The sequence below is a fragment of the Mercenaria mercenaria genome, unplaced genomic scaffold (assembly GCF_021730395.1).
Source record: "Mercenaria mercenaria strain notata unplaced genomic scaffold, MADL_Memer_1 contig_1864, whole genome shotgun sequence".
NCBI lineage: Eukaryota > Metazoa > Mollusca > Bivalvia > Venerida > Veneridae > Mercenaria > Mercenaria mercenaria.
This window is the reverse complement of record NW_026459876.1, coordinates 30-72118: the sequence shown is the minus strand read 5'-3', so window position 1 is coordinate 72118 and position 72089 is coordinate 30. Positions and strand designations below refer to the sequence as shown.

At 37.6% G+C, this 72089-nt stretch overlaps 3 protein-coding genes across 3 annotated transcripts; 2 read left to right on the top strand and 1 right to left on the bottom strand.

The window, feature by feature from the left end:
- The first annotated feature begins 28318 nt into the window (after positions 1-28318).
- Positions 28319-31780, top strand: LOC128551958 (uncharacterized). Its single transcript, XM_053532925.1, has 4 exons — positions 28319-28779; positions 30188-30284; positions 30923-31023; positions 31706-31780. Exons 1-4 carry the CDS (start codon positions 28732-28734, stop codon positions 31778-31780), a joined length of 321 nt encoding a protein of 106 aa, XP_053388900.1. The 5' UTR covers positions 28319-28731.
- A 5540-nt stretch (positions 31781-37320) lies between these two features.
- LOC128551957 (uncharacterized) lies at positions 37321-56194 on the top strand. The gene is given in 7 exon segments (XM_053532924.1): positions 37321-37784; positions 40510-40543; positions 41754-41785; positions 41787-41800; positions 41802-41850; positions 44020-44076; positions 55502-56194. Coding segments are annotated over 7 exon segments (1209 nt in total). The 5' UTR covers positions 37321-37454.
- Positions 56195-62401: 6207 nt separating this feature from the next.
- Positions 62402-68321, bottom strand: LOC123550709 (bifunctional 3'-5' exonuclease/ATP-dependent helicase WRN-like). Its single transcript, XM_053532926.1, has 3 exons — positions 68021-68321; positions 66559-66718; positions 62402-64636 (listed from the first exon to the last, which is right to left on the bottom strand). The coding sequence occupies exons 1-3, from the start codon at positions 68319-68321 to the stop codon at positions 63712-63714; spliced, it is 1386 nt and encodes a 461-aa protein (XP_053388901.1). The 3' UTR covers positions 62402-63711.
- Positions 68322-72089: the final 3768 nt, after the last annotated feature.

Sequence of the window (72089 nt, the reverse complement as noted above, 5' to 3'; positions counted from 1 at the left end):
TCTGGTCTATCAGAAGCCCCTTTTATATTTCCTATAACTAAGTCGCAGATCAAAGTTGTCAACACCATGGCTTCAACTTTCCCTGTAAAATATGGTGTATCAACCTGTATCCTTGCTGAAGGAACTATCCTTGTACGCCCATCAGTTGCAACCATAAGATACTTCTTATCTAACATTTGATTCTCTGATACAAAAATCTTTCCTGACAGCCGCCAGCTCACACCCTGTATCTCTCAACACACTGAACTTCTTTATCACCTATATATCCTTTCTTCAATATCAAGTTCCTTTCACCGTTTGTTGAATCAATGGTACAGGTGCTTGCTATGACCGAAATAGATTTTCCATGTGCTAACATAAGTCGTCCATCTTCTATGCAGTCTTTTAACCGTTCGTCATCTAATGATATTGCTATAACTGAGGCTGCAACTTTTCTGTCATCCGACTGTCTGTCTTTCTGCGCTTGACCGTCCTTTCTCCAGTCTGTAGGTGTAGAATCTTGCATGCCATGCCTATTTCTCTGTCTTTCCTCATAGGATCCCCTACTAGCTAAAGCAGCACCGCTAATTTTCTCTTGGATAGGTCTATGCATTCTCTAGCTATATGACCTTCCTTGTTGCATATAAAACATACAGGCTTTTTAAAAGCTGGCCTTTCTCTTGTTGGGGCTGAGATGAAGGTTTCATACTTATACGTTGTGGTGGCCTATTGGATGAGGAATTATTTTTCAAAACCTGTTCGAGGTTATAGTACCACCATGCGCTTCAATGTACTGTTCTGCTAACTGCGTGATCTCAGCTCTCGATTTTGCAACTCATTCCTTTAAACAAAGCAAGGTCTGTGGAACATGTTTGATGAACTGTTCTCTGATCATAAGGTCTTTCAGCATTTCAAACGTATTGTCAACTTCTGCCATTTCTGTCCATCGACTGAAATACCTGTCCAGCCTTGCCATAAACTGGAAAACAGTTTCAACCACGCTCTGCTTACATTCCCTGTAACTTCAATCTAAAACCTTTCTGTTAACTGATAACGCTTCAGAACTGCTTTCTTCAATGCCGTATGTCATGGGCTTGGTCTGGAGGCATGCTTGTGTATACGTCCAGGCCTTTTCGTAAGTAATGAACTGAGGCTCACAGCCCATGTCTCTTCTTTCCATCCCTGGCTTTTTGCAAACCGCTCAAATCGCTGAGGTATGCATCCATATCATCCTTACTTTCCTCGAACTTTGGGAGTCTCGGTCGTAGTGTCTTACTACTCATGTGCTCTGTGCTTTATCAGATACCAAAGGTCCGGCATCAGCCTTTATCCGTAGTATTTCCAACTCATGCTCTTTCACAATCCGTTCTTTCTCTAAACGTTCCATCTCAAACAATCTTTTCTTTTCTGCCTGTTGTTCCTCATAATGCCGTAACTTCTCGGCCTGTTCAAGCTCAAAAAGGCGTTTTTCCTTAGCTTCTTGAGCCTCAAACCTACGTTGTTCATCATCATGACGTTCGCCTTTCTTCATCTCGTCTAAGCATACGTTCCTCGCGTTCCGTGTTACTCCTTCTCTTTCCTATCCACAAACTCTATGAGCTCTGAACCTGAGAGACCCATACGTTCACCATCTCAACCCATTTATCGTAGTTCATCTTTAAGCTTTAGGCTGGAACTAACTCTAAAATTCAAACTATATGTGACCCAGACTACCTTCAGTCACAGCGCCTTCTGGTACACCCAAAAAACGTTAAAACCACTAGTCTCTGTACCTCCTTTGATATAGATCCCGGACGAGCCCCCAAATTGTCAGGATACTGGTTATATGACCCAGGGAAATGCTACGCTTTAGTATCTTGAACAATAGTTTGGGTCCAATCGCTAAGGTGACTATGTCTTAGACTAGCTGACAAACGATGTAGAATGTCCTTTGTTAAAACGAAGAGCTGGTGAGACAAATATCTCATATATTAGATTTTCCTCTGGCTACCTTGCCTAAATGATTCGTGTACCAATGATCGTAAATGATTTCTATTATGAGCTAGACAATTTCAGGGATCAGGCAAATCACTAAATGTTCCAAACTATCAATATTCAATTAAAAATGATTAGCTCAAACTCCTATAGGCTGGAGACTCTATACTTGACTGGTCTTTTTGTTGAAGTTCCCGTCAGACAATGTCTTTGAATCAACAACATACGAGTTCCTATCGCATGATGCTCGGCCTCTGTCCTCTCAAACTCTATAAATTGCCCTGACTCCTGGATGCTCAGCGCCTATATGCTATCATATGTAGCATTCACTACCATATAGGTATTATCACCGATGCCTGGCTGTACTTCGCCAATAATGCTGAACCGTCTATAGCTGGAACTCTCCTACTATCTCAGTAGATTACCAAACTACTCGGTCTCTGTCTCAGCTTCCCGATGCTCAGCCTATATATGCTATCGTCTATAGCATTCAATTACCTTTAAGGTTAAAACTCCTATGCGCTGGCCTATAGCTCGAAAACCTTATCGAAATTCTGCTACTCTTCTTTAGTCTAAGAACTTCCAAAGTATTGTTTTTTAATAATTTATCCGGCCTGACAGGGTAACTGCAATTAGTCTCCTTCTCAAGGTACTGGGATAAATTATTAGTTGAATCCTCGAGTGTCTTCTTCAACCGCTGGATACTGAATGAATTCTCTATCATTCATCTACCTATTTTTTACCCCAGCAGACGTGCTACTTTTAGAACTTGTTTCTGATTGGTCCAAAATTTATACATTGTGTCTTACAACGAGTACCTGCTCTATCAAATATCTGGTTCCCTTTTATTTTGTATATGGCATAATGTGCGAAGCTGGGACCCAGTCATTCACATAATGAACCCAAATCAGCCACAAATGACCCAAATTCTATTAATTACAGCAATTCAACAATAAATATAGCAACGACAACATGAAAAGGGAGTCAATCACTATCTGTGCTTATGTGTTACGTTATCAATATATCAGATTTACAAATTATTCTGACAATAATTTATAGTACAATTTCAACTTTTCGCGATTTTATTAGTCACATGACTAATGTATGACGTAGAAAACCGCGGGTGATATTCGCTACATGTAAGATGGCGTGTTATATAATTGTACAACCAGGTTTAGGTACTGAAAGTGAAAACTGGCCGAAATAGACTTACAAACAATACTTTTAGAATGCATTATTGCTTAAAATGTGAAATTGTTCCAGTCCCTTTTTTCGGTTTTAGTAAGCTCCTAATCTGTGTGCTATTAAATGAAAAGCGATGCATCTTATTCACATGTAAGCTATTGCCACCTGCTGTGTAAATGGTATGCAAACTGAGCTGTAAAGAGTACGGCCTTACCACGAGGGCCGTTTAAAACGTAAAAAGGCGGCTTAGACGTTACAGGCGTGGAAAGGATATACATACAAAATATAAATTCAATCCATGCAAGCATTCTCTTTTAAATGAACAGAAACCAATGTGTCTATGGACGGAAAGACGGATTCCAAAATAACGGACTGACAGACGGACAACTGCAAGGCTTAATGTTCCGTCGCCATAAATGGCGTGGGCATAATAAACATACTTATATATTTTGGAATTGTCTAAAACAGTAAAGCTACTTGGGCATTTTATTTTGTTCATACATGTTTTAGTGTTGAAAGAACCCAATAATGTGTTGGTACAGGCACCAATTAATATCCCTCTCCAACCTCCACACAGACGTATGCAGGAGTATAAACTCATTCTCTGTAACCCAGACCATTCATTACGTTCACACTTCATTGAATGGAGAGTAACGGAATGGACTGGCCAAATAGAACAAGTGAAATCAAGAAATCATGAAATCGTGAAGTTTAATGGTGAAATCGTGAAATCGTGAATTCAAGAAGTGGAAATCGTGAAATCAAGAAATCGTGAAATCAAGAAATCGTGAAATCAAGAAATCGTGAAGTTTTTTTTCGTGAAATCGTGAATTTATGAAATCGTGAATTCGTGAAGTGGGAATCGTGAAATCAGAAAGCAGAAATCGTGAATTCATGAAGTGGAAATCGTGAAATCAAGAAATCGTGAAATCATGAAATCGTGAAATCAAGAAATCGTGGAGTTTTTTCGTGAAATCGTGAATTCGTGAAGTGGGAATCGTGAAATCAGGAAGCAGAAATCGTGAATTCGCGAATTCATGAAGTAGAAATCGTGAAATCATGAAGCAGAAATCGTGAAATAATGAAGCTGAAATGTCACCACGGGTCTTTCGTACATCAATGCCATAATAAGAACGTACTTGGATTAATCTTTCACGTGGCGGAGCTGTTTTGTAAATCAAAAATAAACATTGTCCCGTGATAATATTTTAAAATCTATAAGAATATACCTTGGAACTTTATGGACATTTCCTTTTAAAACGATGTAAATTTAGTTATAAAAAATCAAAATTCGTAAGATGATCTTGATCAAATCAAGGACTATAACTGCATACTGAAGGAAAATACCTAATATAAATCTCTAATTTTATCTCCAGTGTTTACATGCTGGATCATTTTCATATGTATCATGCGCAGAAGTCATTAACCTTTAACTAATAGAATAATTATGATAAACTTGAATTCCGCAAAAAATTGAACATTGTCTAACAACAGAAAAAGAATAATTCACGTCTTATCAAGATACTTACGAGAATATTTCTCGTATCTTTCTCGTAAGTCTCTCGCAACGTTCTCATAAGTCTAACAGGTGTCTTATGAAAATTATCGTAGCTACGATATCGTAAGTTTCCACATAAAATCCTTTTAAAGTTACGAGAGGGTCAGGGGTCTCGTAAATATTTACGATATCGTAAATAAAATGGCGACATCCGTGTGAGCAACCACGACAAAACTTTCTGTCAAAAATATTGCAGATTGTTCAGCAGTAAAACTTGATTTTCCGTGTACATGTTGCACAACAGTGGATGAACCACGTCATCGATCATACAAAAGCACGCGCTTTGGGTTAGTGTGACACGAAGCGGAAGCGAGTGTAAAAGGAAATATTGAGCACATAAATTCTGTTTATCTTCGCTGTTTCCTGTGTTGACAGATCAATTGGAGGGACATGCTGGTAATAATTATTGTAGAAATATTCGGTTATTAAGGTATAATTTTATTAGTGTCGATATTTGCAGACATTCATCATCAACGGTTTAGAGTAGGTAGGTCAGAATTCTTTTTGGGGGTGGTGGGGGGGGGATTTTTTTTTATTAGGGAGACTTTTTGGAAATTATTTTCATTTCAAAAAATGAATACAAAGAAGGGGATTATGCCTTTAAAGTAAGTAAGTATGTAAAGACTTTATTAGTCCCCTACTGGTTGAAAACCAGTTTCGGGGACTATAGGATTGCGCTTTTCCCTCCATCCGCAATTTCGTGTCCGGTCCATAACTTTGTCATTCATTAAGGGATTTTAATATTACTTGGCACAAATATTCCCCATGATGAGACGACATGTCATGCGCAAAACCTGGACCCCTAGCTTAAAGGTCAAGGTCACAATTGGAGGTCAAAGGTCAAAAGGGCTTTTTTCCTGTCTGGTCCATAACTCTCCCATCCATGAAGGGATTTTGATATCACTTAAATCACAGGTGGCAGTAACGTACCTAGGATACAGTATGGGTCCATGAGCCATATGCGCTTAAATTTACTACAATTATAATGTTTTCTTAGGGAAAAAATGACAAAAAGCCATTTTGAAAAAAAAACTGCTCCTGTGACAATGAGCCATGAGAAAGGTAATCAAGAACAGTTTTACATGTGCATTGCTTCCAGGTCCGTATTTTTTTTTCAAAACAATATTTCCTTATCAATGATTGGCCGCCTTTTCGGCAAAAGATTAATCTTTCAGAAAAACCTTACTTCAAAACCCAGTTCCAAACCGTTTACGCATCACGAGCGAGCAACGGCGTATGAAACGATAGTGATTTCTCCACCCGAATAAATCCCACACATTTTTCGCACCGAAGTCTCCCCCCTAAAACAAATCAAGTACACCATGTCAGTTAAAAATAGCACTACAAGCAGACAGAATAGGCTAAATGTAAACTAACAAGACTAAAAATAAGGTTCAATTCTACTTAATTACTTACCAGTTGTTATTTATTTGAATTTGGTAAATAATCCCCGTGAGCCATCGCTGCTTGTTTATATTCCGGTACTCTTTGGATTTTATCGCTACGTTTGAAATACGTAAACTGTCTCCGCCAATGAAAACGTTCTTTACAACCACCGTCTTGTCAACGGTAATCATGGCAGGCGAAGGTAATTTCCGGAAGCGAAAATATTAAATAGCGAATTTGTAAGTAACAAAGTAGGATTGAACCTAGTTTTCGGTCTTGGTAGTTTGTGTTTAGTCTGTTATGACCGGTTATAACGTTATTTTAAACTCGAACTGTGTGCTTGATGTGTTTTAGTGGGGAGACTTCGATGCGAAAAATGTGTGGGAATTATTCGGGTGGAGAAATCACTATCGTTTCGTATGCCGTTGCTCGCTCGTGGTGCGTAAACGGTTTGGAACTGGGTTTTGAAGTAAGGTTTTTCTGAAAGATTAATCTTTTGCCGAAAAGGCGGCCAACCATTGATAACGAAATATTGTTTTGACAAAAAATACGGACCTGGAAGCAATGCACATGTAAAACTGTTCTTGATCACCTTTCTCATAGCTCATTGTCACAGTAGCAATTTATTTTTTCAAAATGGCTTTTTGTCATTTTTTTCCTAAGAAAACATTATAATTGTAGTAAATTTAAGTGCATATGGCTCATGGACCCACCCATACTGTATCCTAGGTACGTTACTGCCACCTGTGACTTAAATGGCACAAATGTTCCTCATAAAAAGACGATGGGTTTTTTCCCTGTCCGGTCCAGAACTCTGTCATCCATCAAGGGATTACAATATTACTTGGCATAAATGTTCCCATTGATGAGACGACATATCATGCATAACACCCAGAACCCTAGCTTAAAGGTCAAGGTCACACTTTGAGATCAAAGGTCAATAGGATTGTTTTCTTGTCCAGTCTATAACTTTGTCATGCAAAACAGGATTTGAATATCAGTTGGCACAAATATTCCACTGGATGAAACAACATGTCGTGCACAAAACCCGGGCCCTAGGTCTAGGGTCAAAGTCATTCTTAGATTTCAAAGGTCAAATTCAAGAATGACTTTGTCCGGAGCATTCCTTCTTTATGCATTGAGGGATTTTGATGTAACTTGGCACAAATGTTCACCACTATAAGACGGATTATAGTGCGCAAGAATCAGGTCCCTAGGTCTAAGGTCAAGGTCATACATAGAGGTCAATGGTCAAATTCAAGAATGACTGTCCGGAGCATTTCTTCTTCATACATGGAGGGATTTTGATGTAACTTGGCACAAATGTTCACCACCATGAGACGGATTATCATGCGCAAGAACCAGGTCCCTAGGTCTAAGGTCAAGGTCATACATAGAGGTCAAAGGTCAAATTCAAGAATGACTTTGTCCGGAGCATTTCTTCTTCATACATGGAGGGATTTTAATGTAACTTGGCACAAATGTTCACCACTATGAGGCACTACCCTTATTAGCTCACCTGTCACGTAGTGACAGGGTAAGCTTTTGTGATCGCCCTTCGTCCGTCGTCAGTCCGTCGTCCGTCCACAATTTCTTGTCTGCACGATAGTGGTTTCATTTATGATTTTATTTTAACCAAACTTGCACACAACTTGTATCACCCTAAGATCTTGGTTCCTTTCTTGAACTGGCCAGATCCAGATCCCGTCATGGGTTCCAGAGTTATGGCCCCTGAAAGGGCCAAAATTAGCTATTTTGACCTTGTCTGCACAATAGCAACTTTATTTATGATTTGATTTTTACCAAACTTGCACACAACTTGTATCACTATAAGATCTTGGTTCCTTTCTTGAACTGGCCAGATTCCATTATGGGTTCCAGAGTTATGGCCCCTGAAAGGGCCAAAATTAGCTATTTTTACCTTGTCTGCACAATAGCAGCTTCATTTTTGATTTGAATTTAATCAAACCTGCACACAACTTGTATCACCATAAGATCTTGTTTCCTTTCTTGAACTGGCCAGATCCCATTATGGGTTTTAGAGTTATGGCCCCTGAAAGAGCCAGAATTAGCTATTTTGACCTTGTCTGCACAATAGCAGCTTCATTTATGATTTGATTTTTACCAAACTTGCACACAACTTGTATCACTATAAGATCTTGGTTCCTTTCTTGAACTGGCCAGATTCCTTTATGGGTTCCAGCGTTATGGCCCCTGAAAGGGCCAAAATTAGCTATTTTTACCTTGTCTGCACAATAGCAGCTTCATTTTTGATTTGAATTTAATCAAACCTGCACACAACTTGTATCACCATAAGATCTTGTTTCCTTTCTTGAACTGGCCAGATCCCATTATGGGTTTCAGAGTTATGGCCCCTGAAAGAGCCAGAATTAGCTATTTTGACCTTGTCTGCACAATAGCAGGTTCATTTATGATTTGATTTTAACCAAACTTGCACACAACTTGTATCACTATAAGATCTTGGTTCCTTTCTTAAACTGGCTAGATTTCATTATGGGTTCCAGAGTTATGGCCCCTGAAAGGGCCAGAATTAGCTATTTCGACCTTGTCTGCACAATAGCAGCTTCATTTATGATTTGAATTTAATCAAACTTGCACAAAACTTGTGCTGCCATAAGATCTCAGTTCCTTTGTTGAACCGGCCAGATCCCATAATGGGTTCCAGAGTTATGGCCCCTGAAAGGGCCTATATTAGCTATTTTGACCTTGTCTGCACAATAGCAACTTCATTTATGGTTTGATTTTAACCAAACTTGCACACAACTTGTATTACCACAAGATCTTGATTCCTTTCTTGAACTGGCCAGATTCCATTATGGGTTCCAGAGTTATGGCCCCTTAAAGGTCCAAAATTGGCTATTTGGCTTTTGCAGCCATATAGTGACTTCATTTATGGTTTTATTTGATACAAACTTCCAAAATATCTTCAACAACAATAAATCTTGGATTCCATGACAAATCAGATCCAATCGTAGGTTCCAGAGTTATTTTATATCTAATTACCTCCCTTGATTGTAATCAAAATGGATTTATATTAGTAAGTACTTATAGGACTTATTTGAAATTTCATTATTGTCATTAGTTGGACTGAGCCAATCAGGGTAGATAACTATGGACTGATTTTATGTCAAATTACCTCCCTTTATTTCAAATTAAAATGGGTATATCTCCGTAACTCATGAAGATACTGATCTGAAATTTCATTTATGTCAACAGATTTATTTGGCAGATCATTCTTTTGATCACTTACAATAATTTTCTTTTTAATTACTTCCCTTTTACGTTACTATAAATAGCTTATTTTTAGTAACTTTTTTATTATTGGCCGTAGGGAAAAACCGAGACCACTTTTCTATGGTACAACATGGATGGTACCTGCAATTTTTAGGTGTATTTTGACATATCTATACCTTGTAAGAATTTTTTTTCTTTTTGGTTAAATTTCTTCCCTTTGTTGTTCCTGTCCTTTGGACTTAGATATTTTTTCCGAGGACCTTCTTGTCCTCAAGTGCAATGATAACAGGTGAGCGATATAGGGCCATCATGGCCCTCTTGTTCTTAGAATTACGTCCCTTTGTTGTTACTATAAATAGATTATATTGTAACTTTTTTATTACTGGCCGTAGGGAAAAATCGAGACCACTTTTCTGTGGTACAACATGCATGCTACATCCAATTTTTAGGTGTATTTTAACCTATCTCTACCTGGTAAAGAGTTCCTTGTTGACTTGATTTTTTTTTTTTTTTTTTTTTTTTTTTAAATTTCCCTTTGTTGTTAATATAAATAACTTGTATGATACCTTTTTTATACTTGGCCAAAAAAATTCCATAATGAAAACAACTGTAGGTTTTTATATATGCAAATTTTAATCCAAGTGTTTTGTTATAACATATTGTACATATGAGCCGTGCCATGGGAAAACCAACATAGTGGCTTTGCGACCAGCATGGATCCAGACCAGCCTGCGCATCCACGCAGTCTGGTCAGGATCCATGCTGTTCGCTTTTAAAGGCTATTGGAACTGGAGAAAATGTTAGCGAACAGCATGGACCCTGACCAGACTGCGCGGATGCGCAGGCTGGTCTGGATCCATGCTGGTCGCAAAGCCACTATGTTGGTTTTCCCATGGCACGGCTCATATAGTACAATATCATTAACAGATATCAGTTCATTATGTTTTACTGCAGTAGAGAAAAGTAGGTGCCTTCCAGTAGGGGACTTTGTATTGCATGGCAATACTTCATTCACTTGTTTTCTATGGATTACACATTTGGCATAATTAATTTAATCTATATACTGGGAGCTGAGCCATTGAAGGGGAGTGGCACTGGGTCTTTTAAAACAGGTTGCCCAGGGGGATGTTCTTTTCAGGAAGGTTGTCCCAGGTGGGTGTTATTCGGGAAAATTCCTTTCCCAGGTCGTCCATGGGGGTCTTTTGAGACGGCTTGTCCTGGGCGGGTGTTTCAAAATACCTTCCAATTATGGTGTGTGTGTGTGGGGGGGGGGGGGGGGGGGCTTTTGAGACGGCTTGTACAGGGGGTGTTTTACAGGGGTACTTGTCCAGGGCAGAGGGGTGTTTTCAGGAAAAATGCCATCCATATTGGTTGTCCAGGGGGTCTTTTGAGACGGCTTGTCCAGGGGGTGTTTTTCAGAAACCATAATAGGCTTTTCAGTGGGGTGTCTGTCCAGTGGGGGGGGGGGGGGGGGGGTTGAGACGGCTTGTCCAGGAGGTGTTTTTCAGAAAAAATCCATATAGATTGTCCAGGGGGTGTCTGTCCAGGGGGTTTTTTTGAGACGGCTTGTCCAGGGGGGTGATTTTCAGAAAAAATGCCTTCCATAGGTTGTCCAGGGGGTGTTTATCTAGGGGGGATCTCTGAAGACAACTTGTCCAGAGGGGAAGGGTGTTTTTCACGAAGAATGCCTTCCATACGTTGTCCAGGGGTGGTCTTTTGAGAATTTAGCTTGTCCAGGGGGTATTTTTCAAAATACCTTCCATATGGGTGTCCTGGGGGTGTCTGTCTAGGGGGGTCTCTGGAGACAACTTGTCCAGGGGGGTGTTTTTCCGAAAAATGCCTTCCATAGGTTGTCCAGGGGGGTCTTTTGAGACGGCTTGTCCAGGGGGGGGGGGGTGTCTTTTGAGACAGCTTGTCCAGGGGGGTGTTTTTCAGAAAAAATGCCTTACATATAGGTTGTCCAGGGGGTATCTGTCCAGGTGGGGGGGGGGTCTTTTGAGACGGCTTGTCAGGGAGGGTGGGGGTTCTGGAAAAATGCCTTCCATTGGTTGTCCAGGAGGTACACTGTGTAATAATTTCTTTGTTCAGGGGGGTGTTTTTCCTACTTATGCTTGTCCAAGGGGGATGTTTTAGGGGTGTGTCCAAGGGGGTATTTAAGGCATACAGACACTAAATAGCCTGAGCACCTATGAAAAAATGGTATCGCATAATGGCGGATTCAAATAGTTCTCAGTTTTTTTTTGCTGTAAGAAGGATTTTTCCTTGAAATCATTGCTATATATTGGTTGAAATCATATTTCATGCCTATACTTGATATACTGGTAGCATTTGCATGTTGAAAAAAGACTCCAAACTGATTTAACATGTGAAATTTATTCATACACGCCTACCCTAAATTGTGATTGTCATTTCAGTGTAAAAATTACGGTGTGTCCGTTTGACCAGAAATATTTTTCTTGCATCAAACATGACCCCTACTTTTCTTTAGATATTTTTACAGTATAAATGTTGCTCTAGAAGAAAATGTAAGTTAAAGAAATTTAAAATGGGTCTAGGTGTGTATTGCAGCATTGTGAAAACTTGTCATTTTATATAGAATATATAGTGGTGGCTATCACAGGTGCCAGACACATAACCAAATATTTTACTTAATAGACCTATATATGTATATAATAGACTTAAGGTACCCAACGGAACAAAAACATCATGCTGAACAAACAAGAACACTGCTGCAAGAATCGATCAGATCATGGTTTTCTCTTTGTGGTCGCCACTTGAAGGCATCAATCTGTAGTGAGCGAATGTTCCGGATAACGGGTTCCGGCGATTAGACTCATGCAAGAGGATTGTAGGATCGCCATCTTCGTCTAGAGAGTCAGCCATATTGGAAGACTGTCAAAGCGTACTACACAAAGCCGTAAATATACATTCATACAGTAGCCATCCATCTAATTGGTGAGTCTGTAATTATATATAAATAATTCTAGTATATCTTGGTGAGTTCAACACTGGTGGCAGCGCCTTATTCGAACCAATAAGACCGCTGATAGTAAATCGCTACCTGACCGTGGGAAAAAGGTCTATCTTTTATTTCACCAAGATTGGACTGTGTTTGCCACTCTAATTCATTTTAGGGGAGGGAAAAAAGGGAATCTACGTTGATTCTTGGATTGCTACTGTTTAGTCAGTGAAAAAAAACGCGTTTAACTCATAACGCATCACTGCGCATGTCTGTCGGCCATTCTGGAAACAAACCATTTCCGTGAAGCGCCGGTGTTGGGGTACAATTCTCAACTGGTTTTTCTAAAATATTCTGACCCGATATTTTAGAGTTTTTGAGGAGAGTGTGACCAAATTATAGTTACACTAGATTGGAATCGAGTGTACCTGTAAGTAAAGAACCAAAACCTAGTTCTTTTCTTCGTGTATTGCCATTTTGACACAAAACCTGTCATGGGCAACTGGTGGATCCGATTCTACGAAGGTGCCAGCTGTCCAGATAAATTTTGCTGGTGAGACTGAACTGCAACAGATACCTGGTATTGGTAAGAGGTTGGCAAGGCCCATTATAGCCGTTAGGCTAAGTAGTGGTAATGTAACTCCTGAAAACTCTTGGTGTTCTGTCCAGACGAGAGTTTTCTGATGATGAACTTCTTCAGATTGACTTTACCCTAATGTTAAGCTGGAGAGTTCAGGCTCGGAGGGATCTGGTGACGAGGCTACGGAAGTTGGGCCAAAACCGCCCGCTTCTGCATGGAAAACGGCATTATCGGCTGCTGCGGACAAAACAAGTATGCTGGAACAAGTAAAGGTAAGGCAAAGGTTATCTTTTCAGGAACCTGTCGTGACGCCGCTTAAACCAGTGGCGGACATCAAAAGCGAGCCACACTACACTAGTACTCCTGATGTGGGGGGGGGGGACCCAAAACCCGGTCTTCACCCCAGTGCAGCCAGCAGTTACAGGTAGTATTATGGCAAGTGTTCCAGTTTCAGGTATGCAGTCATTAAATCTCACTAACATTACCCAGATGCCAACGCCAGCCCAAGGCCCAGCCGTGGTGCACACACCAGGGTGAAGGAGTTTGTAGCTTCCTGCCCAAAAACTTAATCTTTGATGGGAGGGGAAACTGGAACGCCTTTAAGTTACAGTTACAGCGGTATGTAAGGACTTTCGAGTGGTCAAAACAAGAAGCACTTGATTGTCTAGTGTGGAGTTTGAGGGGTAAGGCCCTTGATTATTATGAAATTGTGTCTGACGTGGACCAGACACTTTCATATGAAATGCTGTTGAAGAAGTTGGATGCCAGATTTGGCGAACAAGAAATTCCAGCTATTGCGCAAGCTAGGTTTCAGCAGGCCACACAACAGGTAGGTGAGAGCTTGGACGACTGGGCGGATAGGGTGCTTACTTTAGCAGCCCGGGCCTTCAAGCAGTTACCGCCTGAGTATTGTACTGAGCAGTCAGTTAACCGCTTTTTACAGGGTATGCTGGATCGGGAGGCGGGCCATCATGTGTGCATGCAAAACCCATGCACAGTACAGAACGCAATTCAGTTGGTCCGTAAATTTCAGCAGGTCCATCTGGCAATGTATGGCAAGGGCAAGCCTGAACGGCGTAGGAGGGGGGATGATATGGATGAACCTCTTCGTGCTGTACATAACGTATCTAAGTCTGACCCACCCGTGGCAGATTTTCAGGAGGCTCTTAAACAAATGGAGTCTCGTTTAGAAAGAAACTTGGTCAACCACAAGCGGTTAATCAAGTGTCGGCTGAAGCACCCAGCCAAAAAGGGGATGACTTCCGGGAGGCCTGAAGGAATTGGAGAGCAGGTTAGAAAAAAGATGACCAGAAATTGGGCAAATTCCAACCAGGGACCGACCAAAGGGTTGGCATGCCAAGGTCTCCTGTTTCAATTGTGGTGAAGTGGGACATATAAGACGTCATTGCACCAAGCCACCTAAGGAGTCTTTAAACAAGACGGGGTCACGCTAACTGGCCAAGCCATGGCCATGATCAGCCGCAAGGCCAGATTAATATTGAACGAGGTACTGCATCATAGTTGATGACCCCAAATCCGGGTTACCAGCACTTCCGGTGTGACCCTGTTGCCCCAAAACCAGGGACAAGGTGTAGACGGAATAACACAGTCACAGGAGGATGTCATGGAAGAGGTGACTGTGCGACACATGCAACCAGTCACTGAATTTTCCATGAATATCCAGGTTAGCAACCATATGGTGAGGGCCGTTATTGACACAGCAGCCCAGGTTAATATACTGTCTGACAAAGTGTATGAAGCTTTAAAGGTCAAGCCACAGAAGTTAAGGACAGTTAAATTGTTAGCTGCAGGAAGGGATATGTCTATGGTAGGGTTTGTTGCAGGTCCTTTTAGATTAAAGATAGGTGACCGCTGGTACAGTGAGAACTTGTGTGTAGCTCCAATTGATCAAACTATGTTGTTTGGGGCTGATTTGCTTATCAATAAAGGTCAATCAGTACTTGATATGGGGCGGGGTATTTTGCATTTTGATGGTATGAACATTGTTTTGGATGGGGTCACGGATTCGAACCAGCCCAGGGTAGCTAGGGTGTCTGTGGCTAAACGTGTTGTCATACCACCCCACTCAGTAGCTAGGGTCCGTTGTACCATGGACAGTGATTTGTCTGATTATTTGATTGAGCCAGTGGACAATAAGAAATTCCTAGCCCAAGAATATTCAGGGGTGGGGGCTCTCAGCCATCATGTGCTTGGTTAAACCCAGTGATTGCTTTAGGGAAATAAAGAAGGGTAAGCAAATAGGTAAGGCATATGAAATAGATAATGCCACTGTGTATAACCGGAACAGGAAGACTCGGTCAGTATCAACTTGGTCGGTCTACAAGCTGAGTCCGAAGCCACTATAGGGGACACCAAAACCCGTGTGCCTCTACATCTACAGCAGATGTTTGATGAATCATTTGAAAAACTTGATTCAGAGCAGTGCTTGCAGCTAGCGCAAGTCCTTGTTGAATACCAGGATGTGTTTGCGAAGGACGAGTTCGATCTAGGAACTTTTAATGCAATTGAGACAGGATTGAAACTGGTGATGCACGTCCAGTTAAGCAAAGGATGAGACGGACACCTGTTTGTTTTGCTGGGGGAGGAGGAGGCTCACTTGAAAAAATGCTCAAGGCCGGAGTCATACAAGAATCAACATCGGATTGGGCTTCAGCACCGGTGTTGGTCCGGAAAAGGGACGGCTCTGTCAGATGGTGTATTGACTATAGGGCCGTTAACCTTATCACGGACAAGGATGTATTCCGTTGCCCTTGATAGATGATTGCTTGGATACACTTTCCGGTAGTACTGGTTTTCAAAATTAGATGCTAATTCTGCATACTGGCAGGTAAGTATTCGGGAAGAAGATGGAAGAAAACAGCCTTCATAACAAAGTATGGCTTGTTTGAACATGTTAAGATGGGGTTTGGGTTATGTGGAGCACCAGCTACCTATGCTAGAGTTATGAACCTAGTGCTGCGGGGTCTGTCATGGAAGACCGTACTAGCCTTCCTAGATGATATTTTGGTGCTTGGCTCAGATTTTCAAGACCATTTGAAAAATCTGTGTGAAGTGCTTGCGAGGTTCCGTTCTTATGACTTGAAACTCAAACCTAAGAAGTGTGTATTCTTCCGCCATGAAGTGGAATTCCTTGGGCGAATGGTGACTGGCGACACCTTACGAATGTCCAAATCCGACATTCGAGTGGTGCAAGAGTGGCCGGTTCCTGCAAATGCAAAGGAAGTTGAAAAATTCATGGGGCTTGGGAACTATCATAGAGGATTTATTAAAAACTTCTCTAAGTTAGCTGAACCACTGTATGCGGTAACTGGTAAAAAAGCCTTCCAGTGGACTGATGAGCAGTCAGCAGCGTTTAAAGCATTAAAGGATGCTTTAACATCACCTCCAGTGTTGTCATTACCTAATGTAAACGACGAATTTATATTAGATACCGATGCATCAGATTGGGCAATTGGTGCGGAACTCCTTCAAGTGCAACAGGGGGTGGAAAAGGTGATAGCCTATGGCAGTTATGCTCTCACAAAGAGCAGAGACGGTATTGTACCACCAGGAAGGAACTCTGGCTGTGGTGCGATTTACTAGGCAAAAATTTTGACATTACCTTTTAGGCAAACCTTTCAAAGTCCGTACCGACCATTCGAGCTGAGATGGTTGATGAGGTTTCATGAGCCGCAAGGGCAGTTGGCGAGATGGTTGGAGGAACTGTCTCAATATATATGGTGCTGGAGCACGGGCAGGTCGCCACCACACTAATGCAGATGCACTGTCCAGAATGCCGGCTAGAGGTGGGCAGTGTGGGGCACGGTGGTGGGTGTACGACGGAGGACTTACCTTGTGGCGGTTGTCGGTATTGCAAGAAGGCAGTGAGAGCTGGGTCTGGTTCCTCACCGATATAGACGATGTTGTGCGTTGGGGGTCAAGCCAGTGGCTGAAGGCATGGAGTGGTTTGGCCAACCTAGTGTCTTTCAGGGTTTGGGGTCCCACGCACAAGGGCGCTTCGTCCATGGGAGTGAAATTGAATCTTCAGCGGGCTGTCTCAGTGAGATGTCGGTGCGGGCGGTAAAAGGTTTCTTCATATTAGAATGTGAGGAACAGGAAATCCTTGGGGGTCGGGGGTGTACTGGGTGTGAAGTGGGTGAAATACCTAATCATGACCTAGAGTATACAGTTGACATATCTGATGTTAGGAACTGGAAAGCAGTTGTAGACCTTATCCCATGGCATGCTGAAAGAGGATTATCAGCAGGTGCAGCAAGTGTGAATTTGGTCACAACGAGGCGGGGCGCCAGGGAAAAGGGTCAAGTCCCAGTTCAGCCTCAGAAGGCGGATCCCCTGACTCCGGGGATCAGTCGATTAGCCAGGCGGGCCAGGTAGCTCCAAAACCTGAATTACCTAGCCCTCAGGTTAACCAAAAGAAGCCTGTCCCAAAACCGAGAGAAACAGGCGAGCCAGGCAGCTGCAAAACTCAGCTACCTATGCATCCGGTACAACTGGATTAAACATGTTCCAAACTCTGAACAGGGATTCGTTCCACCAAAACAGACAATACTCAAACAGATGGTAAGGGTGGGACACGGGGAATCAACCTAGTAGCTGGGGGTTCTCCAATTCTGATCTTATTAGAGCTCAGGAAGACGATGTGAATCTAATTGTAATCCTAGAATGGTTAAAAGATGTATGTGATCCTGACCAAGCTATGTTGTTCCGTGCGAGTCCAGAGTTGAAGTCGTACTGGTTAAACAGAGAGTTTTTCAAAATGTTTGATGGGGTACTCTACCAAACGAATGCACACACTGACGAACCTTTGTTAGTGTTGCCAAGTCCATGAGGGGGGAGGCTATGAAACTCCACCATGACCTACCGTCTGCAGGCCACCAGGGGGTAGCAAGGACCCTGGAACGGCTAAGGAAAAGTTTACTGGTATGGCATGAAACATGATGTCATACTATATTCTAGGGTGTTCCATTTGCAACAGCAATAAGAAATCCGCAAGGCATGGTCGGTGCCCCTTACAGAATTTCATGCTGGGGTACCTATGGAGAGGGTTCACCTTGATTTTCTTGGTCACTGCCGAAAACATCCCGGGGTAATGAATATGTGTTAATGATGGTAGATCAATTCACGAAATGGGTAGAGTACATACCTTACCTACCCAGACTGCGTTGGAAACAGCCAGAGCGCTGTTGACAACTTCTTCTCAAGGTTTGGGGTACCATTCGAAATATTCACAGATCAAGGTAGAAATTTCGAATCCAGTCTGTTTTCTGAAGTCTGTAAGTTATTAGAAATCCATAAAGCCCATACAAACTCCTTATCGGGCATCTGCAAATGGCCAGGTGGAGCGTTATAACAGAACGCTTATGGACGCAGTTAGGTGTTTCATAGGTAAGTTTCATAGCCGCTGGGATCACCACATACAGCAGATCGCAGGAGCTTTACGGTCATCTGTAAATCGCATGACTGGTTACACAGCAAACAGATTGATGCTGGGACGTGAAGTTAATATGCCTGCACACCTGATGTTTCCATTGAAAGGTACAGAACCATTAGATTCAGATTCTTATGCAGGTAAGCTTAAGGTTGCCCTAGCAGAGGCCCATGACACGGCCAGGGGTAAGTTAAAAACTTCAACGGTCAGGATGAAACGGGATTACGACATAAGGCTTTTGGAGAGGTCGTATGAGGTAGGTGACCCTGTATACATTTTAGACACAGCAGTTCTAAAAGGTAAGCCCGGTGAAGCCAAGGATGCAAATGGTCATTGAAGGAGCCAGTGCTTGTCCTGCCCCAAATCCCGGGCAGGTAGAGGTGGAATCTACCCCTGTCGCTCCCTCGACAGAGCATATCAGGGATTACTCTGCTCCAAAACCTGAGCATAGGAGGCACCATTGGTAGGGGTCCTGCTCCAAAACCTGAGCAGGAGGCCCAGTCTTCAAAAACATGAGAGTAGGAGGCACTATGGTAGGGGTCCTGCTCCAAAACCTGAGCAGGCGGCCAGTCTTCAAAAGGAAGTTACTCCCGCCTGAGGAACAACATGCCCTCGAGATATGAGGCGTGAACACCATCTGGCAGAAGGGAGCAGCGATACGAACACTCCCGGAGAAGCGAGAGAGAAGGGAGAGAAGCGAATCGGGTGAACAAGCAAAGAGGCCGAGGGTAGCGGAATCGAATGCCGCAAGCAGAGATCATCACGATAGGCAACGTCAATCTGGGTCCAAATCCGACCACAGAGACCATGATAAACTACGTCAATCTGGCCCAAAATCAGATAAAAAGAAAGCTAAACGAGGTTGGTCTGGCCCTCGGTGCCGATAACTGGCTGCGAGGAAGGACTATCCATGAAACATACCTTCAACAGTCATCTGCCGCTCTTATTCACCCTAACTAAGTGGAAAAGATATTTCAGCCAGACGTAGGACTGCTCTGGTGTTCCTGCAGAGAGTGCTGGTGGGGCACATAAAACGCTCTCAGATCTTATCCGGTTGGCAGACAATACCGATCAGACTCCAGGAGACCATAACCTGTCTCTGAGCTGATAGCAGGAATGACGAGTTCTGTGTTGAGACAGGTATTCCAGTACCTGAAAAGTGGTGCATAAGACCAAGGGGGAACTCTGAGACCATGCTTCTGCACTGGAGTAAACTTCTTGCCTTAGTCTCGTTGTTGAGGAAGGAGGAGCAGGAGGATTTCAGGGAACTATTCAGCCATCACCAGAGGAATTGGCCAGTTACCTATTCCAGTTCAAGGCTTTGATGCGCACTGCCATCTTGACCGAACCATGGCAAAATTCGGAATTGAGCAAATGTCCTTGGAGACATAAACCAGGCTGCCGTCTGCAATCCGGAGTATGAAGTGGACATCGGAGAGTTGTGGCGGTTTTCTGCGATCCAGACACGTACCCAACAGAGGAGGAGATGAGTTCATGGATCACACAAGGTGCCGTCATAGCTATCGGCTGGCATCCACGGACATCAGGCATGAGGAGGACTGGCAACGTTTTACCACTCTGATGTCCTCCCCAAAGGTTACTGCTCTTGGAGAGATTGGGCTTGATAGGACCGAACATCCAGACACTTGGTTCACTCAGATGCTTAATATGGAGAGGGCCCTGTCGACACTAGGACCAAAAACACGTCTTGGTGCTCCACAGTCGCAGCTTGAATGACACCCAAACGCCGGATGAAAGTTGGTTCACGATTCTTCAAATACTAAAGAATCACCCAAAGTAGGTAGGGACCGTCTCGTCCACTGTCACTGCTTCCAGGGACGCAAGCCTTGACTCTAAGGTGGTGCAGGAGTTTCCAAACACCTATTTCGGTTATACCAACCTGGTGAGAAAATTCTCAGAAAAGGATGATCCGAGAAAACTGGAAAGCATCCGTCGTATGGAGCCTGGGAGGATGCTGTTAGAGACAGATGCCCCATACTTTGGCACGGAGGAGTTAGGCGTACCACCCCTGCACTGCTGGGATATGCAGCATTGGAAGTTGGAAGAATCCGTAATGAGCCATGGAGGATCTTCTCGTCGGTGCTCAGAGAATGCGTACCGGCTGTATGTCCAGGGCAGTCTCCTGAATTATAATGGACCCAAAGGGCGGTCTAAAGTATGGGGTTGGTAAGCACAGCCAACCGGGGAACAGTCTTTTCAGCCAAACCCGCTGAGAGTGCAAATCACCACTCACCTAGCCAACCTGGGTAGCATTTTTCTTGGCCAAATCCGCTGAGAAGTGCATTGCCATCACTTACCAAGCCGACCTAGGTAGCCGCCTTCTTGGCCAAATCTGCTGAGAAATACATGTACTGATGAGGATCCCAGCAATTCTTCACCTACAAGGTTCTCCTTTTCAGAGTGGGGAGGAGTGTAGTGAGCGAATGTTCCGGATAACGGGTTCCGGCGATTAGACTCATGCAAGAGGATTGTGGGATCGCCATCTTCGTCTAGAGAGTCAGCCATATTGGAAGACTGTCAAAGCGTACTACACAAAGCCGTAAATATACATTCATACAGTAGCCATCCATCTAATTGGTGAGTCTGTAATTATATATAAATAATTCTAGTATATCTTGGTGAGTTCAACAAATCCAAGCGTTAACACTTTTTATTTCATTAAAATCCCTCAAATATCAAAGAAAAATGCCTTCCATAGGTTGTCCAGGGGGGTCTTTCGAGACGGCTTGTCCAGGGGGTATTTTTCAGGAAAAATGCCTTCCATAGGTTGTCCAGGTGGGTCTGTCCAGGGGGATCTTTTGAGACAGCTTGTCCAGGGGGGTATTTTTCAGAAAATATGCCTTACATAGGTTGTCTGTCTATAGTGGGGTCTCTGGAGACAACTTGTCCAGGGGGGTGTTTTTCAGGAAAAATGCCTTCCATAGGTTGTCCAGGGGGTGTCTGTCCAGGGGGTCTTTTGAGATGGCTTGTCCAGGGGGGTGTTTTTCTGGAAAATTGCCTTCCATAGGTCACAAATAATGTCTGACAAGGTAATATCTAATTTACATCGCTCGACGTTACTTTTGTTAATCAACACGTACAAAAAAACGCGCGTAGTGCATTCATTTTTAAATATTATCGCTTCAAGCTTTCAACACCGCTTAAGGAGTAATACAATTTGAATTCTATAACGATTTTAATAAGATATCGACAGTAATGTAGGGAAAATTCTATGAAAACGGTCCAGTTTCCACATAATTATTTGTAAAACTTCAAACATCGCGATCTTAATTACGTATTTCTTTCTAAAAGTAAATAAATGATACATACTATGGCCATAAAATTCAGACTTTTGACCAGAACTGAAGTACAAAGAACAGAATAAAAAATCTTAAATAATGAAAAAGCGGCAGCAATTTAAATAAATGGAGTAAAACGATTTTTGGCAAACAGATTTCTGTAAGTGTGGCATAATAGGTTGTGGTTTTAAATAATATGATGTCGTTGCGTTTTAAATGCATCTTTGTACATGTATATTTTTGACACGACACTTTACTTTTAAGATATTCTTCTTAAACAATAATGTAAATTCCTTGAGGGCAAATAGGTCATAGAGGTAGGATCCGCTATTATCGTTTGACACATTTACCTGTCAGTTTATGCACATTCGCTTTTAATAACAAATTAAAGAAGCTGATATGGTTACACTATATTTCATAAAGGAATATTATATTATAGCATAAAAAGACTCTTTTGAAATAATTTGAACCAAAAAATCGAAACTTGAAAGAAATTTACCTACCTAAGTTAAAATCTAACAAAATTATGGCGATTGTGGTTCATCCACGAGTGCGCAAATTTCCCGTGACGGTGTGCTCAACAAATTTTCAACCTCGTATAAAACGTTTTGCGCATTTTAATTTCCTTTTATAAATTAATTATTTATTTTAGATATGATTGAAATCTGTCATAAACCCTAAAAATACGATTTATTTAAGAAATACGGGAGTACATTAGAGAATTTTAGGGCATGGAAATTAATTTACGCATACGCAAATTTCCAGTGCCTTCGCCGATTTTCAATCATGTACAAAACGTAATGCGCAAAAGTATTTTAATTCCATTTTGAAAATTAATTATTTATGATATATATTTTTGAATTCTGTCATAAACCACTTCAAAAATAGCATTTGTTGAAGAAATACGGGTGTATTTCGGTTATGGTAATTTCCCGCGCGGTCGCCGAATTTCAATCTCTTATAAAATCGTTTTGCGTGAACGTATTGTATTTTCCTTTGGTATGTTGAGTATTTTTGATATATATGATTGAATTATATCAAAAAACCTTCAAAAATACCTTTAATTAAAAAAATACAGGTGTATTCCGGTTATAGAAAGTGTATTCCGGTGTATTCCGGTTTTTAGGTGGATTCCGGTTTAATGTGTGACCCGTCCAGGGGGTACACTGTGTAATAATTTCTTTGTCCAGGGGGGTGTTTTTCCTACTTATGTTTGTCCAAGGGGGGTGTTTTAGGGGTGTGTCCAAGGGGGGTATTTGGGGGTTGAAATGCCTTCAATGGGGGGGGGGGGGTGCGGCTATTTTCTGGAATAGCCCATTTGGGGTCGAGTTGTACCCTATTTACTTTGTATCAGTGTTTTTTATCATCTATATAATAAAAGAAACTCAATGTGCATGAGACTTGATTTTAATATAAAAATAAATTAAACATGTTAAATAGGCATCAATGATCTATATTCGATATGGACAAATGCCTGCAATCGAAGGGTATGTTTGACAGTATTGCAACTGTAACAGTCTCAGGAAAAATGTGCAGCCTCGCCCGGGTTTCAAACCTCGGACCTTCTGCTTACCATGCCAGAGCTCTACCAATTGAGCTACCGAGGCCACCCGATACGAGAACCGCTACACACCTTCCCTCTTAATGCGAGACATTAGCACTCCTGCAGACTGTTAACCGAATTCTGATTCACAACCCAGCCAAACTGCTTTGCCCTGCATGGGCTCCAAGGGTGAGCATTCTGGATGAGCCCCCAAATGTAACAGTCTCAGGAAAAATGTGCAGCCTCGACGGGGATTCAAACCTCAGACCTTCGGCTTACCGTGCCAATGCTCTACCAATTGAGCTACCGAGGCCACCCGATACGAGAACCGCTACACAACTAATATGACCTGTCTGTATTGAACATATGTCTATGGATAATAAAGTCAAGGAATTCTCTTGCCCTCCAATAAATAAACTGAACGCCACCTAGCCTGCATGATAGTCATCAGGTAACCCAATGCCTAGTCGAGAGTCCTCTAGGGGTTTTGTATCTGGCTTGAAATCTTGATTTGACATATTTGTGATATTACATATGTCATGCAATGTAAGTTACAAATGAAACATTCTTATCACACAAGCTTGGTATCACAGTTTATTATAATGTCTTTAAAACTATTTATGTTGCAGAATACCAGAAGAAATTACAGACAACAATACTGCTCAGTGCAGTAACCAGACCTGAAAAAAAAAACACTGCTCAAGGCAAACTTTTGGGACAGAGTGCTGCATACATGGGCTTATGCACAAACTGAGATTTTGCATGTCAACTGTCAAAGTCATAAAGAGAGGTAATAAAAGGAATGGAATCCATAATACCTTTTAAACTGTTAAGCAGATATTTAAACCTATGACAAATATATGAGTAATTATTGAGATAACAATTATAAAAAATAGGAAATAGCAAGAAATTGATATTTTTTTTATGTTCATGATAAAAAAGATTGGCTGCCAAATTATAACCAAAGTCATTATAACCCTTCAAAGGTAGTTTGTCGCATTAATTTAAACCAACTCTTTCTGTTTTCTTAATATTGTATTATAAATAAAGTTCTAAACAGTGACATTTTTTTTTGTAACAGATAGTGGACAATGTTGAACAGAGTTGAAGTCCTGGAATCTCGGTCAACTGCAGATAGCAGCATGGCGTAAAGCAGACTTCTAGTTTCCCAGTCCAATTTTAGTCAGGTATTCTTGTTGGTATGTGACAAAAAAAGCCACTGAGTTGTTTTTTCTTCCTCTTGAATTATACAGTCATATAGAACCATGAAAATGTCATTTAAGTTCATAAAATGTTCAAAATTAAGTAATTATAAAATTCCTTCATTCTAAAGATATATGTCTTTGTCTGAATTATAGTAGCAAATATATATATTCCTTCTTATCTTAGAGTGATAGTAATAAATGTATTGCACATTATAAATAATTTAATAATTCTTCATATTAAAGCAGATTTTATTGTTGACAGACCATATTACTAATGTTACATTTTGTCATAGCTAGCTTTAATAAACCAGGATAAGTTTGAACATTAGCTTTACTTTTTCAGATATGAAACTGCAGTCAACACAGGTTTTTAGAGGTCTGCAAGTAAAGAGTTTTAAATTGTGAAACAAAGTAAGTTATTTTTGTCTTTTCTAAGACCTGTAGGGCATATTTAAGACTTCTACATGCTATACATATTCACTTTTACTTCTCAGAATTCATCATATAATATGTCATACCAGATAGCACACTACTGTTTGTCCATATAGAGTACACCTTTTATTTGCTTGAAAATATTTTGACTTTTCACAACTGATGTGGTATCAGTTGCCATTTGTTGCTGTGCATTTGAAACCCACACTAGGGGTATAGCATTCTTTCATGCAGGAAAGTTATCCAGCTAATTTACGTAGTGTTGGTTGTTAAAACAAGTGCCTGCTCTATCTTGCCTGAAGTAATACCTGGGGTCTTCTGTCACCATTAAAAGCTTGAAAGTCATACTAAAAAAATAGTTTTGTCCCTTTTAAGTTCCTTACATTTTGATGTTAACAAGAAAGCAGTAACAGTACACACCACAATGAACTGAAAATATGCTTATATAGCTTGATGAACTAAATTAGATTTTAGCTGGAACTTCTACAATTTAAAAATTAATCAGTCATGTTTAATAATGTGCCAGGAGTTTTACATATCAGCAGGTTTCTCAAGCAGTACTTTATGAAATGCTTTCAAAGGTCAGTCACACATGTCTTCTTCATCATTAGTTGATCTCACAGACAGGTCACATAGAGCTCTCTAGCTTTTATTTTGTCAGAATTGTGCCTCTTTTTTAAACTAGAGATTTTGGTAACAGTTTTGCCTGTGTCTCAAAAACTACTAGGCCTTCATAAATTACTTTGCTGTCATCAGATAACCTCACAGGGCAAGTTGTGTAACTCTAGCTTCAGTCTTGTCGAAATTGTGCCTCTTTTAATTTAGAAAACTTTATTAAAGATTAATGCATGTAAGCTGGTTTCTCATAAACAACTTCCCATATGATGATAATATTTTCAGCTTTAGAATAGTTAAATACACATAAACCAGGGATTTTTAAGGCTGATTTTGGGGCCGAATATGGGCCCCATCCCAATTGCAAAAATGAGCTTATTTTCCCAATTCTCAGGTTTAAATTTCCCAAAGTTTTACTGAACGTTGAGTGTCTGTGAGTTTCTCACTGAAGAAATACCAGAAAATTTAGTAGAAACTTTCAAAAGACAAAAAAGATAAAACAAAAGACTTGCAATATGACATCCAACAATAACAATGCTGAAATAAAGGTTGTATGATGGTAAAACTTATTTTTTGAATTTCCCAATTTTCAGGTTTTATGTGCCATTTTTCCCAACTGAATGGGCCCAGGGCCCCAGTTTTGAAAAGGTAAAAAAAATCCCTGTAAACATGGATGTATATGTGACAGTCCTGATTTTAAGGGTTTGGATAGAAATATTTTAAAATCAAGAGTTATCTCCCTTCGTTAGTTTTATTATGTCTCCCCCAGGAGACATATTGTTTTTGCCCTGTCCATCCGTCTGTCCGTCCGTCCGTACGTACGTCACACTTCATTTCCGAGCAATAACTGGAGAACCATTTGACCTAGAACCTTCAAACTTCATAGGGTTGAAGGGCTGCTGGAGTAGACGACCCCTATTGTTTTTGGGGTCACTCCGTCAAAGGTCAAGGTCACAGGGGCCCGAACATTGAAAACCATTTTTGATCAATAACTAGAGAACCACTTGACCCAGAATATTGAAACTTCATAGGATGATTGGTCATCAAGAGTAGATGACCCCTATTGATTTTGGGGTCACTCCATCAAAGGTCAAGGTCACAGGGGCCTGAACATGGAAAACCATTTCCGATCAATAACTAGAGAACCACTTGACCCAGAATGTTGAAACTTCATAGGATGATTGCACAGACAAAGTAGATGACCCCTATCGATTTTGGGGTCACTCCATTAAAGGTCAAGGTCACAGGGGCCCGAACATAGAAAACCATTTCCGGTCAGTAACTTGAGAACCACTTGACCCAGAATGTTGAAACTTCATAGGATGATTGGTCATGAAGTGTAGATGACCCCTATTGATTTTGGGGTCACTCTGTCAAAGGTCAAGGTCACAGGGGCCTGAACATGGAAAACCATTTCCGATCAGTAACTAGAGAACCACTTGACCCAGAATGTTTAACTTCATAGGATGATTGTACATGCAAAGTAGATGACCCCTATCGATTTTGGGGTCACTCCATTAAAGGTCAAGGTCACAGGGGCCTGAACATTGAAAACCATTTCCGGTCAGTAACTTGAGAACCACTTGACCCAGAATGTTGAAACTTAATAGGATGATTGGTCATGCAGAGTAGATGACCCCTAACGATTTTGGGGTCACTCTGTGAAAGGTCAAGGTCACAGGGGCCTGAACATTGAAAACCGTTTCCGGTCAGTAACTTGAGAACCACTTGACACAGAATGATGAAATTTCATAGGATGATTGGTCATACAGAGTAGATGGCCCCTAATGATTTTAGGGTCACTCTGTTAAAGATCAAGGCCACAGGGGCCTGAACATGGAAAACCATTTCTAATCAATAACTTGAGAACCTCTCGACTCAGAATGTTGAAACTTCATATGATGATTGTTCATGCAGAGCAAATGACCCCTATTGTTTTTGGGGTCACTCCGTTAAAGGTCAAGGTCATAGGGGCCTAGTTCCGATCAATAACTTGAGAACCACTTGACCCAGAATGTTGAAACTTCATAGGATGATTGAACATGCAGAGTAGATGACCCCTATTGAATTTAGGGTCAGTCTATTAAAGGTCAAGGCCACAGTGGCCTGTTCATGTAAAATCATTTTTTGGAAATAACTTGAGAACCACTTGACCTACAATGTTGAAACTTAATAGGATGATTGGACATGCAGAGTAGATGACCCCTATTTATTTTGAGATCACTTGATCAAAGGTCAAGGTCACAGAAGCCTGAACAGTGACTTGAGAACCACTAGGCCAAGAGTGTTGAAATTTAGCGGGATGATTGGACATGCCAAGTAGATGATCCCTATTGCAACCAACCATCAGTGTCTCTTTGACTTTTGCTCCTGACCCCTATTGACTTCTTTCCTATAGGACTTTGCATTGGGGGAGACATGCGCTTTTTTACAAAAGCATTTTCTAGTTGTGTTTTGTTTGCATTCATGTGCATTGACCCTAGGTCAAAATTTTCCCTCTGAAATGCTTTTATTTCATTGGATTAGTCTTTCATAAGATACCTGGTCATTGTATAGTCATGTAACTGAATACTAGGAATATAACCTAGCTATTTTTATTTAGGGACCCAGACAATCTGACTAAAAGTACATATCCTATTACGCTACGCATAGGATCTGAAAACGAGCTATTGATGGCCTCGTTCTGACTACCCTTTCGCTAGCCAATCAGAGGTAAACTTCCCGCAAAGCTATATTTAGCCTTGGGAATTCCATATGATTTTCACGGGATTATAATTCTTAAGACGACAACATCATGGCTGCGCCCTCGTGATTTCATGGTAATATATCAACAAGAGTTATTTTTATTCTTCTGGCAGATTTATATAGCGCCCTTTCCATCATAAACTGTTTCAAAGGCACTTTACATTTTGAAGAAGACAGAAATGGCGCAGTCCACGCCTAGGAAACAACACATTGTGACAGATAAATGTGCATTATGCAGTTTTTCATTTTGTAACATTGAAATAACATCTTCAGGTTAAACATTCAAAAATACAACTTACTTGAACAGAAAACTGAAGTTGACAGTGGAGAAAATTGAAGACTTAAAAGTTATACTTGGTGTCCGTGATTTTGTTCCAACTGAAACAGGCATATGTATTAAATGCTACAGGAAAGTAGAAAGTGTTAAAAAAAACAGAAAAGGAATTGCAGAAAACAAAACAAACAATATTTGATTCTTTTTTGCAATCGTCGTCAAACAGAGAGGTTGTTGTGAAAAGACTTGCTGAGTCACCGTCAAAGGGAGTGAAAAAAGTGTTTTCCCCTAGCATGATGCATAGAATCAAATTAAATAGTTCTGAGATGCAAAGTAAGCAGGTAAGCATTTTAAAGTTGTACTATTTTTAAAAGCCAGCATAGCTTATTTCTTTCATAGGCACATTTTAAACGTAAGATGAAAATACAAATTTGAACGATGATTGTATGAAATATTTATGCTGTTAAATTTGTCGAACATATTAAATTAATATGGCATCATCTGTGATGAACATTTTCCCATTTACTTGCAAAAGATCTCACAATACTGGTATGACATGCCTCTGAACTCCACTAGGGCTCTACCTCTTGCGCAAGTAGATCTATATCTATAAATATACAGTCGAAACTCGGTATCTCGAATTTCAAGGGACTGTGCTTTTTATTTCGAGATAACCGAAATTCGAGTTATGAGGAGGGACATATATGATTAGAAATGAGTACACATTACGAAAAGATTTGATAAAAAATAGAAACTGTTTCCTTGATGCCGTCTATACGCTGTCGGCACTTTACGTGTACACGATTCCGTACAGTTTGTGTATATCAAAGTTTTTATCAGTTTTTCGAAGAATAAAAATGATACTAACCTCAAATTTTTTTGAGTCAAGTTTCCTTTTCGTATCATGTTTCTCTGCCGGAGGATTGACACCTTTCCATTTGACATTTTGAACGAATGATGTTTTCCCTCAAGAAGTTAATGTTTAAATTAAAAGCATAACGTCTCAAAAACAAATGACTGCTAATTAAAGAAGTCTAATGTTTACATCAAACAATTATCATTATGGCACGTGCGAACAAGTATGACATCATTTCAGTTGGATAATCTTTCTGGATAGGTAATAAACATTGACATGTGTTAAGTGCTAGGGTGCGTGGGCAGTGTTGCATTTTCCATTACTGCTCATGAACAGACTCAATCAAACCGAGTCTGCAATTTTCACTGTTTGCATTGTTTTCGGTGCTTCCGAGGGGTCTACTTTCCAGATTTTATTAAAATAGAGAAAAGTGGAAACTTGTCACATTCACAATGACATGTGTGAAATTTTATCGCATATTTTTCTCACTTCGACTTACCGAGTTTAAAATGCACTTGAATTTTATTGACGGGACTGAAAATCCCTTTTAACACATCCGGAGTTTCGGTAACTCAAAATTTGACGTAACTGAAGTTGAATTACATATATAAAGAAGGAAATTTGACGGGACTTGAAAATTTCTTTGATTTAAGCGGAATTTCGAGGTAAGCGAGTTTGAGATACCGAGTTTCGACTGTAGTTTAATTATGACATTACTTAAATACATATTTGAATTTCATGTGTAAATATATGAATGAACTGTAACATTTAAAAACCATTTTATATTAGTATGAAATGATTTTGAATTCACCATCTTATTGGATGTTAATGAATATGTACAAGCTGTTTAGATGATAAAATGTTCTTCATTACTTTCTTTCTTTTTTTATTAGACTTTCAAGAGAAGTAACACACTTCAACTGATTGAAGATTGTCCATGTATCCTGCCTTGTGATGTTAAGCCTTCTGTTATCCCTCTTGTCTGTACAGGTGTGTTATTTACATTCATTTGGTATTTTTCAATTTAATATTCACCCTTACCCTGCTAAATTTTTATAGTGAACTTGTCCATCTTTTGATTTGGACAGTACCATTAACTGTTAAAAGGGGTGATTATCAAAAATATACTGACTGAATGGTGAACAGCACAGATCATAATCAGACTGCACGGATGTGCGGGCTGATCATGATCTACACTGGTCGCAAAGGCAGATCAAATCAGTCATGTCCAGCATGATAAGGGTTAAACTATTTTGCTTTAGTCTTCATATTTTTATAAGGGTAATAACATTTGATAACATTGATTTATCATATGTTAAGATTGCTCCATATTGATGATGTTTTACATACTGATAGGGTATTTAGATATTTAAATTTTCTGTTAACAATTCTGTTGAATGTAATGAATGCACATACTAAAAATAATTAAGATATGTCATATACATGTACAGTTTGGCTTTTTAAACCAGAATTGTGATATAAAATAATGCATACTTATATTATATATAACTTATTTTAGATAGGTATTTAAAAATTATGTGTTTTTGTGTTAAATATGCTATTGAATGCACATACTGGTACATTTTTCCAAACAATAATTGTGATAAAAAAGCAAATATTAATTATAGAAACTGATGGAGCTGGACACCAGGACCGTTGTAGAACAACGAAGGCCACACAGTTGTTATTTTCCAGTGAGAAAACTTCAATAATTGAGAATAAAGTACAGGTAAGGATAAATATACTAAATACATGTTTGAAATTAACAGTTTATAGGCTTGTACTGAGATTATTAAGAAAACAGTAACAACAATGAAACAGCATTTGCTTTATGTATTTCCTAACTGCTTTTAAACTGGTTTCATTTAAAGTAAGCCCAAGTGCAGGAACTTTCTAAATAATCTCAGTATGTGTCTCTTGTTTGTTTTCTTATTGCTTATTTGAGCATGTTCAATTAAGTGCTTTAATGTTAAATTCAGTGCATGCAAATTTGGTTGAGACTTTATGAAAATCTTGTTATATGCCTGTTTGATCTGATTGTGTTTGCATCTTTCTGTCTGTCCATAATAATTTGACTGGAGCCTACCTTTGTAAAAATTAAAGGTATTGACTTTAAACTTGGCATATAGGAAGATGGCCATGAGACAGCAGCTCTGTGGGTCAAATGTCAAGGTCACAAAATGAGCTAAAATGTGAAAACTGTCCATGATATTTCATGTCCAGAGCATAATTAGATAACATTGCAAAGTTTTGACTCCAAATTTGGTATGCAGACAGGGTTGGCAAAAACCCGGGTTTTAAGCATATTGCCCAGCCCAGTGGGTAATACTGTGTAAGCCCGCGTTTTACTGGGCAATACTGGGTAGTATAATATTTCAGTTCATACTTCAAGACATATTTCAACACTTTAGTTGACTTACAACCCATATAGTGATAACAATGACACCCTCATGCCTAATGTTAGAATACCTATAAAAATCTATTGAATAGACATTATTATGATCATGATTTAGCAATTATTGAGCAAGATCAAGGGATTATTAAAGTTAGAAATCTGAACAAGTTAAATCTGGCCATTGGCAGTTTCCAATTTAGCTCACATTGTCATTTCTAATATATAACCATGAAACCTAAGGACCCTTTGAGGAATTGTTTTAATGTTACTGAGATTGATTATAAAAAGGTAAAGACTGTGGCACTCTTATTAGTGCCAAGAGATTGATTATAAAAAGGTAAAGACTGTGGCACTCTTATTAGTGCCAAAAATGAGAGACTGAAAACGCATACACTAAAACGTTGTAGTGTGACCATTGTTGGTTTTAGATCAGCCTTAGACCACTTTGTCTTGCCAAAAAAAAACATCTAGATATGCCAGCATCTGGGTTAATTGAAAGTGTGTCTTCAAATTTTTGTATTATTTAGACAAAACTCCGAAACAGACTTGGGATAAAAAAAACAACACAACTTGTGATCTGTTACAAAAAGCTTTGTGATAAAGAACTAGACTGTTACACTATCATATGCTAAGCAAAATCTAGTTGTGATCTACAGAGATCATTGAATATGTGATCATTCAATATGTGATCACTGACAGTGTGTAGATTATGAATGAAAGTAATACTGTGTCATTTATCAATTCATGTAAAAAATGTTGCAAGGTGATTACTTTCACATAAAAATATTTTGTTGTGTAAGAGAAATGATAATTTTGTTAATAAAACTGTTCTATCAGCTACCTATCATTTCACCAATGATTTCAAAGTAAGTAAAACTTAATGTAAGAATTAGCTCACATTTTATAGTATAGAAACTCAATTGTTTTGGTTAAAAAAGTAGAAAAACTTCTTATTGCCCACTTCATTAATCCCCCGCCACAAGTGGTGGGTGGGTGGGGGGGGGGGGGGGGGGGGGGGGGGGGGTTATAGGAATGGTCTCCGTCCGTCCTTCCGTAACATTTTGTGTCCGCTCTGTATCTCCTAAACCCCTTGAAGGATTTTCATGAAACTTGGGTCAAATGATCACCTCATCAAGACGATATGCATAACCCATGAGTCAGTCACGTTGGTTCAAGGTCAAAGTCACAGCTCAAGGTCAAAGATTTGAACCTTCCATTTCATGTCCGCTTTGTATCTCCTAAACCCCTTGAAGGATAATCATGAAACTTGAATCAAATGATCACCTCATCAAGAGGATATGCAGAACCCATGAGTCAGCCATGTTGGCTTAAGGTCAAGGTCACAACTAAAGGTCAAATGTTTGAGCCTACCATTTCGTGTCCGCTCTGTATCTCTTAAACCTCTTGAAGGATAATTATGAAACTTGGATTGAATGATCACCTCATCAAGACGATGTGCAGAACTCATGAGTCAGCCATGCCGGCTCAAGGTCTAGGTCACAACTTAAGGTCAAAAGTTTGAGCCTTCCATTTCGTGTCCGCTCTATATCTCCTAAACCCCTTGAAGGATTTTCATCAAACTTGGGTCAAATGATCACCTCATCAAGAGGATGTGCAGAACTCATGAGTCAGCCATGCCAGCTCAAGGTCAAGGTCACAACTTAAGGTCAAAGGTTTGAGCCTTCCATTTCGTGTCCGCTCTATATCTCCAAAACCCCTTGAAGGATTTTCATCAAACTTGGGTCAAATGATCACCTCATCAAGAGGATGTGCAGAACTCATGAGTCAGCCATGCCAGCTCAAGGTCAAGGCCACAACTTAAGGTCAAAGGTTTGAGCCTTCCATTTCGTGTCCGCTCTATATCTCCTAAACCCCTTGAAGGATTTTCATCAAACTTGGGTCAAATGATCACCTCATCAAGAGGATGTGCAGAACTTATGAGTCAGCCATGCCAGCTCAAGGTCAAGGTCACAACTGAGGGTCAAATGTTTGAGCCTTCCATTTTGTGTCCACTCTGTATCTCATAAACCCCTTGAAGGATTTTCATCAAACTTTGGTCAAATGATCACCTCATCAAGAGAATGTGCAGAACCCATGAGTCAGCCATGCCAGCTCAAGGTCAAGGTCACAACTTAAGGTCAAATTTTTGAGCCTTCCATTTCGTGTCCGGTCGTTATCTCCTAAACCCCTTGAAGGACTTTCATCAAACTTGGGTCAAATGATCACCTCATCAAGAGGATGTGCAGAACTCATGAGTCAGCCATGCCGGGTCAAGGTCAAGGTCACAACTGAGGGTCAAATGTTTGAGCCTTCCATTTTGTGTCCACTCTGTATCTCATAAACCCCTTGAAGGATTTTCATCAAACTTTGGTCAAATGATCACCTCATCAAGAGAATGTGCAGAACCCATGAGTCAGCCATGCCAGCTCAAGGTCAAGGTCACAACTTAAGGTCAAATTTTTGAGCCTTCCATTTCGTGTCCGGTCGTTATCTCCTAAACCCCTTGAAGGATTTTCATCAAACTTGGGTCAGATGATTACCTCATCAAGAGGATGTCAGAACTTATGAGTCAGCCATGCCGGTCAAGGTCAAGGTCACAACTGGGGGGTCAAATGTTTGAGCCTTCCATGTTGTTGTCCACTCTGTATCTCCTAAACCCCTTGAAGGATTTTCCCATCAAACTTTGGTCAATGATCACCTCTTTCAAGAGCTCATGAGACAGCCATGTCAGCTCAGGTCAAGGTCACAACTCAAGGTCAAAGGTTTTAGCTCTGAAATCTCCTAAACCCCTTGAAGGATTTTCATGAAACTTGGTCAAATGATCACCTCATCAAGACGTTGTGCAGAATTCATGAGTCAGCCATATCAGTTCAGGGTCAAGGTCACAGCTAAAGGTCAAAGGTTTACCCTTTCACTATCCATAACAGTGGGCCAATGCTGCTGCAGATAGGTGAAAAATGAGGCACTGTGCAGAATGCATGAACCAGGGTGGTAGATCAGCAAAGTCAAATCTGCCAATCATATTTTGTTTTGCTTTAGCATGACTTAAAAAGTATTAAAGCTTTACGTATTGACTTTAAATTTGGTATATATTGAAAATGACAAAAATGTGCAGACTGCAAAAATCTGCATTAAACCCCTCCCCACCCTTTACCACCCAAAAAAATATTCATTAACTTTCTAAACCCATCAATCCTTTTAAATCCTTTCAACACCACCAATTTTTTATACCCCAAAGGTGGGATTTGAAGTCACACTGTCCGTCTGTCAGTCATTCTGTCTGTGTACTCGTCCGTGCGTACGTCTGTGTAAATTCTTACTGGAAGGTCAATGTCACACTGAGATGTTAAAGGTTAACATGGTCTTTTTTTTAATGTGTCCATAACTCCACCATTCATCAAGGAATTTTGAAATAATTTCGCATAAACAGGGTTGCCAGTTACGAATACTTTGAAAAGTCTTGGAAAAGAAAGATGTGAAGTTGAACTTTAATTGGTTTTTCTAATTGATCTCATAATGTTTTATGAGAAACAAAAAAACACATAAGCAGTAAATAATCAGCTGAATCTATCAAAGTTATCTTTCAAATTTCATTCATTTCCTATGTCTCATTTCGTTTTTCGTTTCAATTTCCAAGGTAATTAATAACATCAGAATGAATTGTCATAATGTTTTGTTATTATTTTCAGCATTCGCTATGGAAAGAGGTTATTCTTTATGTTTACTTACCCAGTTTTATGTTTGTTACTTTTTTGTAGAAGTGTGTCTGAAAATGCAACAACAGTACCATACCTGAATTTTTAAAGGCCCATATTTTTTTCATATTTGGATGCAACTTAAATACTGCTGCAGTGTGCATAAATAATAATTCACAGGGTTGTTTTTTTTTTATAGTTTATAGACTGCTAACATAATAATTATGTACAAAAATTTATAATAATACAAATACTTCTATATCAAAACATAAATGTTTTATTTCTAATATTTTCTGCCCAAAACTTTGCAGTTATAAAATTATTCTGATATTGCACACAAATCTAGAGATAGCTACTCTCATTGGGTTTTTAAAAAAGAAATACAAAAAAATATAATAAATTGTAAAACGTATTGTACATTATCAGTTACAGCCGAGTTTTATCAGTCCTTAAAGGCACTGGCCTGCAGATTTTTATTTAAAATTACCTTTCTTTAAAATTAAACTTTGGTCTAAATTTATTATGAACATTAAACATGAGTTTTCCTATCCAAATTATTTTGAAAATGCGAATAAAGAAAAAAATAAATATTTAAAATTTAGTTTCAACGATTTTTAAAGAAATACAGAGGTAATTTTTGAATCTGTAATAAAATCTTCTTTTTTCCAACCATGCTGAGGCCAGTGCCTTTACGATATGTATTATTATTGAATGAAGAAAATGTTTTTTATCAACAGTACTGTTATTTGTACTGTTAAATCTGTATTAGTTTGCAGATACAATGTATTTTTATTTTTTAAGAATGTAACTACATATTGAAATTCACTGTATAATGATACGATTTAGTCTGGCGATACAGGTCATAGGCCTTTTTCGTGATACAGAAGCAATATAGTGAAAACTAGAAATAGTAAATTAAATTTTCATAACAGTCAGTATTAAGGTAGTTCTGCACGTTTTGATAAACCGGAAGTGATGGCGTAACATCATTATCCGGAAAACGTAGAATAAAAACCTGGATTCGGCGTATGGAAATGAAAATCATTTTATGAATGATTGAAACCTGTGAGTAAATTTGCTATATTTCTAAAGTAAAAGTATGACATTAAAACATATGAGTGTTAAAATAAAAAATAATGACTTAAAGTTTGCGCGAAAAAGTCCGGGTTTACTTTAATCATGGTCAAATGTCCCCAAAAACAAGCCAACGGACCTATACATTTTTATTTCACGAAATTATAGGCCATGTGTTTATTTACAATGAGAAGTTTCATCAAAATCTTACACTGAGAAAAAATTCTATTCGTGTAAATTTTATGAAAGTTATGAATTTCCATAGACTCCTATTATGAAATATTGCGTGAAGTCCAAATTTTTCAAATGAGTCTAGCAAAAAATCAAGCACATGACCCTATTCTTTTTATTTGCTGGTTTTCTTGGTATCTCTAAAGTTTGGAAAAAATAGAGTTTAAATCAAATTCTACATTGTAGAAAAAAAATTGATCCAAATGTGTAGAACTACCTTAAAGATAGTAACTAAACAAATTCATCATTTATAACATTTTTTTTTCAATTTTAGATAAAAAATTTCATTACTTCCCAAGTGTAAGAACATTTTTATTTTGTCAAATGAATGCTTACTTATGATACGTACTTTGTATCGCAATATGTACCATAAAGTTGCATCTGCATCGCGATAATGTATTGTATATAGAGACTAGCTTATTACTACACCTAAATTTAAAGTAAGTCTATTTCATTGATAATATTAGTGAATCTGTTAATTTAAATATAAATTTAAATTTCCTATACTGTATGCTATTTTACTGTAAAATACCTATTAGACATTATTTTTTATTCAAGAAATCATGTCATGCTGAGTGAGTAGGTCTTTCCAGAATTCTAATTTATCATTTTATATGTAATTGCAGATAACCATATACTATGACAGTGGAGTGAAGACAGCACTAGTAACCAGTGCAGCATACATTAAAATGTGCAAAGCCATTTTTACAAATGAAAATGTAGAAAAGAAACTGCTAACTATTTTGAAGTCAACTTGCCCAGAAGATGTTGTTTCATGTGCTGCAATTATTGTACAGTCAGTGTGCTAGCATCTGTAAAAGGAAGTCTGCCTTTGTGCTGAATGATAAGTCCTATAATGGAATAATGCAGTTTTCTTGGGATACCTTACACCAGCAGTTGTTACTTGGTGCTCCAAATACTCTCCGGATTGTGTCATCCATGGCTTCAAATGACATTCCGATGTCTGTTCCGAGTAAAGAATTTCACCATGTCTTATTTGCTTTTGGCATTGCATTACATGCAAGAAATAGAGAAATGACAACTCTTCAGTATTTGAATGGAATGGTGTTACTTCATGGCGGATGTACACAGAGGGTATGTGATATTTACTATTAAATTTCAATATTAAAAAGCTTCACATAGTAAGTTTTGAAAGAGTATTATGTCTGTCACCACACAGTGGTGTGGGAAACATATTGATTTACTCATGTCTGTGTATGTATGTCGTATGTTTTTTTTCTGTCTGGTTGTCTGTCACAATTTTTGTGAAACTCTAAGTCAAACATTTCTCATCCGACTTCACCAAACTTCAACAAGATGTGTTTGACTATAAGACCTTGGAAAAGTTCAATCACTAGCTTTTTACTCGACTTTTCGAAGAAAAAGGTAGAGCTATTGTACGTCGCGTTCGGCGTCGCCGTTTCTTAATTTTTTTGATAAAGTCAAAATATCTCTGTTACTTTTAAAGTTTTTTGACTTGAAACTTTATATAGTTGTTTACTATCAAAGTCTACACCAGGAATCAATTCCCATAACTCTGATTTGAATTTTGACATAATTATGCCCGTTTTTAACTTAGAACTTTTGGTTAAAGTTTTTGATAAAGTCAAATATCTGTGTTACTATCAAAGCTTTTTGACTTGAAACTTAAAATACTTGTTTACCATAAAAGTGTAACCGGGAAAAAAACATCCCATAACCTGATTTGAATTTGACAGAATATGCCCCTTTTTTTTAACTTAGATTTTTTTATAATTTTTTTGAAAAAGGGTCAAATATCTCGGTTACCATTAAGCTTTTGACTTCAAACTCAAATAGTTATTTATAAAGTCTGCACTAGGAGACACAATTCCCATAACTCTGATTTAAATTTGACAGAGTTATGTCCCTTTTTAACTTGGATTTTTTAATGGCAAAGCTCTAATTCAGAGGGGAAGCACTGAGAAAAGTTGACCCGTGCTGTCTTACGGACATCTCTTTTTTACTTTTCTCTCACTCCAAGTAGAGTATTTCTCATTTGATCTTTATTAACTTGAAGAAAATGTGTTTGACAATAAGTCCTCGTCCCTAAGTTATAACTACCCAAAGTGGGGCCCGGGCTCTTATAAATTATGGCCCTTGAATAACCTAAAACTGCCCTTTTTCTCTTCTTCAACCGCTCTAACTTGAACTTCTCATACGATTTAACCAAACTTATCCAGGCAAGTTGGATAAGATGAAAAATTTGGCTGAGGCACTTCGGAATTATAGCATTTGAATTACCCAAGTAGGCCTTTTACTCTTAAAGGTATATTAAAAGTTTTGTAGTTAGTAAACAGTATATAAAGACTGACTTCTTATTTAATTATCATTTATGTCATTAGGCAGTTGTGGGAGACATGCGCAAAAGCAGCTCCAGTTTATTTAGCTTTTCATTGTTGGCTTGACTATATGGAGAGCTATACTACTCGCCCTGGCATCAACGTTTGCATTATTGGTTAAAGTTTTGATTCACTTTCTCTTTATCTCTGTAATTACTTCATAGAAATAGTTATTCCTCATCATCACCCACATCTATGACTGAAATACCCTCGAGCATCTGTCAACATTTTCAAAAAAAAAAATTCTTGAAAACCACTGGGCAGAATAACACCAAATTTCACAGGAATGATCCTTGGGTGGCCCATTTCAAATTGTTCAATAATCGAATTCCATGCGGAAATCTGGTTGCGATTGGCAAACTAAGGGAAAAACTTAAAAATATTTCTTGTCCAAAACCACAGGGCCTAGGGCTTTGATACTGGTGTGTAGCATCCAATAGTGGCCTCCTACCAAAATTGTTCAAATAATCCCCCTAGTTTTCAAATATGGCCCGCCTGGGGGTCACATGGTTTATATAGACTATATAAGGAAAACTTTGAAAATATTCTTGTACAGAACCACATGGCCTAGGGCTTTGATATTTGGTATGTAGCATCATCTAGTGGTTCCCTACCAAGATTATTCAAATTATCCCCCTAGGGTCAAATATGGCCCCGCCCCGGGGTCCCAAGTTTTCCATAGACTTATAATAGGAACAAAAATTTAAAAATTTTTCTTGTCTGAAACCACAACACTTAGACCTTTGATATTTTGTTTGTAGCATTGTCTTATGGTCCTCAACCAAAATTGTTCAAATTGTACCCCTTGGGTGAAATAAGGCCCTGCCCTGGGGGTCCCAAGTTTTATATAGACTTATAATAGGAAAAAGCTTCAAAATCTTCTTGGGCTGAAACCATACGCCTAGGGTTTTTTATATTTGGTATGATCATTTTTCTAGAAGCCTCTACCAAATGTTTAAATTATGCCATGGGGTTAAAAAGGCCCGCCCTGGGGTCACTTAGTTATTATGTTATATAGGAAAAATACTTAAAAAATCATCTGATCCTATTTCCAAGACTGTTTAATTATAATTACCTGATGACCCAAAGTAATATGATGTCACTTGACGTGCCTTCACCTATGCCTGCTTCTTGTTTTTAAGATGCGGGCCTTTGAAATTTGATGCTACACAGTTTTGAAACAAAAACCGTAAAACACTGAAATCATTGACCATGAATGTACCACTAATTTCTTAATATTTTATCATCGTTTGACATTTGAAACAGTAGCTCAATTACCGGGTGAGCGATCCACGTCATCATGACCCTTTTTTGAACAAAAGTCTTGTACTAATGCGCTTCAAAACACCCCAAAAAAGGGCATTCCGAAAGTTGCAAAAACTGCCAAACACTAAACCATAAAACATGTATTAGATAAAAACCTAAATGTTATTTTATTAAAGATTCTCTTTTTTTTAAAGATTGTCTGTCACTCGTGTCAACAAATTTATTCATGTCAGTTTAGGCTGCGCAGAAAGATGCGCAAAAAAAACCCGCGCATCCCATTTTCACTATCCACATCAAAATAGTCGACCCGCTGTCTCCTGGGCAGCTCTTTTTATACATCAGTCTGAAAAAGGGCCCTTATGTTATTGGAATGGAAATTTTTCACTATTCAACTGGAAAAAGTTTTAGCGCGCTTTTCTTGTGACAGCTGTTGTTGAGAAACGCCAGCAAGTATGGGCCGCTCAGTTTGATTAAATCACCCTTCCGGTTTTTTTTTGCTGATTATACCCCAAAATTGGGGATTTGACGCAAAAAATTTTTCCAAAATTTGGAAATAGTTACCCCATAGAATAGTAACATTTGTTTAAGCATTTTCCATCATTTTGTTTAAATTTGTACAACCCCTTTTTAAAACAACTGCCATGACAACATTGTTTCAAAATTTGGGGGTAAAAATTGTTTGTGCAATTTTGATGATTTTTTTTTCTTCAAATTTAAAATTTGGGATTTTTTTTTCACTTTTTTATGAAAATTGAAATTTTTTTAGCAACCCTGTCTCTTGAAAGTGGGGCCTATTAGTAAATACTTATGCGGGGCGAGCCAGCACCAAATATATCCGCTCACAAAGTGAAACGTTTCTTTCGATCTTCAACAAATTTCCCTTTCAAGTTTGAGCTAATTCCGACCAATTTCGAAAAACCCCAAAAATTGTTTCAGGCCCGTGATTAGGCCCTTGAATTACTTGAAAAACGCGAATTTACCCTTTGTCCGCCCAAATTCACACATTTTTCATCCGATCTTCCCCAAATTTGCTGCATTTTGGTGGGCAAAATATTCACCAATTCGATAACCGGCAAAGGGCCCAAACTCAATACTCATTGCATTTGGCCCTTGAATTGGGCCCAAGTTGATGACGGGCAACTTTGTGACATCTGACACTCTGTGGGCATTGTGAAAAAGCAAAAAAAAAAAACCTGTCTTCTATTAATTGCATATCTTAGACGAAATTTTTTTATTTTTAATTGTTATAACTTGTATTGAGTTTAAGTAATTGACCTCGAGTAGTAAAATTTTTGATATCATTTTTAAAATAATTATTTTGGATTTGAACGCTTGAAAAATTGGGAACTGTATTGACCACAGACATCTCGAAAAAACTGAAAGTCTGGGGAAAATCTGGATAATAAACTGCTTAAAAGTTAAAAATAATGGAAAACAGGTCAACCGAACTTCCCAACGGTAGGAGAAAATTTGGGACAAAAATATCACCGTCATACAGGTATCCCAGCAAAAACACGTCTTTGCATTGTTTTAATGTTTAGGTGTGATTGAAGAATTGTAGTGAAAAAAACGTGTACATCATGAAAGCTGTTGAAAGTTTGTCAGCCAGACTTTATTCCATCAGTAAATATCTTAAATTTACTGCTGATGAACTAACATTTATTGTGGTCGTTCAAGGATTGAAATAATGAACAAATGGGGGAAAACACTAGGAAATCTGTATCCGATCATCTGAAGCATGTACATGTTTTTGCGGAATGAAAAAACCCGGGTAAAAAAAAAGGGAAAAAAAGTATTTTAAGGCAAAGATGCTGTTGCAATGCCATATTGAAAAAAATTTAAATTTAATATTTCATTCGGAAACTATCTTCAGTAGGTAAAAAATTAAATAATTTTGCTTAATAAATTTAGTTGTTTTTGGATATTTAGAATTATACATGATTTGTTCTTTCTTTTTCATTTTCTTTAGGACTATTGATTGTGAGAGAAGAAGACCAGAGAAATCAGCTTTTGAAGTTTTTGATGAGAATTTTTGTTCCAAAAAAAAGGGGGAAAGATTATAGAAGAAGTTTTTTTGGAGGTGAAATTAATCTCTTTTTAAAATTTTTTTTTTAGAAAAAGTAATAAATACCCCCACTTTAAGTCATTGATAAAGGCATATTTTGATGGTTTGACATTAAAGGGAAACTAAATCCCATTAGGAATGACCTGAATTTTTTTAAATAGCTTTTTTCACTTTGTACTATGCCCTTTATATAAAAGCAAAATTCTTGGGGGAAACAGGGGGCTTTAGAACAGCAAATCCCCCAAAATTCAATACCTTTCACTTTTAGCTTACTAAGGGAGGGCAATACATTCTTTTATTGATTATGAATTATTACCCCCCTTTGCAAAAGGCTCATGGTGCCCTTTTCTGACTGCTCAATTCCCGCGGGGTTTGGCTCCGTCAACATTTCAAAAAAATCTTTTTCTGAAAACCCTAGGCAGAATTATTAATACTTCACAGGAATGAATTTTGGGGGGTCCCTTTTTAAAATTATTGAAAAAAATTTAAAATTCCCTGCAGAACTCGGTTGCCATGGCAGCCGAAAAGAAAAACTTTAAAAATTTTTGTCCCAAAAAGCAAACGTAGAGCCTTGAATTTTGCTATGACACATCTTTTGGTCCTCACAAAATTGTCCAAGGTGTCCTTTGGTGGGGTGAAAAGAGGCCCCGCCCCGGGGGGCACAATTTTTAATGACTTAATAAAAAAAATTAAAAAAATCTTCTTGGGTAAAACCCCAAGACCCGGCCCTTTTTTAAAATTTTTAGGAGCATTGCTTGTAGTCATCACCAAAATGTTTAAATTATCCCCTGGGGGGAAAAAAGGCCCGTCCCGGGGGCCTCAGGTTTTCATAGACTTATAAGGAAAAAAAACTTAAAAACTTCTTTCCTGAAAAGCAAGGCCTAGGTATTGAAGAAATATGTTGCATTTCCTGTGTTTCTCTGCAAAAAGTTTCAAATTTGTCCCTATGGGGAAAAAAGGCCCTGCCTGGGGGTCCAATTTAACATAGGGCCCCTTTTAAAGGAAATAAAATTAGATTTCTTGTCGAAAATTCAAGGGCCAGTCCTTTGATACATTTTTTTTGGTATGTAGCATTGCCTGGGGAAAGTAACAAATTTGTTTAAAAAAAGCAATTTTGGGGAAAAGAGGCCCCACCCGGGGGCACTTTTTTAATTATGAGTTATATGGAAAAATACTTTAAGAATTTCAGATCAATTTCTACTCTGTTTAATTAAATTTTGATGACCCCAACAAATTTGGGGAAAATTTGACTGTGACCTTACCTACTTTTTTGTTTTTAAAATTTCGCCCGGAATTTTGGGTGACATATACAGTTTTGCAACCCGATTTAAAACAGTTACATGAATGGACCTACTGACCTACCTTCTTTAAATTTTTTGGGCCCGTTTGCCATTTGAAACATTTGGGCCCTATTACTCAGGTGAGCGTTCCCGGGACATCATGACCCCTTGTATTTTTCTTTTAATTGTGAAAAGGGTTTCTTTTTTTTAAAAAGTACATTTCTCATGTGTAGTGTTATGAGCACACGTTTTTTTTGATTTTGATTTAAAAATTTTAATATGTCTTTGTTGTTAAAAATATAGGTCTGAGAAAAAAATCACTTGCCAAAAAAAATGAGCAATGCCGACGTGGGTTGAAGACTAGAGGATTTATTTTGAAAATTGAGGATTTTCATAGGTTGATGAATTTCCCAGAGGTGAATTTTTTTTTTCATTTGCCCCACCAACTGACTTTAAATACTTGATCTTCTAAACGAAGCTGGAACGACCAATTTTACAACACTTTTGTATATTTTTTATTTCCGAGTATTTTTTTTTAACCCAAACAGAGATTGTTTGAATGTCAAAAGCGTGTTTTAACAGAAAAAACAAAAGAAATTTTCCTTATTCGGCTCCCCTTGACTTTTTTAAAACTAGCCTTTATTTTTACTTTCATATGTAAATACTAATACTTTGGATATTAAATATCATACAGTTATTGATTTTTTGCCAGGACAGTAAAGTTTTTTTTTTACGGACCGTTAAAAAAATTTTTTCCCAGAATGAGCTGAGGTAGTAGATTTTTATAGGTCCATAAACATACATTGACCTCAAAATAAGTCTACAATTATTATTAATGCCCCTTTTCCAAATGCAATCATTTCACTATCCCGATTTAAAAATTTATACATATAAAAAAAAGTGATGTCACAAGCCATTGTCACTTTTGCAGGTTATTTTTGATTATGAATGCGAATGTGAAAGACTATACCCAGGTGCGGTTTTTACACTTACTTGAATATTTTTTATTTTTATTTATTTTGGAATAACAGGCATATACAATAACGCGGTTGTCGACTGGCAAATGTTATTCACTAATCCGCGGGTAGATTGAAATTCAGTAACCGGTACACTTTTTTCACATTTTAGGGTTTTAAAAGAAACAAAAAGTTTGTGAAATTTTAAAAAATAAAAAGTTTTAAATCCCGAATTATGAAACCTGGTTGGGCCAACCCACAAATTTTTAACAAATTAAATTTTTTACAGTAAGGGGTTGATGCTTATGGTTTTCAGGAAAAAATCCTTTCCTTGTCTGATGATAAACTCTGACAGAAAATGAGGTTTTTTTTACCTGTAACTTTTTTATGTCTGCAAGTTGTTATCAGTGGTAGGTATCAAAATAAAGCTTAACAGTTACTGAAAAAAATTACATAATTCAAATTTATATTTAGTAAGCAAGCTCGGGCGAAGTGAGGTCCTGAAATGGATATGTAAAATGGGGACTGTATGTACATTTTACCATTTTGTCATTTACAAAATTTTCTCCATAGTATTATCTTGAGACCTTCCTAAAAATGCTGCAACGGTAATTCTGGATCAAGTACTGAGAAGTGGCCCAATGTCAGACCTTCATACGTGTTGACATTGAGCATGCGCAAAAAATCCTTTTCCCCAGTAATTTTGGATAAATAATTTTTAAAGAGATATATTTAAGTCATTTATTTTTACAGACTATTTACCAATTTTGTTTCTGTTTACACCAGTTGGTGTTGTAAGTGTTTGCTATTAGACGGGTTGTTCCTTTTAACTCTCTAGAGGTGATATTTTTCAATGGATCTTCATGAAAATTGATCAGAGTGTTTACCTTGAAGATATCTAGGTCAAGTTCGAAACTGGGTCACGTGGGGTTAAAAACTAGGTCAGTAGATCTAAAAATAGAAAAACCTTGTGACCTCTCTAGAGGCCATATTTCTCATGAGATCTTCATGATTATTGGTCAGAATGTTCACCTTGATGATATCTAAGTCAAGTTCGAAACTGGGTCACGTGGGGTTAAAAACTAGGTCAGTAGGTCTAAAAATAGAAAAAACCTTGTGACCTCTCTAGAGGCCATATTTCTCAACGGATCTTCATGAAAATTGGTGAGAATGTTCAGCTTGATGATATCTAGGTCAGGTTTGTAACTGGGTCATGTGCGGTCAAAAACTAGGTCAGTAGGTCGAAAAATAGAAAAACCTTGTGACCTCTCTAGAGGCCATATTTTTCACGAGATCTTCATGAAAATTGGTGAGAATGTTCACCTTGATGATATCTAGGTCAAGTTTAAAAGTGGGTCACGTGCCTTTAAAAACTAGGCCATTAGGTCAAATAATAGAAAAACCTTGTGACCTCTCTAGAGGCCATATTTTTCAATGGATCTTCATGAAAATTGGTCAGAATTTTTTTATCTTGATGATATGTAGGTCACATGTGCTCAAAAACTAGGTCACTATGTCAAATAATAGAAATAATGACGTCATACTCAGTTCAACACTGGGTCATGTTGGGATAGGTGAGCGATTCAGGACCATCATGGTCCTCTTGTATAGTTAAGTAACCAATTACAATAAAATAATTCAAAGGTGGTTGGCTTAATCATCTGTCAGAGTTTATCACCCAGTATTTAATGTCTGTTTAATCCATTAACAATGTCTGACCATTTTTTTCTGACCAGTTTATTTCTTGAGTCGGCTAAACGCTGAAAGCGTTTGACGAGTCCTTGCCATCGCCCGATTTCTCATTCACATTAAATGGCCTCACAACACAGCGAATTGGTGTAGTTCCATTAGATTGTCTTTAATTTCAAAGAATTCATTGATCGGATGAAGTCCCATTTGCTATGACCAATATACGATGTAATCTGTGAAATTTATGAAGTGCAATTGTGCAATACTCGAATAAAGCCACATATTTTCTTCCGCGGTAATTCATTAAGCATAAACACGCATAACGATTCTGCAGGATTTGGTAATACATTTACGCATATGATTATGATGACTAATTTTATGCCCTTTTTGTCACAAAATAGCAAATATGATGTTCACAAATTCAAATAAAAACTGCATATTAACTTATTAGCCAATTTATCCATTTGTTACCCTGTTGTTTCAAGGAATAATCTTTAAAATCATTGCGCAAATAACAAATTTATTGCGCTGTGCATTTCATGAATTGCGCAGGCTTACCAAGCTTGCGTAACATCCAGCGAAAGACAAAATATAGTTCCAGAACATACTGCTAGTATTTTATTGAGTCGGGTACCTCTGAAAGCATTGGGATGTCTCTTATGAAAGAGTTTACCACATCGATGAAATTAAATTATGACAGCTTCATTTTAAATGACCCGAATAAGATATGTGCAGTACGTTAATTCTTCCGCGAGACTTCACGGATGAATCCTAACTACATCCTGGGCACTTGCCAGCGAACACACGTGACCTGTTTATAACAACGCTTCTACGACTTTACGTTTGAAAATACCAACTTCGGTTTACTGAAAAAATACTACGAAGATCAGCCAGATAAAAATGATGCAAAATCGCGAGTGGCGAAAATGCAAACGTCTATAACTTCGTTCTAAATCGTAACCTTTCTGGAATTTTGACTGGTTTGGATAATTTGCTTACGATTCAGGTCGCAAAAAAATGAAACCGTCACCCATTCATGATGACACATGGGTTGAATTTTGCAGTCAGTAAGCGAATGAATTATCGGGAGAAGAAGCTCTTACTGGTTTGTTTAATTACTACTGATTTTAAAAATGATTTTATTTCTTATTTTTCGAGAAATAAACAATCGGCGAAACATTAAATTGTACTTTCTTGTAGTTTTCGAAATTGAAAGTAGATCGTCTATGTTATGCTTTGACGAAACGAAACAACTTTTTTATGAAATGATTTAAATAAGAGGTAATTTCACCGTAAACCTCAATGTCAGATACTGCCAACTGCTGCTAAACTGTCTTCGTATCATCTCAATTTGTAAAACATGTTGTTGAAACTGGAGATTTTGGCGGTATTAAGAAAAGTGTACTTATCCAGATGTAATATTTTGGATAAATATCGAGCTGTGTTATGAAATTTTACATTCAAGTAACAGACATGATAGATATTATTGTAACAGAAATGATTCTAGAATTTATTTTTATAACACATACATAGAATCTATATCAGACTTATATTCTAGTCCTGAGGCATGACCTGAAAGTAAAAATATGAAATGACAGTTATTCATACGTTGGATATTGTAATACTAAAAAGAATCTAGGTAAAATTTAGAAATTGAAACATAAAAATTTCAGTTAGAAATCGCACCAAAGGCTGTATCAAGGGTGTACATTTTCAAAATTTTCTTGTGGTGATACCCCAAACCCTACTTGCAGGAGGGGGTATCCTCCCACACCCTCATCCCATATTGCCACTTTACAGTTTGATACATTTGCCCCACCTGCCACAATGCCCATTTCGATATCTGACTGCAATTCAAAGGAACACCCCTCCCCACACCCACCCTGCTACCGACCACGTAAAAATGGCTCAAATACTTTTCAGCCCAGTCCAAAGAAGTATAAAATACATTATTTCAATACTCGAAAGGATTACAAATAAACCCTGCTTTATACCTTTTAATTACTACATGGTAGTGTTTCATATTACAATGTTAATATCTTAATATATCATACACCAGACAAATAAAACATTTACTAAATGAATAAAATGTTGGGTATTGTATTGGCCGCTCAAAACATATACTTGACAAGGTATCTCGCCAAGTATGTGATAACGTAACCGGAAGGAGACCAGGCGCGTCTTGCAAATATCTGCAAACTATTTACACAAACTCTGCACTGTCACATATAATTTACACTCTCATAAAGTGGTAGCAATACTGCTTAATTTCAACATAACGTAAGTCTGTATTCTCGGACATAGCGAGGTAGCAATACTTGACTAGCTTTAACATAATGTGGCAATGCACGGCAACTTCGGAGCCAGTAGTCACGGTATGATAGTTACCAGACACGACCAGGTATCCGGAAATGACGAGTCACCACATACCAAAACCACTGCGTGAAGGAAAGCAGTAAGTTGCATGCTAGAGGGTTGATAACGCAGTACAAAGCAATACACAATACAAAGCAAACCGCAATACAAAACTAGATTTCGCCAGGTACTATGGGCAAAACCTATTCAACCCTAGCCACATAACATCATAAGAGTAACCACATAAGAGTAACACACGCCGAAAATACAGTGCTTGTAACTTCTCGCCAGACAATAGATGTATTAAACTTATGAAACAATATTTATTTCCATTATAATTATCAGTTTATTGTAAACTAATGTAAGCAGACACGCCTGATCACCTTCCGGTTTATAGAATTTTCCGCCACAATAAGTTGAAACAATTTATCCCCCAAAATTCTATTTAGTTAAATGTGCATTCTATATACGAGGTTTTAACATGGAAGCTTCAGCTTTTATGTTTACTATTTGTTTTACTTATATTAATTTCCTAATTGAATCCCTTAAGTAATCTATGTAAAATTCTAGTCCGACGAGATTAAAATGAACGCCGTCGTTTCTAAAAAATGCTGTTTCCGCGTCAATATCGGGGCTGATGACGTCACTTCTCCCGGACTCGGTTACTGTTTTCCGCGCAATGCGGTTAAGGCGTTTCTTTTTCTTTTCAATTGGCTTTTTCCCGCCTAATGCCCCTTGCCAATTTTGCCTCTGCAGTATATCTACCCAGACTATTGTTGTATCTGGGAATGCTTCCCGTAAATAATTGATCTCTATCTCAATGATTCTTCTTAACTCGCAGGTATTTTCATAAACTAGGTCATTTCCGCCTAAATTGATATAAATTATTGAAGGTGGAGATGAAAGTATGACCTGTGTTTCAACTGCATGTATGAAACCTCTCCAACGAAGACCTCTGACAGCCCACCAAGCAATTGATATGTTAGGTATACCAAGATTTGGCTTCCCAGTCGCCTTTGCGTGTTCGCCGGCCCAGAACGGGATCGAGTCGCCCACAACCCAGACATCTGAATAAAAAATTTTTCGGAGATAAAATCGAATTAATGAAAAAACATTACGTTTGGAAATGTAAATTACTACGGTTGTGAAACAAAGTTAATTGTATTGTACCCTATAAGACCTGCAGGCTAATACTATGTTCGAACATAGAGATTAACGCAATTGGGTGTCCATCTACCAAGTTTCATTATGATTTCCGACTGGTATCCATCAGAAGCTAGATCAGTGGCTCTACCTATCCTAAAACTGTGTGTTTTGTACTGTGCACTTAAAAAGCCGGTTTTACTGATGGCTTTTGCTAAGACTGCAGAGAATTGAGTCCTTGTTGTAACAGACCCATCCCGATGACAAAAAAGTGGAGCTTGAACGCTTGGCCTCACAGACAGAAATTCCTTTATTGCTTTGACTGGGCACAAATTGTCAGCTTGTCTTGGCAACTTTAAGTATACCGGTTTACCCCTTTGATTTGTTTTATAAGGTGTAATCGAATGATTAAACAATCATCTTTCGTAACATATAAATATATTTAAATCAAGAATGAAAGAGATGTTTAAAGCGCCCCAAGTACCTAAGCATTTTTTGTTTGGAAACAGACTTTTTTATGTTCTACATGCGCGCATTAGAAATAACTGTAGTAATTTGCATGGTGATCTGTTCAGGAACTTTTTTAGGGAAACTGCGACATGTAATTGTGGTTACTCGTTTGAAGATGCTGATCATTACCTATTTCACTGTCCCATATTTAAACTTCAAAGAATTAACTCTTTGAAGAAACTAGAATCTTTCATCCACTTAATGTTAATCTATTACTTTTCGGTAGTGATTTGTTAGACGTTGAAAATAATCAAAAAGTATTTACAGCTGTTCAAAAATTCATTAAAACTACGGAACGTTTTCACAACGCTTGACTTTGTTTACTATGTGTATACGCCCTGCTGCCACTAATTTGCAAATGTATATGTTGGCAGAAACGAATCCAATGATCATTGGTGGGATACTTCCTGGCTGGATCCTAAAGCCTTATCAAAAGTTATATATATGTACGCTACTGACAAATTATGTTTCTATCTCCACGTTTTATGTCTTTTTCTTTTTTGCTTAATATATATGCATGTTACAAATAGATTAAAATTATGCCATTACTAAATAACAATATATGTTTACTTTCTATGTAGGGAAGGGCCGATCGCTAATGTTGTAAGAACTTGGGCCCAACCCTTTTGCTTTTCAATATATCGTAAATGTCTTGTCTCTGTATATATACATGTATATATAAGCAATAAAATATGTTTAAACTAAAAATAAATCTTTGCGCTGTAAGGCAATTTCTGACTGGTGTTTGTTTACATTAACAAGTTCACTGACCCGAAACAAACCGAAATACGCTAAGGTAAAAAGTGCATGAAATAGTTTTACTTCATAGTTGTCATAACATACTTCCGAGAGTGACCTACAAACAGCGAATAATACAGGCTTGGTCAGCGGAGCTCGTTTATCTCGTGTAGTGCGACTCCTATGACAACCTTCAAGCAATTTCTTAACTACATTGTATAAAAATACTGTTAAGATCATAAAATCCATGCAGTTTATGATGATAATTGATGCCCGCTACATAAGTAGATATTGATTTTGGTGATAGTCCCTTCTCAAAGCAATAAGCTATAAACAGTGTAAGTTGTTGGACAGGAATAGGTAATTGATTTTTTAACCCATAAATAGACCGAAAGTTCATGAAAGCATTTACAGCTGTGTTATATGTTGACCTGGAGTTATATGCAATTCCTGATCGAATGAGCTGTCTAGCTCGACGTCGAAGATTTTCCATAGGAAGTGTGGAACGGGACATGGATCTTGATCCGCGTCTGGGACTATTTTTCTGAATCTGTTCAACTGAAAACGAGACAGTGCATCACAGATTTCGTTTTTACGACCAGGTACATAACAAGCTTTAATTAAGATATTTAGTTTTAAACATCGTAGCGTCAATACTCTGACCAGGCACATCACTGCTTCTGATTTTGAAGTTAATTTGTTCAAAATTTGTACTACTGCCTGATTATCACATTTGAATTTTATCTTTTTATTGGACAAATCTGCACCCCAAATATACAGTGCCGCTAAGATTGGAAACAGTTCTAAAACTGTTATATCTGCCGTAATACCCGAATCGTGCCATGCTTCAGGCCATTTAGCGTGCGACCAGTGACCTTGAAAATATATGCCGAACCCCAAGTTTTCACCAGCAGCGCTATCTGAAAACAGTTGGACATCTGCATTCGATACCCAAAAGCGGTCATGAAATACAGAAATTCCGTTAAAATTCTGCAAGAAAATCAACCACATTGACAGATCTAAGCATAGTTCTTTTTTTATCCTTATATGATGATATGGTTTCGTTAATCCACAGGTCGCGTTTATCAAACGACGGATGAAAGGTCTACCCATAGCGATTGCGCGGCAACAAAAGTTCAGAGAACCTATAAGTGATTGTATTTTCTTTAGTGTTGTTTTTGGATGTAGCAAAATTTTTTTAATTTTTTGTATTAGTTCTTGGATTTTTGAAGCTGGGATACGAACGAGCATTTGGTTTGAGTCTAACTCCAGCCCTAGAAAAACTAAGACCTCAGTCGGGCCTTCCGTTTTTTCCTCCGCTAACGGCACACCTAATTCTATCATGGTATCTCTAAACGTTTGAAGTGCAGCAGTACATGATACGTTTGATTTGTCTCCGCCCAAAAAATTGTCTAAATAATGTAATAGACCACCTGATTTGAGTTTCGATTTGACACAAAATTCAAGAAATCTTGCAAATCTTTCAAAAGTGATACAACTGATTGAGGCACCAAAAGGAAGCGCTTTATCAAAATAATATTTTTCTTCAAAACGAAAGCCTAATAATTCAAAATCAGTCGGTTTTATAGGTATTAGCCTATATGCACTTTTAATATCAGTTTTGAATAATTTGCAATTACGTCCCAAATCCTGTACTAATTTCACCGCTTCGTCAAAGTGTGTGTATTGTACAGAACACAAAGTAGGGTCTATGTAATCGTTCACCGAATCTCCTGACGGATATGATAAGTGATGTATCATTCGATACTCTCCAGGTGTTTTCTTTGGCACTAATCCTATGGGAGAAATGATTAAATTAGGTAACGGCCTTTCTTTGAATGGGCCAGCAACCCTACATGTTTTAATTTCTTTTTGTTTTGTAGTTTTATGATATCGGGATTTAACAAAGTTGAACGCAAATTTTTTGAATCCCGTGCGATACGTGGACCTGTATACTGTAACGAAAAACCATTCATAAATCCATCTAATAGGAAATCTGCTTCGGTGACGTCATAGTTTTTTAAATGCTTTTTAAGGGCTGTTACGTTTACTGGCGTTTGGGCCAAATTATGAACGTCCAAATTACTCTGTTCGGTGGAAGAGCTAGGTTTTGAAGAACTGTTAATTTTTTCTTGGGCCTCCGTAACTGCCTCGTCTAACAAAGGGTCTGCCGCGATAAAGATTTGGCTGTGTTGGGCGAAACTGCCCACCCCGTGAGTAACCAGACTGGTTCATTACAGATGAACCTTGTTTAGAGCATGTGATGTCTGGATGGGGCCCCGGACATTTTGAGCATACATGAGGAAATTTGCAATTTTGCCAAGTACAGTTGCCTCTGTTAAAGTCTTGACACGTGTACCGACCTACATATGATGTATTGTTATGAGTGGGTTGCAGTTGCATGCAGCGCCACCACAAGTCATTATTGATTTTTGACCAAGGGGCTGGGGAAATTGCTTGGCGAAGGCGAAATTGTTCATCATACGTTCTCCATGAAAGACCGCCTTGGCGTAAGGCACATTCTCTAATGTTAAACATGTAGTGTAACATTTCGTACACTTTATCTGCATGCGCAGCTAAGTAAATGGATGTATAGATTATGAACGCGTTCGTCCATTTCTCTATGTTTGTAATTTTTTCTTTACATTCTTTGTTTGTTGATTCGATATGACCTTCAGAATTTAAACGAAAAACGCTACCCGAATAAAATTCTGATAATTCTACTGCCCCTTTGAGCAGTAACGCTAGGTTGACAAATTCCCCTTTGCATATTTTTTGTTTTAAAGAAGCTGGGACATGGGCAGCCAGATCGTCGTCTGCTAAACGAACCATGGGCAAAATAGAATTTTCGGACTGAAAATTAAGTGGCCCGTTACATTGGGTACCTAAGGCTTGTGGGTCGGTAGAATTTGCGCCGTAAAGAATTAGTTACATTCGAATCAGCATTGCACATAGGAGGAATAATTTGTGAGTTTCTAATAATTTGTTCAAAATCAATTATACTGCACTCACCGGCTTCTGTTTGTAGCAGCCTCTCGTCTACAGCGTCTTCGAGGTCAGCCGCAGGCCTTTTCTGTCCTCTGGTGCCCCTGACATTTCCTTGACCTTGGTCATTCTGCTCGTCTCTGGCAGCGTTCCTTCTCAGATTACGCCGAACATTTGGCGCATTTTGTTCCTCCTCCTGTTCGACGTCTCTCTCCTGTCTCGGTAATGCACGTCTAGCCTGTGCCTGTCTCCGGCGACCGCATGGCATTTTAATGTTTCTTTATAGCGTAACCTTAAAAAACTTTTCTCTCTGGCTTTGGTAAGTTTTATCTTGACACAACCATGTAGTAATGCAAAGTGAATGAAGAGCACGGGTTTAGTGGTATTTATAGCACAATACCTGATCATGCGTATTAGCTTGAAACCGGTTTAAAAATCGTCGGTACCCAGGAGATAAAGAAAAGCTATGGAACCAGTTATAAATCTATATTGTTTTGCCTAGCAACCAATAACGTGATTTCTCGAAAATAAATAAAATTATTTTTATTCAAAATAATTTACATTATTTATTTTTATAGCTTATTGCCCAGTCTGGGCCTGTCTGTCTACATGAATCAAAATGGATAATTGAAAGTGCATGGACTTGACGACTACTGCCATGGTTTTGAAGGATTTAACAGGTCTGAAATAGAATAAATGATGGTTTTAACTAAAAAAGAACTGCATTTATTAATAGCGGTTTTCTTTTCCGAAATTGGTAGCTAGTCCGAGTAACTAACCTTAGTTTCGAATGCGCAATTTTCCTGTCAGTGTAAACATTAATCACGCTATATATTGACACTCAGCAACATTTACATATCTTTAAACGCAAAAGTAAGTGTACTTTAAATTCACATCACCTGTTATGATCGAACAATACCTAAAGTATGACATGGTTATCGCCAGGCCCTTTATCTGTATAATATCTGAACGGTTCTTTACTGTTACAAATTGTATGTGGCAAAATCCGCGCTATTAAATTTCAATATATAAATTGTCATATTCAAATTTTATCATGTGGGAATATATACCAGCCGATTATTGCCTGTTTTGGTAATTATTACCGGAGGTAAATGTTTACTGGAAAAATATATATAGTCATGGGCAGTATCTTAGTGACAGCTTTCAAATTGTAGTTTGTACTTTCAACATTTTTATTTTTACGAACCACTCTTCAATTTTAGAGAAATATATTGGGTTTAAATACTTGTTTAAATACTTGTATAATGTCAATCAAAGTTTTACTAGGCATTGATTGAATGTCCATTTCATCTATTGTAACAAAGTCTCTGTACATGTTCTGTTGGGAAAAAAAAACACGAAAAACAAACTGAAACTGGTAGACTGTACTACCAGTACATCAATCATTAGCCGACTCTCAGGCCCTTCAGGCCTTTGATTTAAATTCCATTGTTAACTTTTGCAGGCCATTCATAGAACCACATACAACACAGAATCATCCAGAGACAGAGGAACAATTTATTATTACAGAAACTTCTTGAATGCAAGGAATGTTAAAGGAGAGGTGAAAAATTCATATAGAGCTTATAAACATCTTTATTATACAGTGTTTGATGCTATGTGCTGTGTTTTATTTTTGAATAATTTTGGACTCGATAGTGCTGAATCTGAGATACCTTTGCCTAAGGATTTTGATGGGTGGACTAACGAGTGTAAAATAGACTGGATTAATTCTGTATGCAGAAATCTAGTGAACAAAGCCATGTTTGAAGATGATATGTTTATGGAGTTGAGAGAAATCCTAACAAATCCAGACCATGAGGAAAATTACTGGATTAGCTCGCTTGAAAATGATAGATTCAAATGTCATTTCTGTAACAGCTCGTACTCATATGTAGATTCTTTAAAAGCTCATGAAAAAAATGAACATGGATTTCAACCGTTTAAGCAAAATTCTGACAAAACATTGAAAAAAGAAGCATCTGATGAATTACATGACTATGTGGTTTCTCTGTTCAGACTGACTGCTTTGCATAAAAATCTAGATTCAGCAGTTGATATGGGAGATGGTTATAGGGTTGTTAGAAGTGCAAAATATGAAACCCCCATTTATAATAAAACCCATAAAATAAAATATTTAATGGTAGTGTTCATTTAACTGCAATGGTGTCTGGAACTCTGCCTGTTCATCAGACTAAACGTCTCATTGCCAACAGGTTTATTAACATATCTGGGGGTAAAAACAGCAATATTTCTCTTGACGAATATGTTGAAGTTCGAAATAGGGACACCAAAAACACTTGCTCAGGGTTCCAAACAAAAGAAAGCATTATTAAGCATTCAAAGGAATTTCCGCATTTAATAAATGCTGTAAAACATGTAGATGACATTTGTAACATTCGTGGCAGAAAGGGTTACCATAAACTGCCATCATACCGAGATGATGTAAAGAGAGTTGTTGCCGATTTGCTGAGTGTTGATGCTTTCACTGATCATCAGGATCGTAAACTAGTTTGTAGAAAACTTGTCCAAGCAAACAATCCTTTCAAAGATTGTTACAAAGGTTTGTCAGAAATGATTGTAAGACACAGGCCAGTGTTGCCTTTCAGAAGGTTAAGGAACAAACATTTGTAAACCAACTTAAAAGTAGAGCTGCTTTTCAGAAAAGTGCATGTCTCCCACAACTGGCTAATAATTCAATAGTAAGTCAGTCTTTATATACTGTGTACTCACTACAGATATACCTTTGAAGAGTAAAAAGGATGCTTTTGGGTTATTCAAGGGCCATAATTCCCAAGTGCCTAAGGCAATTTGGCTAGTTATGAAACTTGGCTGAGGAGTTATAGACAAACACATTTTTTTAAGTTTGGTGAAGGTCGGATGAGAAATGTTCGATTTAGAGCGCAGACAAGAATAAAAAAGGCCGATTTTTAGTAATTCAAGGGCCATAATTCCAAAGTGACTAGGTCAGTTTGGCTAGTTATCAAACTTGGCAGAGGACTTGTTGACAAACAGATTTTGTTTAAATTTGGTGAAGATCTGTTCGTCCGTAACATTTCATGTCCGCTCTGTACCTCCTAAACCCTTTGAAGAATTTTCATGAAACTTAGATCAAATGATCACCTCATCAAGATGTGCAGAACCCATGAGTCAGTCAGACTGGAGGTCAGTCCCGTTTAAATGACATCTGCTTAATCGGTTGTTCACAGTAAATGAATCAGTGAAACATGTTATTGAAGTAAAATTGTACAATGTGAAAAAATCAGACAACTTTATCTTTATTGTATTTTTTCACATTGTACAATTTTACGTTAATATGTTTCACTGAATCATTTATTGAATGATAGATTAAGCAAATGTAATTTTAAAGGGACTGACCCCCAGATTTAGTAAGAAATCTTTATTTTTTGAAATGTTTGAAAACTTTGCAGTTGTAAATAAACTAAATTTGCATTAGTCGATATTTTAGTAGTTTTGTTTTTCATGTATAAGGCTTTGTTCACTAGATTTCTGCACACAGACTTTAAGAATTTTTTCACTTCAGTTACATGCTGTGTTATTTAGTCCCCTATTTGTTGAAACCCATTTTCAGGGACTATAAGAATGCTGTTTTCCGTCATTCCGGTCATTCCTGCTATCCACAACTCTGTTATTCATGCAGGGATATCAATATTACTTGGCAAAAATGTTTCCTATGATGAGATGACGTGTCCTGCGCAAAATCTGGACCTTGGATCAAAGGTCAAGGTCACAATTGCATGTCAAAGGTCAACAGGGCTTTTTTCCTGTCCGGTCAATAACTTTGCCACCCATGAAGGTATTTTAATATTACTAGGCACAAATGTACCTGATAATAAGTTGATGTCTCATGTGCAAATTTCAGACCCCTACCTCAAAGGTCAAGGTCATACATTGCAGTCAAATGTTAACATGGCATGAACAGAGTCTGTTTCCTGTCTGGTCCATAACTCTGTCATTCATGAAGGGATTTTAATATTACTTGGCACAAATGTTCCCCATAGATTGAGATGATGTGTCATGCTCCAAACCCACACCCTTTCCTTAAAGGTCATGGTCACAAGTTGAGGTCAAAGGTCAATATGTTTTTGTCCTGTCTGGTCCAGAACTCTGTCATTCCTTCAAGGATTACAATATATATGGTATAAATGTTTCCCATGAAGAGGTGATGTGTTATGTGAAACACCAAGAACCTAGCTTAACGGCCATGGTCATAATTGGCGGTCAAAGGTCAACAGGGCTTTTTTTCTGTCCTGTTCATAATTCTGCCATCCATGAAGGAATTTTAACATTGCTTGGGGCAAATGTTCCCAATAATGAGACAACATGTCATGCACAAAATCCGGACTCGTATTTAAGGTCAAGGTAACAGTTGGAGGTCAAAGGTCAATAGCATTTATTTCCTGTCGGGTTCAGAATTTTGTCATCCATCAAGGGATAACAATATTACTTGGCATAAATGTTCCCCTGCATGAGATAATGTGTCATGCCCAACACCTTGGCCATTAGCTGAAAGGTCAAGGTCACATTTAGAGGTCAAAATTACTGAAGGAATGCACTAATTAGGTCCCATAACTCTACTTTTCATTTCTTTTTCAAATTTATGCCCCTTTTTCCAAGTAGCAGTCTTTGGTAAAGTTTTTTAGCTCACCATAGCCAAAGGCTCAGGGTGAGCTATTCTGATCACTCACTGTCCGGCGTCTGTTGTCCGTAAACTTTTACTTTAAACGACATCTCCTCATAAACCGCTAGGCCCATTTCATCTAAACTTCACAGGAATGTTCCTTGGCTGAAGCTCTGCTAAAATTTTTCCAAGAATTGAATTTCATGCAGAACTCTGGTTGCTATGGCAACCGAAAGGAAAATCTTTAAAAATCTTCTTCTCAATAACCAGAAGCCGTAGAGCTTAGATATTTGGTATGAAGCATTGCCTAGTGGACTTCTACCAATTTTTTTCAAATCATAACCCTGGGGTCAAAATTTACCCCGCCCCAGGGGTCATTTGATTTTACACAGGAAAATCTTAAAACATCTTCTCAAAAACCAAAAGCCCTAGAGGTCAGATATTTGACATTTGACATCGCCTAATGGACCTCTACTAAATTTGTTCAAATAATGATCCCGGGGTCAAAATTGACCCCGCCCAAGGGGTCACTTGATTTTACATAGCAAAATCTTCAAAAAAATTCTAAAAATAAACCAGAATGCCTAGAGCTTAGATATTTCACATGTAGTATTGCCTAATAGACCTCTACAAAATTTGTTTAAATCATGACCCAAGGGGTCAAATTGACCCGCCCCATAGGGTTACTTGATAGTACATAGAAAAATCTTCAAAGTTTTCTAAAAATAAACCAGAAGGCTTAGATCTTAGATATTTGACATGTAGCATTGCCTAGTGGACCTCTACAAAATTTGTTCAAATAATGACCCCCGGGGTCAAAATTTACCCCGCCCCAGGGGTCACTCGATTTTACATAGGAAAATCTTCAAAAAATTTCTAAAAATAAACCAGAAGGCCTAGAGGTTAGATATTTGACATGTAGCTTTGCCTAGTGGACCTCTACAAAATTTGTCCAAATCTTGACTCCCCAGGGTCAAATTTACCCAGCCCCAGGGATTACCTGATTGTACATAGGGAAATCTTCATAAATTTGCCTAGTAGACTTCTAGAAACTTTGTTCAAATCATGACCCCCGGGGTAAAATTGGTCCCGCCCCAGGGGTTACTTGATTGTTCATCGGAAAGTCTTCCAGAAACATTCTAAAAATCATCAGTTTGACATTTGAAACATGTAGCTCGTATTACTCGGGTGAGCGATCCAGGGTCATCATGACCCTCTTTGTTTTGTATGTAAGATGGTATCTAAGTATCCACTAATGGGAAGGGATTTAAACTTCACACAACTTCACTGCAATGTCATGATCTGACATGCACTGTGCATGTCCTATAACTCTACTTTGCATTTTTTTCAAAATGTATGCCCCTTTTTTCACTTAACAATTTGCAGTTAAATTGTTTTGCTGTATGTAAGGTGGTATCTCAGTATCCACTAATGGAAATTTGATTCAAATTTCACACATTTGTCCACTGTCATGAGCTGATAAGGTCTGTGCAGTTTCCATAACACTTTTTCACATTTTTACATAATTATGCCCCTTTTGTATTCATTCAATTGACAAGACTGTTAAAGAGTCAATTATTGTTGTCCTCTGACAGCTCTTGTTTATAATTGGCCAAAAAAATCCATATGAGTATTTGCTATGATGGGCATATATTGTGACAGTCTAGCACCCTTGTTTATAAATATATAATAGATGTTATGAAACAATCAACAACTGTACGTTTCTGTATATTCAGATTTAATCCAATTGTTTTGTTATTACATATTGATTGTATAGATATTGTTAATACATCATTGACAGATATTAGTTTATTATGCTTTTTGCTATTGAGAAAACTAGGTACCTTCCAGTAGGGGACTTTGTATAGCATGACAGTACTTCATTCACTTGTAAAGAATGAAGACTGCAGCCTATTAATATCTTTTGAATAATTCAAGATGCTTGCACCTTTGAATGAAAGTACAGTTTTACTGCCACTGACTATACAGTATATGAGTCTGTCTGCTCAGCCTACATCTATAAAATAGGGGTTCAGAGTTCCTGTGGTGAGACGGTATCCTTGACGATTTTATAAAAGAAATTGTGTATGAAATTATTTTTCCTCCACCTTTGATTTACGTGGTGAAGTTTGCAGTTACTTGCAGAGAACAGGTTTGTACTGGTACAGAATCCATTTCTTATGCCCTCCCCCCCCCCCATCCCCCACCCCCACTTTGAAGAAGGAAGGGTTTATTGTTTTGGAGATGTTGGTCAGTCTGTCGGACGGTTGGTATGTAGACCAATTAGATTCCGGATGATAACTCAAGAACGCTTGAGCCTAGGATCAAGAAAGTTAAGAAGGAGGTTGGGCATGACCAACAGATGACACCTACTGATTTTCAGGTCAATCACACCACAAAGGTCAAGGTCACACTGGCCTTGAACAGTTAAACGTTTCCAGATGATAAGTAATGACCGCTTTGGCATACGGTCATGAAAGTTTAAAGGGACCTTGATCATGACCAGCAAATAACCCTTCTAATTTTGAGGCTAGTAGGTCAAAGGTTAAGGTCACAGTGACCCAGAACAGTTAAATGGTTTCCGTATATTAACTCAAGAACGCTTGCGTTAAGGTTATTGAAAGGTGATAGGGAGGATGGTAATGACCAGTAGAAGACCCCTATAGATTTTGAGGTCAGTTCGACAAAGGTTAAGGCCACAGTGACCTGGAACAGTTAAGACGGTTTCCGGATTATAACTCAAGAGCACTTGTGCCTAGGATCATGAACCATTGATTTTGAGGCCAGTACGTCAAAAGTCAAGGTCACAGTAACCCAGAACAGTTAAATGGTTTCCATATGATAACTCAAGAACTCTTGTGCCTTGGATCTTGATATTTGATAGGGAAGTTGGTCAGAACTAGCAGATGACTATTGATTTTGATGAAAAGGAAATAGGGGCTATAAAAGTTCCTAGTGAAATGCCAGTAAGTTGTGGTGTGCTACCCAAAAATTGGGTATATTTGGTCTTGTCGGCACAATCAATTTTGATCTACAAAACTTACCACTTGGGGTATATGAATACCCTGTTATTAGTCCCCTACTGGTTGAAAACCAGTTTCGGGGACTATAGGAATGCACTTTTCCGTCATTCCGTCCGTCCGTCCGTCCGTCCGTCCGCAATTTCGTGTCCGGTCCATAACTCTGTCATCCATGAAGGGATTTTAATATTACTTGGCACAAATGTTCCCCATGATGAGACGACGTGTCATGCGCAAAACCCGGACCCCTAGCTCAAAGGTCAAGGTCACAATTGGAGGTCAAATGTCAACAGGGCTTTTTTCCTGTCTGGTCCACAACTCTCCCATCCTTGAAGGGATTTTAGTATTACTTGGCACAAATGTTCCCCATGATGAGATGATGTGTCCTGCGCAAATCCCGGACCCCTAGCTCAAAGGTCAAGGTCACAATTGGAGGTCAAAGGTCAACAGGGCTTTTTTCCTGTCCGGTCCATAACTCTCCCATCCATGAAGAGATTTAAATATTACTTGGCACAAATGTTCCCCATGAGGAGACGACGTGTCATGCGCAAAACCTGGACCCCTAGCTTAAAGGTCAAGGTCACAATTGGAGGTCAAAGGTCAACAAGGCTTTTTTCCTGTCCGGTCCATAACTCTCCCATCTATGAAGGGTTTTTAATATTACTTGGCAGAAATGTACCTCATAATAAGACGATGTGTCATGCACAACTTTCAGACCCCTAGCTCAAAGGTCAAGGTCACACTAAGCAGTCAAATGTTAACATAGCATGAACAGGGTCTGTTTCGTGTCCGGTCCATAACTCTGACATTCATTAAGGGATTTTAATATCACTTAGCACAAATGTTCCCCATGATGAGATGATGTGTCCTGCGCAAATCCCGGACCCCTAGCTCAAAGGTCAAGGTCACAATTGGGGGTCAAAGGTCAACAGTTTTTTTCCTGTCCCGTCCATAACTGTGCCATCCATGAAGGGATTTTAATATTACTTGGCACAAATGTTTCCCATGATGAGACGACGTATCATGCGCAACACCCAGTACCCTAGCTTAAAGGTCAAGGTCACACTTTGAGATCAAAGGTCAAGAGAATTTTTTTCCTGTCTGGTCTATAACTTTGTCATGCAAAGCAGGATTTAGATATCAATTGGCACAAATATTCCCCTGGATGAGACAACATGTCATGCGCAAGAACCAGGTCCCTAGGTCTAAGGTCAATGTCATATTTAGAGGTCAAAGGTCAAATTCAAGAATAACTTTGTACGGAACATTTCTTCTTCATGCATGGAGGGATTTTGATGTAACTTGGAACAAATGTTCACCACCATGAGGCACCCTTGTTTTTAGAATTACGTCCCTTTGTTGTTACTATAAATAGATTTTTTTTATTACTGGCGGTAGAGAAAAATCGAGACCACTTTTCTGTGGTACAGCATGCATGTTACATCCAATTTTTAGGTGTATTTTGACCTATCTCTACCTGGTAAAGAGTTTCTTGTGGACTTATATTATATAGATTTTTTTTTTTTTAAAGATTAATTTCCCTTTGTTGTTACTATAAATAACTTACATGATAACATTTTTATAATCAGCCAAAAAAATTCAATATGAAAACAACTGTGGGTTTTTATATATGCACATTTTAATCCAAGTGTGTTGTTATAACATATTGTATATGTAGTACAATATTGTTTATACATCATTGACAGATATCAGTTCATTATGTTATACTGCAGTAGAGAAAATTAGGTGCCTTCCAGTAGGGGACTTTGTATTGCATGGCAACACTTCATTCACTTGTTCTGTTCAGAATATATTCTAGCATTGAAAAAGTATGTTATCAGCCTTTGTTCTATGTACACAAAATTCTGAAAATGAGCATATATTTTATTTACTTTGGACTTATTTTGGCTATACCACAGAAGCATATTTTTGACCGAATTACTGATGCCTTAACTGCCCACTGTTACATAACTGAATTACTGTTGAAAAATGGCCTGAAACCCAGAACAAAGTTCAGTATATTGACTGTTCCTCCATCTCCCAGTCACTGAAATCAGAATATTCATATGAAATTGTACTGCTTTTGTCAGTTAAGTTTTCATCTTCTATGTCATTGTTATTTGACATGAACAATTTTTCCAGTGAAGTTGATGAGCATTTACCACATGTGCACGATTTCTCACAGAAATCACAGCACAGATGGTTGCCTGTTTCATTTCGTAAAATCTTTTGTTCCTTCTTTGTTAGAAATTCAGATATTGCAGCCATGCGTCTGCATCTTTTTGTTTTGAAAATCATTTTGACATCTTCATCAGCTGATCTTAAATGATATGAATTATAGGCAAGGATGGCAGTAGAATTGGAACCGTCACGACCAATGCGTCCAACTTGTTGCCAGAAATCGGTGACTGTATAGGGAGCCCCATAGATAATCACATTGTTACAGTTTACTATGTCAATGCCCATGCCCAAAGCATTTGTAGCAATTATTACAAAGTTGCTGTTTTGTTCCTTTAATTTGTCCAGTATTTCTTCTTTGTTTTTACTTGGTGTTTCAGAATGATACATGCCAATAAATGTTAAGGTGTTTATTGCTTCACTGGTAAGGTAGTTATAAATAAGTGAAACATCTTTAATTGAGGAACAGTAGATTAATGTTCTAGGCATCATGTTTTCCTGGAGAGCATCAACAACTTTTAAGAAATCATTTTCAATGCTAATGACTTTATGTACTAAGATTTTAATATTTGATCTGTTAGGAGACACTTTCACAATAACTGTATCTCCCTTCATGTTTAGTGTTTTCATAACTTTTTTGTAATGAGACTTTTTACATGTTGCACTAAGTGCCAATATAGAAGCTGAAGGGAAGAAAGATCTGAGCTCCCCTAAGTGACTGAACCACTTCCTGAATGCTTTACCTGTGTCATCTTCACCCCTGAAAGAAAAAAATAGTATTTCAAATAACAAAAATGTTTACTATATTTAACCTGAAAATGTACAGATCTGGTTAGTTATGATGATTTGTGTTGTTTATTTTTTCTGGGGTGTATGAGGGAGTGGTTGAATTATATTTGTGTCATTATTTATTGCAATAACTTTATGCGTATTATGTTTATGTAAAATATGGGTAATCTGCAAAGAAAACTTTAAATAATCAGTGCATTGTACTTTTTAACTGTTTGTTTACCTTAAACATTTGCAATATTTTTTTATTGAATTGTCATTGACATTGTATACACTGAACGAAACAGCTTACTGGAGATTTGATATTTTGCCAATATCCTAAGTATTTCTGAAAGTCTAGGTTTTATGAAATTTAGAACCGTATTGATTTTGAGGCCAGTTGGTCAAACCTGTAGGTCACAGCGACCTGGAAAATTTAAACGGTTTCCAGAGGATAACTTTAGAAAATGTATGATCACAAAAATTTATAGGAAGCATGGTCAGCAGATGCCCCTATTGATTTTGAGGTCAGTAGACCAAAGGTCAAGCTCACAGTGACCCAAAACAGTGGAACATTTGTTCAAAATAACTAGTAAATACTTTGGTATAACATCACATTTGATATGGATGTAACATAAGACAAGTAAATGACTTGTGAGGTCTGTATAATACAATTCAATGCACAGTAACCAAATAACTTCTGTTCCATGTGCAATTAATGAATGCATTAAGGTTGGGCATTTTGTGTTTTATAAGCTATTGTACTTGTTATTATATTGATTTGCTTTATATTTAATGTAGTTATTTCTTATTATCACCCACATCATAATACAGAATGATATTGCACCAAGTTTCCTGAATATTCCCCCATTTTTACTTAGAATTTGGTGCACCACTTTACTTAACTAGATCTTAGTTAAATTGATTACTAAATGGATTTTATTTTAACTTAATAACAGTTCATCCATATCATCACCCAGTCTTATGATAGAACAGCCATAAATCTGTCATAAATGTTTAATTAATTAAGCCCCCATGGTACTCAGAATATAAGGTTTATTTTGAAGCATTGTAAGTTAGCTCTGTTTTTGCCTAAAAAAAATTCTTAAACATTTCAGTATTTGCTGTGCTATATCCACATAATTGCGCGTAAGTGCCATAAGTCTGTACCGAATAGTTAATGAATGAGCCCTTCCTTTTTATAAATTTCAAATTAAAGCTTTCATGCACTTTCACCTATTCTAAGTTATTTCATTTTCATCCTCATCATAATACCAAAATGCATATATTTCATGAATTATGTATTTTGTTTTTAAATATTGATGTTCCTAAAACGTTTTTATATAAACTAATTGGCGTCATTTTTAACATATTGGCAAAAAAAGCTTTTGAGATGGCTGGAGTAGTTCTTTTATTCAGTGAGTGTACAATACTAGTGCATATAAAAATACTTTGCTGAATAATTGTGTTATTCACTTGTGTAAATCACTTTTTGAGCATGTGTATGTTGATTATGTTGTTTCTGTTAGTAAATGCAATGTTTTGTAAGAATGTATGCATGTCATGATATAATAATAAATATGTAACTGTGCCACTAGTTTGTTTCTATAGCAATGACACTTGAGGATTGAACTTTATTTTGCTATATTTGGAAAATGGACTAGTCCATCAATTACTTTGAGCATTACAACTTACAATTTAAAGCATTAATCACAGAAAATATACTGACTGAATACCAAAGAGTGCAAACCAAGAATGTGCAGGCTGATATAGGTCTGTACTGGTTGCAAGAGCAAAATCTGTTTACGCCAGAAAGATTTGCATAAAAACAAAATTTTACAAAAAATGTATTCTTATTAAAAATTACACAAATTAATCATTAATATAATATTATCCTGTATCTATAAAACATACCATGATGTGATTGTGTGAAATTCACCTACAACAATTGTAGATACGTTGAAGGTCTTTATAACATTTCTCCATGAATCATCACCAACCAGATGCTCTGGTGAACCAAACAGGTAGTCAAACTTCCCCTCCTTTATCAGCAAATCACTTTCTTCACTTTCACCTTAAATAAATAGCTTAATATTTACAGGTCCATTGAAATAGTCATATAATATACAGCTTCCAAATGTATACCTCCCTTCACACAAACCTACCATATTGAATATAGATTGAGGCAATCCATGGTATTGGTTTAAACAATCGTGTTTAGCCGTTTGTGTAATTTTGTTACAAATTAAATTAATCATTTTTAAAAAATAAAAGCAGTGCTTTCGTCAGGCCTCGAATCGAACCTGGGACCTCCCCATAACAAGTAGTTTAAAAACGTGTCTGGGTTGCTCTACCAACTGAGCTACCTGACGGCATTAGCATTGTCTTCATTTAAATACTTCTATACTTTTAGCAATACTTTAATTGCATTGTTCCATACTTTGTGAACATGCCTCAGTGTGTACTAGTCAAAGAAAGAAAGGCTGTGTGTACAGGGTTTTTTTTTCGGATGTTTTTATAGCCGTTATTGGGCTATATTCTCAATGCCAAAAAGTATGTCTTTTTCCCAAAATGAGTGCAAAAATTCCCAATCTACATCCTGAAAAATAATTCATCGAAATTGCACCAACACTGACCAAATTATGGACAATTTTGTAATGGAAGTATGTTAAGTATGTTAAAAAGGTTGCACAATGTGAAACAAGTGTATGAGAAAATGCTTTTAACACATCTATATCCTATGGGACTAATTATTTCCAAATTTGGAACATTTACGCGTCAAAATTCCCAATTTTGGGGTATAGGCTATGTTCCCAAATTAACTAGAAAAGCCCCTGGTGTAGCATTGTGAAAGTTCCTTTAGTGTAATTTTAGGCAAACCATAGTTAATGAATAAAGTACTTGCATTATTGTATAAAAGCCTTATTCTTCACCCACACAGATGTAATTTTCTGGGAGACTGAACTGTTTCACTAGCAGTATATATATATTTTTTCACCCAAAGGGCATCATGTTTTTGTGTACCATTGGCGTGAGTTTTCCACAATTTAACTCGGTAATATTTAAAATTGTGTTAGATTTATTTTGTTTGATTAATGGCACCAACAGTTGTCAATGACTATTCTGAATGAATACTAGCCAATATCCAGCACCTGAAGAACTTGCCACATTGAAACAATAACTTTACAGGACTGTGTACTGTGATTTATTCTCCATTATTCTGGTCCTTTAAGTTTATATGTTAACATTGCCTGGTATAAAACATCTAATCATCAAATTATTTTGATTGATAAGCAACATGTATACACATTTTCATAAAACAAAAGAGAAAATACATATATCTATTAAATAAAGGAAACAAAAGATAAAAACTAACCTAAATAAAATGCTGATACGTCAGGTATTTCTCTTAGTCGCCCGACCTGGTCCATCATTAATGAAATAAGAGGACAGCATACAATTATCTTTGGTGACGGTTCTGTCCGGCTACCATTCCACTTCCGCTCTACCAAAGATAACACTTGGTATGGCAGAGATTTCCCAAAACCTGTCGGGAGAACCCCAACACAGTCTTTACCTGACCATATCGCATCAAATATTATTCTTTGCTCTGGTTTAAACTTGTCAATTTTAAATTTGTTCAAAGCATCGTGTAACAATTCATCTATCGTCGCCATTTTGATAGTTCTGCCTAATGCTTGTTGAAATGAGTCCTGTGATTGGTTCAAATAAAAATAGATTTGCGAAAATAAAAATAGCAATACTGGAAATCCAAAATCTACAGAAGACGAATGTGAATGGGTCGTTCTCAGATCTTCGTTTAGAAGATCAAGTACTTTAGTCAGATTGTGATAAACCTAATTTTGATACTTATTATTTCTTAATTTTAGACCAAAAATGACGTCACAGACACGTGGTATGGGTACACTGGTATCCTATAGTGTAGTGTGAAATATGTTTACCACAATTTCCTCATTCATTTCCGAAACAATTTTGAGTTAACTCATTCTGCCCGCACGACACATTAATGCGTCGACCAATTGTTATCTGAATACCGCATGCCGCTTCTAGGCGGTGTTGTTATCTACATCTGGAAACCGCACGCCGCGTACATGCGTCTTTACAGTAATAGCTCTGAATTCCGCATGACGCATTCAGTCGTCACATTTCAATTGGTCTTAAATAAAATCTTTCAGTTCTTTCTAACAAGTTAGACCAATCATTTTTTTTGTTGCGTAACATTTTTAAAACATAAATAAAATCGGATGTTGTGAAAAAATAAATGCGTCCGTTGAAGAAAGCTGTAAAAGAAAGCGTCGTTCGAGTTAAAATTTGTGATTTCTCGAAGCCTGGAAATTACGGATGATTCTTTATATGATCGAAACATAAAAAAAAATGAATGAATAAATAAATAGATACCAACAAATATTCATTGAGAAATGACAGTTGAAATAATGCAACCCGAAAGTATATACTTTTTCGCTCGTCGCTATGCGGCAAATAATGCCATCTGCGGGATCAAACAATTTTACGGCTAAATGAGTTTATTCTCATTATTATCATTCTTACGTTTTATTACAATGAAATTATCATTAAACATTGTGCTAGAATTTCATTTAAATCTGTCAAAATCTAGCAGAGATAAGTATAAAGACCCAGCTATGGAGCTAGAAAAGGTGTTGAGTATATTCGTTATATGTACGGTTCTAAACATTTGAGTGCGGAAAAAATTGAATTATAAATGATCGGGTATTTTTATAAAAAATACACGTCAGTAAAGACAGACGTACATAATTACTGCACAAAAATAACGTGTAAGGATCATACCGAAATGCAAAACAAAAGTTTCATAGAATTATTTTACACTTTCACACCGCGTGAACATTGTCACATCTTTACGTCGTGACAACGCACACAACACTGCCTGACCAAAACTGGTAGAACTGTGGATTATATCATTGAAAAGAAAAGAACTAAGATATTTCTTTTACATGTAAGATTGAACTTCAACTCATGCACACCAGATCTTTAATTTTTATCTATGCGATATAACAATGCTCGATCATGTGTGTATGAAAAAGAAAAACGTCTTCGTTGATATCTATCTATCTATTTATTTATCTATTCTTCTATTTATTTTGTTGTTAAACTTCGAGACTGCCTCTTGATCTATAGAATGAAGTGTTGATAAGAACTCAATTATTTCGACAGCTTGTTTGTGATACTTTAGAAACTCCACAAAATTGTTTCAAAATTCAAATTTTCATAAAGTACATATACATGTTTTCTGAAAATTAACCCAAAATAATCTCATTTTCAGCACAATAATTTCCGTCTAAAATAGCTAAAATATTCATTTTATTACATCTTCATACTAAACACATACGCTATTTTTTTATGAGAAATAACTTTATTTGGATGCGTTTCGATTGCCTGGATACGTATAAATGAGTAAAATCTGTGTTAGAAAATGACAATAATATGTATTTAAAATTATTTTTAAGAATTGTTCATATTTGTTGTTTAAATATGCGCATGATAAAATTTAGCATTTTATAAATGTTGTAATCTGATGAGAGAATACGGTCATTTGTTTTGTGTTTTTAATTCAACAGTCTGTTGAAATGACTGTACTACAAAGCTGTATGAAATTAACTTTGTTGCGTAGCTACTTCAATTTACTTACAAAGAGTGCAAATTCCATACCTATTAGCACATATTTGATGTCATATGTCACTAATTAACAACACTATCCCAAGCAAAAAACTACAAAATCAATGTTATCTCTCAAACATCTCTCGGTATTCAGGGTAGATCGGCTTATCAGCCTCCTAGGTGGCTGAAAGATAAATATCAGCAGAGTAGAAGTGGAGATAACGCTTTAGGGCAGAATGAGTTTTAACAGAGAGAATGACAAAATTATATCAAGCTATGCGGTCTTTAGTTGTATTTGTCGTATTTATTGGGATTTTACCTTGTGTTTTAACTCAAAAAGGTATGTTTTAAGTTAAGTTTACGATCTATACATTGGGAAAACTTGGAGGACCATCACCTTTATTACTTTACCGGTATACCAAGACAATTATTAAAACTATACGTATCATCTAAAACAATCAAAGACAATACAAGGAACAATACATGAATAAAATCAATTAGTTTTATTTATATTTATAGAGATATTGATACACATGTTATTTTATTTTAAGATTTATCAGTTCTTTTTTTAGATTGTTTTTTTTTTGAGTTTATTTTAATTCTTGGTTTCCCATGACTCATCCTAGCACAAAAGTTTATTATTCATATAAATAGTACTACTTACAATCATATCATGAATCTCAAAATGTGCCTAATATAGAATTCATGTTCGCATATCTTCAAAGGTCAGGAATGGTCAAGATATAAAGAAACCCCATCCAAACACCACTTTTCAGCGGTGTTTGGTGAATCCGTTCTCTACCTTCAGCCTGACAAAATCTATTTTGTTGTTCTAATTTTGTTAAACTTAGATACTTATTACAGTATTTATGCGACGTCCTGTCTTTAAATTCAAGGTCAGGAAGGGCGAAAACCATATAAATGTATGTGATTTAGTTTTGCCTTTTGTCCTGTTTAGATAAAATTGTGTAAATCTTTTTAATGGTTATAAGTCAAACTGTATGGTCTCTGTCAATAGGGTTAAATTATCAGCCGTATAAGGGGCCGACCACTGAACTTCTGGATGGGGAGTGGAGGTTGCTTTGGAACCAAGATTTTTATTTTCGCTTTCTAGGGAAGTCGGTAGATCTACTTGAAGATCAGAATTTTTTTCAGAAAAAAAAAACAACAGACATAATCTATTTTTTGTCATACTTTTGTTAATAAAAAAACTTATTAGCACGATAAAGAGAAACATTCTCATAATTCCTAATATTTAACACCTTCATAAACTTCTAAAAGCAAAATGGTCAAAAGTTGTTATTAATGTACATCTCTATAATACTCTACAATTCAACATTCTTCTACGTACTTGTCAGTAAACCGTTCTACAAAATGTCGTTCAAAATCTTCAGGAACGGGCAAGTATTCATTCATTCAAGGAACGGCTGTAAAAGACAAAAATGAAAAGTTTCATAAAATAATATAATATATCGATACAATTACAAATACATGTACTTCGAATTACAAAAAGATGGTTTGAACTGATTTCGAACCCATGGTTACGTGCTTAAAAGACGGAAAGCTTACCACCTTGCCATTGGTTAACTGTATTAGTTATTTTGATTAATGTAGAAAATGTTGGCGAAGATTGCCAGGTCAATACTTACGGACAATACGTATAGTTTATGTAAACATAAAATTGACAAGTTTATGTGTATTGCCAGGTTACATTAGACCTTTACAACGGACACGGACAATGTAGACGTACTATGTACTATGGTCAAAATCTGGGGGATTTCTCAAAACAT

Coding starts and splice junctions, on each gene's coding strand:
- LOC123550709 (XM_053532926.1), bottom strand. CDS start 68,321: ATGGCGACGATAGATGAATTGTTACACGATGCTTTGAACAAATTTAAA. Junction 66,719..68,020: donor CGTATCAGCATTTTATTTAG/GTTAGTTTTTAT, acceptor TATTTATTTAAG/GTGAAAGTGAAGAAAGTGAT. Junction 64,637..66,558: donor TTTCACACAATCACATCATG/GTATGTTTTATA, acceptor TTTTTCTTTCAG/GGGTGAAGATGACACAGGTA.
- LOC128551958 (XM_053532925.1), top strand. CDS start 28,732: ATGATGCATAGAATCAAATTAAATAGTTCTGAGATGCAAAGTAAGCAG. Junction 28,780..30,187: donor CTGAGATGCAAAGTAAGCAG/GTAAGCATTTTA, acceptor TTTTTTTATTAG/ACTTTCAAGAGAAGTAACAC. Junction 31,024..31,705: donor TAATTGAGAATAAAGTACAG/GTAAGGATAAAT, acceptor TCAACACTTTAG/TTGACTTACAACCCATATAG.